Here is a 69,937-nt window from a genome sequence, read left to right as displayed (position 1 = left end):
CCCAACCCCCACAAGGAGGGAGGGCAGGAAAAACATTCAGTAGGGACCCTCCCCACTCTTCCGGAGAGTAGAAGGAAAGAAGGGAAGAGACCCTGTTAGCATTCAGTGACTGTAACCTCCACATAAAGACATTGGGCGTCTTGTCTGGACGTCCTCGCAGGGTCTGGCCTCCTCCTGCACTTGACCAGGCCTGCCTGCCTGCCTGTGGCCTTTTCAGGACCCACAGAGAGCCGTCCTCTCTGGTCCGTCAGGAGAGAGAGGCCCGAGCTCCGAGTGTGAACTAAGTTCCTGTGCAGTGTGACTTTGCATGGCTTTGTTCTGAGTCTATGACTTTAATTATTCATCGCATCCCATTAATATTTTATACCATCCTCTGGATCCACAGTGAGGTTTCCGACATGCATTATGAATGCATCCCAATCCGCCAAGGTGAAGACACCGAATCCTTCCGGGCCCCCTGGAGGTTGATGGCCAAGTCAAGCAAGGGCCCCAATCCTTCCGGCTCCTTAGACTGGATCCCTCTGGGCCTTTTCTGCACCCAGGGCTCCCCCAGGCAGGTGCTGGGAACGATGGCACCCCGCAGCACAATCCCCGCTAGTCCCCAGGAAGGACATCGATTCTGCTCCAAATAGCTGCAGAAGGACAGGGAGTGGAGCGGCAGAAGAGTCCCCAACCTCTGAGCTCTTGTAGAACTGTCCCCAATCACCTTGGCCAACATTTCCAAGGGAGGAACAAGGCGAAGCTTCTTCTCCCCTGCAATTATAGCCCTCAGGTAGACAATTCAGGGGGTGGGGAAGGATGTTTATAGATGTTTATTACTATACTTGGAAACCAAAGGGGTGCAAAGAATCCCCAAGTTCACTGATTGGTTCAGAGATTGCAAAGGGAATGGCTCCGCTGTGATTCCTTCGCTCCTGATGCTCACCCAGAGGAGGTCAACATTTGTGGTCCCAGAATCCATGGAGGAAACCATGTAGAGCAGAGCGACAAAGAGGACAAGGGGACTGGAGGCTAAAACAACAAGAACAGTTGCTGGAATTGGGTAGGTCTGGTCTAATGAAAAGAAGGACCAAGGGTGACATGATAGTAGCATTACAATATTTAAGGGGCTGCCCCAGAAAAGAGGGGGTCAAGCTATTCTCCAAAGCCCCTGAGGGCAGGACAAGAAGCAATGGGTAGAAACTAATCAAGGAGAGAAGAAACCTGGAACTGAGGAGACATTTCCTGGCAGTGAGAACAATTAACCAGTGGAACAACTTGCCTCCAGAAGTTGTGAATGCTCCAACACTGGAAGTTTTTAAGAAGAGATTGGACAGCCATTTATCTGAAATGGTGTAGGGTCTCCTGCACTAGAAGACCTCCAAGATCTCTTCCAACTTTGTTATTCTGTTATTCTGAAACTACAGAGAGCATGACAGGAGGACTCTGGAGAGGGGATCTTTCCTCCTGGCCTTCTTGTTCTACCGTACCTGAATGCAGAACCTTTCACAACAGTTCAGCCTCAAGCTGGATAAAGTTTCATTCCCAGCCTGACAGCGCAGAACAAGCCACGTGGAGTAGCGTGCAACACCTGATACACTTACGATCGTTTTTAATTAAGCACTGGTAGACAGAGATATTGCCTAGGCCGGAGATGGTGTTAATTAGCTAAGACTTGTCAACAAATGATTCATGACTCTCTCTTTGCAAAACAAAGAATGCCTTGATCCTTTCTGCTCATATTCTAAATTTACATAATCACCCGAATTTCACAAATGGAAATAGGGACGTGTCATTCTCCCAACAAGGAAGGCAAACTCAATGCACAGCGCCAAGTTTTGCTCGCTGGTCACTCTCCAAATTCCCAACAGAAGTTGGGAGGTGGAATTAAGAGAGAACTTCAGTTGCGTATCCAGATTGAGAAGTATGGCCTTGAGCATGGGTCAATGCCATGGATGCAACCTTCCCCACTCTAACTGGGGAGAAGTAGGGTTGTCAGGGCATGGTGCTTTCCTCACATCAGCCTCGTCCAGGGCCCGGGGACCATAACTCCCAGCCCAAGAAAGCAACTAAGGGTTACTTTCCTTGCTATTAAATGATTGCCATTTGGCTTTTAGTCTTTCATAAACCACATGAATACAAGGTCCAAAGAACAGACTGAGCACAATGTCTAGAAATCCAAAGAAGAGGATTGATGAGCACGAAGAAAGATGAGGCTACTCAACGGGCTCACTAGCCAAGTGCCTGTGGACGGACTTCAAGGCCTGCTGGGTCTGGAAAAGGAATAGGATGCCAAGGAATAGGATTGTGGGTGCCAAGGAACTTAAAGACTGTGCTTGACCCCCTCCCTCAGGCTTCGCCTGGTCCTCTCCTCCAGCCATTTTATTAAGAGTTACCAGCAGTGGGCAGTGGTAGAGCAATTAACCAGGGGCTTGATGAGATCAAATCATTGAGATACTTCCAGCTTCACAACTAGAAGACAGCCAACACTGACCTCCTCCTCAAGGAATTTGCCTCGCTTTCTTGCAAAACAGTGTTTCTCAACCTTGGGCAAATTGAAGAGATGGACTTCAACTCCCATTGCTGGCTGGAAAATTCTGAGAGTTGAAGTCCGCACTTCTTCTGGTCAAGAAACACTGTTCTAAAGCCACCGCTGGCCATGCTATCTTGACCCCAATCAAGCTGAGACCATCATAGCTGGAATGTAGTATGCAGAGATACTCTCCATTCAGGTTCACTGGAAGGTCTCCGATGGCCCAAAAAAGGGTCCCAAACTCAGATGTTTCCCCTGGAAGTGGGTGGGAGCCAAAGCTAGGAAGAAGTCCCAGCCTGGTGCTTTGAGCACTTCTGAATGGTTATTTACAATCAAATATCCAAAGACTAATGCAGTAGAGAGCTCAGCTCCATTATAATAATTCCAGGAGCATTTTGTTTTTACAAGAAACACATTCTGTATTCCTAATAAGCTCCTCTTCTATTACCAGATATGAAGACATCTGTGAGATATCAGCATCCGCTTTCCACAGTCACTCAGCCAAAACGACATAAATTACCTGTAAAAGACCTGCACATTTTTCTCGTTCTTCTTTCACACGTGCCACTGATAACCTTCTGCAAAGCAATCGATTGCAACACCTTTTCTGTTCCAGGTGACCAACTTTTCATTCCTGCTGCATATTATGAACGCAGCTTTGCAGCCAATGAATAAAGAAAAGCCCCTTTGGGAAAGCTCCCCCCCCATGTTTGCCCCCACCCACCCTGATTTTCTACACTGCTTTTCTTTAAAAATAAACAAACAAATATAATGTTTGCATTTCTTTGCTTATTTCAAGGATGGATGGTGCTATTGTGAGAGTTTCATTTAAGATGATTTGCAGCCAGTTGGAAGAGCAGCTTAGGAAAACATTAGGAGGAATGCCTGAATTAATGCTCTCTCTGCTTCCTGCTTTGGGGAAAAGGAGCAGGGCCCTGGGCTGTTGCTGGCCAGTGGGCAAAGGACAAAGTCCCCCAACACAAATCCTGCCCCTTTGGCCGCCTCCAAAGCCTCTCCCTTACCAAGCTGTCCTGGGTAATGCTCCTTCGTGTGGGTTCTTTTCTATATTATGGGCATATAAACAATTTTGCATTATTTTAGCTCCGAGAATATTCAGCACGGAGGAGGAAGAGGTGTGGTGGTAGCAGAACCTCATTTTGGATTTTAAAATTTCAGGCATTTAAGAAAGCAGGGAAAAATAGGCTTTGCAAATAATGCTGAACTACCCTCTCCAGCTTCCCCTCTACTGGCCACGGTAGCTTGGTCTGCTGGGAAGTGTAGTTCAGTAACATCTGGAGGGTCACAAGTCTCCATCACTCATAAAGGAAGAGAACTGGGGAAAATCTGCTGGTGACAAAAAGACAGAATTTTATACATGATTTTCACCCAAAAGATGGAAAGATTCCCTCAGAAGGCCTCACTCAGTCAGGCACAGAGTGGCAGTCTGTTTCCTATGAGAGCCCCCAGTGAAAAGAGGGCCTGGGTCTCTTGGCCTTAAGCAGTAGACTAGCCACGCTCAACCTACAGCCCACTAATGCAAAGTATGATCAGGAGTTATTTGGAAGGAAATCCTGTTTGTTTTATTCTTTTTTTAATGGCCTGTTTTAAGGAGCCTGAAGCTGCTGTTGCAGTGAAGTTAGGCAAGAAAGGGGCAAGAAAGTTTGCACTGTTTTTTCCCTATGGGGGGAGGGGTGGGGGGGGTCTTAGGTAAACAGATTCCTTGGGTTGGGCAAGTACAGCAAGGACAAAAGCAAAATGGACTGCTAAGTTGGCCACGCCCACCCAGTCACATGATCACCTAGCCACACCCAGCCAGCCAGTCCGCCGTCCGCCCCCAACAGTGTGAGGGACCGTGAATCGGCCCCCTGCTCCAAAGATTTGAGGACCCCTGCAGTAGACAGTAGAAGTAGCTGTCATCAGGATCTGAGCTTGACATTTCTTTCCAGGAACTAAATTCCTGGAATCTGGGGAAAAGATCCAACCGTTTTGGCCAGAGATAGCTTTGGCTAGACCCAACTCTCCTCTTGGAAATGGAGCGCATCAACCTGACCTACCTGACAAACATCGACGTTTGTGAAGATTAAGCAACATTGGCTTGAAGGCTGGAAACTTCCCTCCAATCCCCTGCAGAGTTCCTGAAATGGAGCAAGGGAAGAATTGCAAGGGGGAAGTGAACTGGGACGAGAGCTATTCTTTATTTACTCAGGTGAGGTCGATGGCCGCCTGTTTCTCCAGGAGCTCAAGGGACTGTTGGAGAAAGTTCCTCATTGCATCCCCCAAAACAACACTCAGTGGGGGGAGGGGAGCTGTTGAGTCAAGATCTCATGAATTTGCCAGAGCTCGGCCCCTCCTCCTGCTCTCAGCCTCCTCTGTTTCTCAAAACGCAGGATCTTTCCATATGCCTCATTATGGTCTTTTTTGCACCAATGGGTTATCTTAATTAATAGCAGCTTAGCAGAGGGCTGAAGCAGAGATCCGAGTGATTAATTGCACGTCCTTCCTCAATGCTGGGACTGAAGTCAGCGAAGGGAGAAATGGAGAGCCACAAGAAAAGGAAAATCGGAGAGCAGCAGCTGATATCCTTGAGGGAACACAGGTTGCAAGAAACCCTTGTGGCTTCTTTGCAGGCCAGCAACGCACGGAAGCTTCAAAGAGGCCGCAGCATATTGGAGGGCCTGGTGCTGCTGATGAGTTAATGGGAGGACCCAACACCCCATCTCTCTTCTCTGCCCACCCCCAGGCCACGTTCACTCCGGCAGGAAGGCGACCATCTGCTCAGCCTCCTGCAATGGCCTTCCTCAGCTCAGCCTGGAACTGATTTCTCTTTTGCCACCTGGACCCAGTTCCTCTCGTGTCTCCTTTATGGCAAGACGGTCAAAGGAAGCATTGGCGGATGTTGGGGTTGGATGCTATGGTCTCTTTGGACACACGGAGATCATTTTATGAGCAGAGGAAGCGTCCTATTGGCTGGCCCTCAAGCAAGTTGGGAGTGAGATTGCAACTCAATAGGACATCACAGCAAGGGGCTCTTTATTTTGGTAGGAGGGAAGGCAAATCAGAGAGCGTCATTGAGGCCATGGAAGCCGATGATGGTTCCCCCCACCATATTCCTCTTCCCCCAAGGTGGCCCCGAAGAGAGGAAATTAAACCCCTGGTGTGGATCTCTTACTGGTGATCTGGTTTGCTAGAAGTCTTTGCCCCTACTGGACAACCATAATTCATGTTGTTGTTAGTTGAAAACACCAAAGCTGAAGTGGAGGCCAAAAATGCCCTTCCCTGATGACTCTGGAGAAGATCTGGTGGGAAGAAATGTGTCCATCAACCACAGAAACTGACACCCCAAGATTTGCTCCTCTGCTCTGCTCTCTGGCAAGTTCCTGGGATGGACCCGGAATTGAGCTGCCTTAGGCCCTGGGGGAAGGAGGCCACAGAAGGAGCCTGCAGCTCCAAGAACAGTTGGGAACCCCTTTTTGTTTCTGAAATCACTTCCTCTAAAAATCAGCATGTGTGCATGTGTGTGTGTGTGTGTGTGTGTGTCTGGTGTGTGTTTTTGGCCACTGCTGATCAAAACAAATCCCGGCCATTTTGCACTAAGACAATGAATGACAGAAGGTTTTGGTGATGTCCTGATTTTCTATGCTGGATATTTCTTTCCTTGTAGGACAGGAGATGCCTGCATCACCTCCTTCTAAAATTTCTCTAGATTAGTGTGGACAATCGCTGGGCAGGATTAAAAACTGCCTCTGCAATACGAACCTCCTGGGTCTCTTCTTGCTGGGGGTAAAAATGCCAGTGCCTCCATCCTGCATTTCCTCCCAATTTTTCCATCCGACTTGGGAGGGGGAGGTGTTTCCCTTCCCTTTTTTCTTTCAAGGGAAACCATGGAGATTTCTCAAGAAGTTGCTTGTTTTTGCTGAAGGAGTAAGAAGAGTGTCTTCTGCTGGACAGCCCCCCCACACACACACACGCACACTTTTCCATTCAACCTCTGCCATGGAAGGGCGAGGTCTGGGCTCCCACTCAGTTGGGCCCCCAGGATTCCCTCTGGTCAGCCCCAACCAGTTGGGCTCATACAGCGCACTGGACCCAGCATGAAGTCCCAGCCAGCCTGACTGATGGGTAGGAGCAGCGGGGAGAAGCATGGCAGCCACCCCTTCACAGTGGCGAGGAAGGAGGTTCAACATTTCCCCAAGAGGAATTTAAAACGTAAACTTCAATCCCTCTGACAGCCGGGAGGATGGATTGTTGGGGGAGAGAGAGGGGCCAGTTTTTGGCACAATACAGAAAGGCAGGTGTTTCATAGCTAGTCTCTCTCCTGGCCTCCCATGGCCTCCATGCTGCAGCTCTTTCGCTCCGGCTGGTGCTGAACAGTTGGAACTGGGCCGCTCTTGCCTCCTCCCGATCGGAGCAGGGCTGCCAAAGGAAGCCCGGTCGGTCCCAGGGCCGGACGCGTCTTTGGCTTAGCAGAGACACCTGGCGCTCCACTCCCGACGCATCAGCTGCTCCAGGTTGCTCGTTTGGTGTGCAATGGATTTATGCCCGTCTGAACTAATTCAGCAGCTGACGCTCTTTTTGTTAACGTGCGAAACGATCTGTCAAAGGCCCATTGTGAAGGGCTCCAGAAGAGGCCAATGAATCAGGCAGGACAATTACACAACTGCGACCGAAGAGAATTGCTCTGCTGCCGAGAACAATAGCGGAGGAGACGGGTGGACGCGATGGGAGGAGGCGCGGAGGCCGTAATGGGAAATTGCTTGAGGGGTGATTAAAGCCCAGCTGAAAAGTTCTCCTGGCTGATCTTATCGGGTCCAATTGAGGCATTGCAGGCATTCAAAGAAGGAGACGAAGCCGCGTTTCAGCCGCCTTCATTCGGCCTCCGAGTCGGAGCTGGGTTGTTTTTCCCAAAGCCCCGCGCGCAGAGGTAGAAGGCTCTAAATGCGTCCTCCTTGTTTCAAAAGAGCCGGCTATTAAATCCCAAGGGGCAAAACGGAGACGTCTGCCGAGTTCAGCCGCAGCGGCAAAGCTCTCCTAGCCCACAATCCCATTGACTGGATCAAGTCTCAGCGCCTTGCATAGAACCGCTGGATTAGCAAGCTCCCTTTGATCACAGGGCCAACAAGAAAAAGCCCAGGAATACCGTAGATGTGGAGAAAACTTTTCTGTCGATCAAACTCAACTTCTGGGGACTTCTCTGCCCTGCCAGGTTGGTAAGGATGCCCGCCTGCCCTCTTGACCTGCGCTCTGCCACCAGAAGCTTTTGCCAATCCGAGGGGCTCCATACACATTTCGGGGAATACTTTGGGCTTCTCACCACAGACAACGCCTGGTCTGCAGACTCTGGTGCAGGCCGGATAAGGTCAGCTCTTCTTCAGCTCCAGGCCTTGATTGGTGGCCCCGCATTGACCCCATCTCTAGTGGTGGCCAGCAAGCAAGACTTCTCCTTGCCACCAGAGAGAACCTGGGTGGAACTGCTCCTGTGAGCTGGGCATCTCTTCTTCCCATGGGACGATGGCCTCCTGTCTTGGGCTTCCTGAGGGGAGACAGGTGTGAAGGAGTCATTTGAGCCACCAGGTCCATCAGGGCTCCAAGCGGCCCTCCAGACTGAAGCCTTCATCCGATGTCCCAAGGCAGGAGTGTCCTTGCTGGACCTGATGGTCTCCAACCTGCTTTTTGTTTCTACTCGAGATTCCTGGTTCCCAAACGGCTGCCTGGTTCACATTTACCACAGACACGCCTGTAATGCTCTGAGCATTGGCAAGGGACCATATGTCACTGAACACCAGAAAATCTCTTTGGACTGAACTGCCAAGAATTGCATTCCGGCTCATTAAAAATAAAACACAATACCATCACAATGATGACTACATTTTCAAATGTTTGGTCCTCTGCGTTTCAGCACCTGCACAGCAATGCACGGCCTAATTGAAAAGGCATTTTTTCCCCCAATTGTGAGAAAGCCAATTGTCCCGTCCTTTGGCCAAATGGTTGCTCTTTTTATATCTCAAAATAGGTGTGATTCTTCTCACTGGTTAGCACTAAACTTTTCATTAAGACCGGAGACAGGATGAAGAAGAAGAAAAACTCCAAAACTGAACGATACCTCCAGAGAATGGTACTTTTGTGCCTGCTGTAACGAAAGCTTTACTGAAAGAGAACTTACATTTTCTCCCTCTCTCCTCTACATATTGGACTGCCCAACTTTCACTGTGTTTGGCCCAGATCCTGCAGGGAAGGCAGCCGATTGCTCCCCTTAGTAGCAAATAGAATATTTCATGCCTTGAAGGGCTGTTTTTTTCCTCCAGTTCCAGAGATCGGCTGACATCTGGACTGCGGGAGAATCCATGGAGCCGGCACCATTTTGGATCAGGCTTGTGTTTTACCGCTTCCACCATCATTAAAATATGGCAAAAGACCCCCTGGGGCCAAAGCCCTTCCTCTTCACGGGCGGCCTGTTTTTTTAAATACCGTTTCTAAAAGGATCCATAGCAGACGGAGTCTATGCAACACGCCAAGTCTAACAATGTCATTTGCAAACCACAGTAATTGGTTTGCACAAATTAAGCCACAAATCTCATTATGATTTATTGGGTTGCATCAACACAGCAAGGAAAGCACCTTTTTCCATGCTGGAGAGGAAATTTAGTCCTTTTCTGTTTCTCCTCTGCTAAAGGTTATTTTGGTAATCGTGAAGCGCAGCCAACAGCCTGTGAATTGTTTTGTAAATCTGTTTGGCTTTGTGGCAGTTGTGGGTTACAGTCGGTTTAAGTCTCCTTTGGATGGAAAAAAGCAAGTTCAGAAAAGCTGTTGCTTTTTATATGTAGATCCGCTCCAGTCATACATTCGACCTTATTTCAGATTTGGTGCAGCCGTGGCCGTCTACTTTGATGGGATGCAATGCTACGTTTTAGCTCATTCCGGTGTTTCCACAGTGAGACATAAAAACACTGGACTGGCTGGATGGCCAACAAGATTTTTTTCCTGCACAATCACGTGAAGAAGCCATTTATCCAACAGGAGCTTTTGTTGACGTCCTTCTTGTGATTGTAGGCACAACCATGAGGAGGCCAAACATTTTGGAGAAACATCTGAAACAAGACAGGAATCAATATCCCCAAAGTGCTTTTTCACTTCTCATCCAAGCAGCTTCTTCAGTTCAGAGTTGAGGAAGTTTCTTAAATGAGAAGGAAAACATTTTCAAAGGGAAAAACCAGAAAGTCCAGTTGCCTCTTGAAAAAGCACCTTTGGGACAATCATGACCTGGAGGACGGGGAATCTCCAGAGACCCAGGAATCAATAGAAGCTAGATTTTCCATTACAAATTATTTTTATGGTGTTTGTTGTGTCTATTCAAAAAATAAAATAAAAATTGAATAAAAAAAAGAAGCTGCATTTTATGGGCATCTTAGAACAAATCAACCCTCATTTCACTAGAGTCCACTGTTGTCATTTTTTGTGAAATTGTTTTAGAATTTATAATAAACTTGGCAGGAGAGAGGTAGCACAACCTGGAGCTTCTGCCGTTCCTTCTCCCCTTTACCAGTGGATCCTTCCTGCTCTCTTGGATCGGTGAAGCCACCATGTTTCCCCAAAGCACACAACCAAGAGAGGCCAGATGTCCTTCTCTGCAGCCCATCTCTGCTGGAGGCATCACTGCTGCCAAAATCTTTCGGAGCTTCTCTTACTGGCTTCCCAGCATTCCAGAGGTTATGAATGGAAAGCACCTTTCCAGGGCACATGGGGGGAGACCCATACCTCCCTAATTTTATAAGCTGATACACAAACCTTACATGCTTAGGATCTCGGCATATTCTACCTTGCAACTCTACTGAACAAGGCAAGATTGAACTTTGACAAGATGGAGAAATGATAGAACCAACCCAGAGGATATTCAAACCAGCCCACCACCCGGAATCCCCTGGGACTTCTCACCCAGCGTTCTCAGGCACTTGGGGGTTCAAGCAATGAGTACAGGAGAAACCCACTATAAAAACAGACTGACCGAGATCTCCTTCCTTCCCCACCCCCTTATTTTGGTATCAAGTGGCAGAAATTATCTTTATTAGAAAAATGAAATTTTTCATGTATTTACATTTTGTACATTTTGTTATCCTTGGCACGTGTTTTCTCTGACAGGTATGTACATTTCAACATAGGCAAACACTCAGTTCCATCACTCCCTTAGCATCTTTCTCTCATTCTCTCTCTCTTCTTCCTCTTCTCTTCATTATCATTAACAAAAATGAAAAATACGATACAATTTGAAGACAATAGTAGTCATTATATACTTTTTTCTATCAACAAAAGTTTAAAGCAAACATTTGTGGGTTTGTTTTTGTAGATATGTCTCAAAATATTATTTATACAGTATTAAGTGCTTAGTCATGCATTTGGGTTTAAATATGCAGATGAAGATAAAACTGCCGTTGAGTGTACAGAACAGAGAAACAAACAAACAAAATTTTACCTGAATCCTGTATCTGTTTTAGACCAGCAGATCCAACTATCGATGTAAGATTTTTAAAGACGCCTACAATTGTGGATGGACAGATTATTCATTCATGATCCTTTGAGTGTGGGTGCATATTTTAAAATGGTTGAGTTTTAAAACCTATAACTGTTGCTTTGTGTGTTGAAAATGCTTATGATCCACTTCTGATAGCCAACTCACACAACGGAGGTTAGCTGCTGGATGGAATCAATACCGAGTATTGATTTGGGCGTGTAATGGATCCTTCCAGGTGGCCTCCAGGGAGAGGACTGCCGGATCAATTCCAGCTTTTAGTAAAGTAAGTCCAGTAAAGACTTCCTGCGTATTTAAACACCTACGTTGGTGTGCATGTGCATCTAAAATGCATAATACATGAATGCAACAAGCAGGTGCTTAGATACATGAATATCATACAAGGATGCTCAATGTTTCCTCTGAACAAGCTGTAGGGCAAGCACCTGCAGAAGCTCCGGGAAAGATTACAACGGGCTCCAAAGGACAGAAGTGCATCAGAACCCATGGTTCCAAAGAGATCCAAACAGAACGAGTCACAGGAGGGAGTCTTCGTCTCTATTTAATACAATTTAGAGGGTGTGTAGGACAGAGTCACAGAAGAACTCAATGGGTCAACTTGGGTGTCATGGGGATGCATTGGTTATTCGTGAGTGTATCAATTCGGGAGGGCATCTCCTGGAAGAACCCGCGTGGCAGGTGCAAAAGAGGTTGCCCAGAGGTCCACGCCCTTCCAATATTAACAACAACAACAAACAACAACTCAGCACAGAAATTGTTGTCATGTGGTGATGTGGAGTTAAATTGACCCAGCCATACATTTATACATGAATTGGCTTCCCATTCAGTTCTTGGTGATCTGGTTTTTTGCCATCAGATACACACTATGCCAATTGTATTCCGAAATGGCAAACTCTTCTGTAATCTCCTCAGCCCCTCCCCAGATGTGCAAGGAATTGACCCCTAGCATTTTCAGAGCTCCAGGCCTCGCACATCTGGTGGGTGCCAGCTGAGGAGGGTGGCTTGATCAACGCTAATGCCTAAGCATTGGGGTCACCCTTAATTGTCCTCCGAATGCACTTAGCATTACAGGTGTAGCCAAGAGGTTTGTGTCAGGCTAGTCTGCTTGGAGAGGTTTTCTCCTTTGGGTTGTGGGGGAGGGTCACATTTTGGGGTCACAACTGACTCCCTAGCAAACTTGGGCTTGCATTCAGTTGCAATGGAGTATTGAAAAATTAACTTACACACATGACTTTACCCAAATCTTCTCTTGGGGGGGGGGAGTTGTTATGTGCACTTCTCACTTTATCTGCAAAATGCTCTATTTACCACTGAGCCAGCTAGAGATTTCTCTGCCTGTGTAGTGCGATGTACCAATTTGACATCCAAACACTTGAACCTCGGAGGAATTATCCTCTCAAGGATGCAACAGTCAACAGGGCTAGAAAGAAACTTTGGTGTGTGGGGAGGATATCACAACTATCTAACAGATTTATTGGGTTTTCGAAAGGCGGCTGCTTGGCTGTTATCTGAGCCGCCCAGCTGTGTTTTCAGCAGACCAACGTAGGATCTGGGGGCGCAGTTTTTCTTTCTGAACCCCCCCCCCCCCCACTGGAGACTTCTCTTTGAAAAGAGCCGTTCGCTGAAGGTTCAGGACTGAGGAGATCCTGCCACTCAGGAACATTTTGGAGGTCTTGACAGAAATGCCTATCAGGGAGGTTCTGCTTCCTCTCTGCCCCAGGCCCTACATGCATCTTTTCCTGAGCACTGAAATCTAGACGCAATGCGCAACCACAGCTTCACCAGGAGAGATTCCACCTGCAAGGCTGCAGGTAGCCGGAGGGAGGGAGGGTGGTTTGAGATGCTATTCTCCCAAGACAGGAGCCTGGAGAAGGGCGGTGGGCTGGACCAGGCTTCCGGTCTACCTCGCCCAAGAGGCTCACCCCATTTCTCACACCATCCCCAAGAGAGAAAGACACGCAAACATGGCTTTCCGAAACTGCGGAGGTTTCTACATGGAAACTGCCGCTTCCCAACCTTCCATTTCTTAATTTCAACCCTGAGATGGTCTGGCTTTGTCCGCCGCCAAGAGACGCTTCCCACGAGACAGGCGGCCATATAAATCCGGTAAATAAATAAATAAATCTATAGAACAAGGTTCTTCAGCAAAATGCTAACCTTCCTTGGAGAGAAAGCCAGCTGAAGGCCACGTGTCCAGGAGGACTAACCGATGCTCAAGGGCCAAGAGGTCACCTGAGGTCACCTGCCTGTGGTGAGAGACTCAGAATAACCGAGTTGGAAGGGATCTTGAAGGTCTTCTAGTCCAACCCCCTGCTCAAGCAGGAGACTCCAGCTGGGCCTGTCCCTTCAGCAGCGGTGCTGAATAGCAGGGATTGGGACCCTTCCCTGGGGGGTTCTCATTCAGGCCCTGAACCGAACCTCGCCCCTCTTCTCTACTTCTGGCCTGGTCTTTTTCCATACGCTCCAGAATCCTCCCCCCCCTCCCCTGAGACTGAAGCTGGATGGCCAGTGGAGGCCCGAAACCTTTTGATTCCCTTTGCGTTTCTCTTCCTGCTTTTTGTGTTGAACTGACATGTATTCACAGTGCAGGTTTTATAAGGTTGCCTTGAACGCAAGTGTGTAAATCCACCCCTAGACCAAACCTGGAGTGGGTCCCTAATTTAGGAAGACGGGTGATGTTCTCCTTGATACTCCAAGGTTACTAAATTATGCAAGTTAGGTGCATATATTACATATTTAAAATAAACTTGTTTAGAGAAGTCGACGGCGGTTCCAAACACACAGACAGATGATCGTGATATTCCGAAAGGAAAGTAAGACTTTATCACAGAGCTGCTCCCAAGCTAGATGGGACCTTCTCCTCCCAGGGAAGTCCGTTCCACCCCCTAGGACTGCTGGCCTTGGACAGTGAGAAGTGGGCAGTGAAGGTGGACTTCCCCCATCATTTTAAGTTGCGGCTGTTTCAATGGAAGTGCCTGTCTGTGTGATTTCGAATCAAGGTGAGGAGACAAGAAGACAGATACTCTCAAGCCCTGAGATGCCACCATGGAGACGCAGACACGTGAAAGCCTTAAGGGTTGAGTTTGATTATGAGGGAGGTCTACAAGCGGTGCAGGCGTATCTGCCCCCTGCCCCAAACTGAAAAATGCTCCCCTTGCACAAGATCTTCTAGGTGTGAGGGTGATCAGCGCAGTTCCCACCAACTAATGAGCAGCTGTGAAATAAAACAAACAAAAGCGATGGGCCACAGAAACCGACATCTCACAGGTCCAACCCCTGGGGGGGGGGGGGAGGATGAGAATTCCAGCACCTCCTTTTGATTTTGGGTTTGTCTTACCCGAGAAAGAAGAGGAACCAAGAGCGTCTCCAGACATTACAAGGTTGGTCCTGCAGGGGCTGGAGGGGCACCACAGATTCATGTGGAAGCTACCTTACTTACAGGCAGGATCTCCAAACTCCTTGGTCCCTGATCCCCACCCCCCACCCCTTTTCATTGGAAAGATGGTCTTCCACTCTGGGAAAGAGTTTTTCCTAGAGGTTCTGACCGTATTGGGATCCGCTGTGATCATTCCCAAAGCAACAAGATCCCTTTGAGACTCCAGTGCTGCTTCCTGTAGGAGCAGCCCCGGCTTCCTTCCAGTCCGTCCCTAAAGTGCAAACAATGCCCATCTCTTCAAAATCCGGAGCAAAAGGCCATGACGTCCAGCCGCTCCCAGACAATTGCCCAGAAACAGCTCCTCTTGCGCGATGAGCCTCAGGCCCCAACGCAGCAACCGGGAGGAGTCTCCCTGGCTGATGGCGACCTTCATCCCCAACTCCCACATCTCAAAAGCTCCCGGGCTCCTTTCCACTGCCCTGACCCCACAAGGCCTGGCGGTGCAACGTCACACAGAGGATCCAACCGGACAAAGCTTTCCCTGGTCTCTTCTTTGCCAAAGAGAGTCCTGGATCTACTGCTCGCCTCCTTGCGTTAACACCAAACACACAGGATCTGCAAGGAGGAGGTTGTGGGGACGGAAATGTGCAAACCAATGCTTAGCATCACCCAAAAGAACGAGGGTTGTCTCAACCGGCAGGGGGCCCCTCGCAGGCTAATTTGGGGGCGTACCTCATTGGCTCTACTTCGGAAGAATTGCGAGAGTAAATCCCAGGCCTCCAGACCCTCCACTGGGGTCCCCGCTGCCACAGAGAGCTTCCTGCACCTGACTCCTGCCTGGACTGCTGGCTGCCTAGGCCCAGGGCCTTCTGCAGACTGGAGACTCCGCAGGCCTCTCCCAGGGCCCCCTCTGCCCCAGCCTGCTCTGGGGTTGCACTACAGGGCCTCTCTCTCTTCGATGGGAGCAGGAGGGGGTCACTGGCCCTCCTTTCCTGAGACAAGCCCCCAGACCCCTCTTCTTGGTTGAAGGCCGAGCGTGGAGCCAGTGACCCACCTTGGCAGTGCTCTTCCTTGCTATGAGATCTGGAGGAGGAGGAGGAGGAGGAGGAGGAGGAGGAGGAGGAGGAGGAGGGTGGTGGTAAATTGCAGCTGGATCTCTGCAAGACAGAGACAGATGAAGACAATATTGATTCCATTCATTGGCCCTGAGGTTTTTTTTTGTTTTTTTTTGCTTTCTTTTGTCTGTGTTTAAAAATAAATATGAAGCTAAATCATAGAGCTATAGCGATATATAGTTGTTTGTAAAAAAAGACTATCTTTCTAATCTCTTGGATGAGTCTTACCACGGTAAGTGTGCAAACGCATTCTTAAACTTGCTTTTTGTTTTGTTTAGCTTTTGTTCTGTGTCAAAGTACATGCATACCATATTGCTTATTCTCTGTTAAAAAATAAAATTTTGGGAGGGCAGAATTACAGGGGGCGAAAGTGCTAGGAGGACGGAGTCCAACCGACGGGGCAAAGGAACCATCCTGGTAGAAAAACAACACTGCTGTCAACAGGGGGCGCAGCTGTTTCCCAGGGCAATGACCATCCACGGTGGCCACGCGTGTCCTGCTTTCAACCATCCCTGGGCGGGGGGGGGGGGGGCGAATCTGCTCTACAGATCGGCCTTCCTTTGCATGGCTATTCCTTTGGGTCAAGAATTGGAACTCTACTTGGGACAGAAGAGGTTTTTTGCCAAACTTAATTGACAGGGGGGGGAGGGAGGAGACAGAACTATGGATAGTGTAGTCCGCGCAGTGGTCCCTGGGGAGTGGGCTGTCCCTTCCCACGGCCTCTTCCTGCTCCTTCTTTCTGGTGGAAATAAGCACATGGGAATGGGATCTACGCAAGGCAACCGCTCTCTTCCCCCTCCTCCAACGCTCTGCTAAGGGCCGCCCCCTTTGGCCTGTGGCAACTCCGTCCCCCTGGAGGTCAGTGCTACACGTCCGACTCCAGGCTGGGGACCTTCTTGTAGACCCGTCTGTCGCTGCAGGAGTTCAGCCCTCGTGGAGCAGAGAACAGGCTGTTCTGAGTGGCCACGTAAGGCATCCCGTGCTCCGAAACGCACGCATCGTTGTGGACCCGGCCATCTCTGGAACAGTACGAGGCCGCCGATTTGACCGACGACCTTGAGACGCTGTCATAGGCCGGCTGTCTGTGCAGGCCGGTGGGACTGGACGCCAGGACCAAGTGCTGGTCATCACAGTAAGACCGCAGAAAAGGGTTCTCAGCCGGGCACTCCAGGTACAGCGACTTGATCCTCTTGCTGTCGTCCAACGTGCGCGAGAAGAGCGGGAGCTTGCCGCTCGAGTGTTTGCTTTGGGGGGCCCTGAAGAGGGTGGCGTAGGGGCCCCCTTCCAGAAGCCTCTCCTTCTCTTTCAGGCTGATGCTGCGGGCCGTTCTGCCCCCGTTGCCGTCCCGGTGCTTACTGAAGAGGTTGTCAAAGGAGCGCTGCCTGCTGATTTGCAGCTTGCTCTTGCGGGGCGGCTGGCTCTTCTCCTCCGGGGCCCAGTCCTGCTGGCACGGTTCTTCCCGGGGCCCGGAGTTGGCGGGGCTCTGCAGCATCTGGCCCTCCTCGATGTCGTACAGGCTGCCCATCCGCACGCAGGCGCCGCACCGGTAGGGTGACCGGCTCAAGTAGTGCCCGGCGTAACTGGGCAGGCTGGTCAGGCAGCTCCGGCAGTGCGTGGCCTTCTGGCGGTATCGCTCATTGGCTTCACCGTAGGCCACGTTCTTGTCCTTCGTGCTGTAGTGCTTTGGATAGAGCTTGTACTGGCCGTTACTTGGAAGACTTTCCTCATTGCTCAAGGGGATCTGGTTGCTCTGCTCGGGGAGGCGGTAGCTGTCGTTGCGGTCCTGATAAAAGTCGTCCGGCTCAGGAAGGATGATGTTCTCCACGTACTCCGGGGGAACATCGAGGTGGAAACTGTGCTGTTTGTCCGCCTCAATGATGTAGATTTTGTCCCGGGGTAAAGATTGCTTGCTCTTCAGGTAGGTCAGCTCCACCTCACTGCAATCCTTGGGATACTTTGATGCAGGCCTCTTCTTGGTGTTCTCCTTGGTCTTGGGGGGTTTGCTGTTGCTCTCCCCCTCCGCGTGGCTGGCAACTCTGCTGGAGGCGTCGGAGACATCCGAGTGGACGTCTTCAGGGAGGTACCTGGGGCCTTTCAGGGAGTGCCGCCGGCTTCCCCCCGTGCCGTCGTCCCTCTGAGAAGCGTGACTCTGCCGGAGGGAGTCTTGGCGCAGAGATTCCAGCGATTTCCTCCACAGCTGCCTCGGGTGGGAGTTCTCCTTGGCCTCGGCCGCCATGGCCACCTCCACCGTGTTTGGGTTGGACTCGTGCAGCGTCAGGGGGTGCGGCCCTTGGAAGACGTAGTTGTTGAGGTTATCCGGGTGGCGGTTGGCGGGGAAGGCCTGCAGCTCGTTCGTGTTGTCGCTGAAGATGTTCTCCTTGGGGGTCAGAGGGTGGTTGTTGTCCGAGAAGATGAAGCTGCCCTTTTCCATCATCAGGTCCATCATCAACGATCCACGGCGGATGAATTCGGCTGCTCTTTGCGGGGAACCGATCCGCCCGGGGTTCACACTGGTCATATTCTTGGCCGTCTGCAGGAGCTTCAGCATGTTAGTCTGAGAACTGGTCAGGGTGAAGTGGGGAGACTTTTTCTTCTCCTCAATGTGGACCCCATGGATGCAGCTGTAGATGCCCTGCAGGGGAAGCAACGGGAAAGAGACGCTGGCTTTAGCCCCCAATTACTTTGGAGGAACTGGGGGGAAACACTTCCTAGGTGGAACTCTTGGAAGCCTTTCGGTTTCATTTAATGCACATTTAAACCTGGATTTTTAATCAGCCGGGCAGGGGGGGGGGTGTACCCTTGTGAGCTTGGTGCAGAGTTTTGGGTATGAGGGGTGCTCAACTTAAGTAAACTGACTCTTCACAATGACCATGTTGAGAATTAAACAAAGAGAGAAACGGACCCCGGGCTCCATTAGGTGGAGAGTCCAGGAGGAAAGATGGAAAGATATTGTCCATCTTCAATAATTCCTGAGTAGCAACACCTGTACTCAGAGGTTACTAGCTACATAACTACATCATAGCAAACCACTGTGGCTTCTGGGTGGTTTGGCCGCCTCTCTCAACCGAGGCCAGGCTGAGTGGGTGGGATGAGCCCATCAAGCCCCCCACCACGCAAGGACCGGCTACGGCCTGAGAAGCCCCTCAAAGCAGCAGGAAAGGCGGGGTCTGCTTGAGTGAGACAATCCTTGAAGTCTTCCTTCCTTGTTCTAGGATAATTAGCTCTACGGCTGAGTAGCTCCAGCCAGTTATTTCTGCATAATTTTTGACAAGAACAGAACCACAGAGTCAATTAACCAATTAAAGGACACCAACCCAGACGCTGCTCCGAGTTTAAACAACTTGCATTTTAAAGCAACTTCCTTGGGAGGAGGAACCCACCGGTGAAAGGCTTAAAAAAAAACAAAAAACCAACTAGTTTGCGTTCTCAGGGACAAGTAACTTCATTCAGAATGCCAATTACGCTTAGTGAAGCAGCCTAATTAATTGGGAAGATCCGCCCAAGGTGCTCTGATGCTGAATATGTCAACATGCAAGATGAACTGGTAGCTTTGGGGTCCTGGAATGAAACCCGCTTGGGCCAGTGGGGCTGCAGGAGGCTCTTCCCTTAAAATCCTCCCCTCCCTTCTTTTGTGGAACAGGAAAAAAAAATAGGAATAGCCATATCCTCCTCTTTGGCCCATTTTTCCCAAGAACCCCTTGTCCCCAAATGAGGATGGGCTTCCCTTGAAGCCCCTCCTTCCACAGCCCCTCAGAGCGGCTGGGAGCCAGGAGAGGTAAGCGATTGCCAGCCTGCCACCACTGCCCGGAGACCCTTCAGAGACCCTCCTGGTCTGCTCCCCGCTGCCCGTGCAAACAGGGGCCCAGAGATTCAGCAGTCCGTCCCCCCCGGCCGTTCCTGGGCCTGACCTCTGTCCACGCTCACCCTGCTGATGGAGAAGAGCAGCCCTGGCCGGTCGGAGCACATCCCGGTGAAGCAGAAGCGGAGCTTCCAGTAGAAGAGGTGCTCCCACACGAAGGTGGTCAGGCTGAGCGCCATGGCAGCGGCCAGCATGTAGAAGACGCCTGCCATGTTGTCGATGTCCAGCTGGCTGCTCATGACCTCGTTCTTCTCGTTGTGGCAAATGCCGGTCAGCCAGAGGGTCTCCAGCTCTTCCATTTCCCCTAGGAAGAAAGGCCAGCCAAGGTCAGAGAGAAGCCAGGCTGGAAGTCCCGCACGACTCAGGAAGGATGTGGAGCTCCAGGCTTCCTGATTTGGCTGCCTCAAAGGAAATCCCCCCGACTGAGCTGGGTTGCTCGAGAGGGGACAGCTATTAAAGGATAAGAAGGTGAATTTTATCTTCTTTCTGCCTTTTTTTTTAAAGCAGAGGATGTGGGTGGTTTTGTTGTCGTTTTTCAGCTAGAAAAAAAAGGAGCTCTTAAAGACAGGAAAGATGGATCCCCTCCCTTTGCAACAAGGCAAAAAGGTTATTAAATACCTGGCAAGGAAAAAAAACCAATTTTCAGATGGGAGGAGCCCAAGACCTGCAAAAGGCAGGGGATGGGCACCCCCAGCTCCCCCCCCCTCAATGTTGGAGGGAGTTGAGAGCGGGGGTCATCTCCACAGAGAGCAAAGTGAAGTGAAATGAACTTAAAATTTCTGCTGCTTCGCTTTTCCCTGTAGAACTCTCCAAAGGAGGTTTTTTATTGGGCATTTCCAGTTTTCTTTCCCTCCAGAACAAATTTCCCAAAGCCTCAATTTGGGGAGGGGGGGGTGTTCTCCCTTCCTGATCTTGTCCCTGCTTGGAAACTAAGTGGGGTGTTGCAATGGGGGGGAGGGATGAAATGGTGGGGTTCCTGCAGATTCCCGGGCTCCATTCTCCTGGGCTGGGATTCTCCCGCTGAAATCATGGCCACCTCAGCCAAGAGGGGACAGGGCATCACGCAGAGGCCGCCTTCGCCCTCCTCCAAGGAAGAGCCGGCAGGAAGGCCGTTCTGCCACTCACCGTCTCCCACAAACTGCAGCAGTGCCAGGTCGATGGCCCGCTTCCAGGGGGAGCCCTTCTGCAGAGCGATGCCGTAGCCCGTGGTGGCAAAGATGTAGCCACTGCCGATGGTCACCAGCTTACAGCCTTCGTCCCGCCCAGCCTTGTAGTTCAGCACCGCCGCGTCGTAGATGAAAGCATCCAGCTTCCTGCAACACAAAGAAGGGAAGCTCAGCCGGTGGAGGGAAAGGGGGTGCCTGGCTGCACCCCACCCCACGCCTTCACCCATGGCCGGCAGTCCATCAGGGGCTGGAGAGGAAGCCTCAGGGACAGCCTGCAGCCCTTAACTCTCGGCAGGAAAAAAGAGGCACAAGGTCTTTCGACCCACAGCCCCAGGGTCATTGCACGGCTTTTGAAAGCCCATGGGCCCTCGAGGTTTGTTCTGCAGGTCCAGGAAGAGGGGAAATGCCCCCCAAGAGGGCAGCAGCCCCTAGCCCAGCAGAGCTCTGGGCCTTTGGGGGGTCAACCACAAGGTGTATCCCTGAGTCACGGGGGGGGGGGGGCATTGTTCCATTAATAAAGGGGCAGCTCTTGCTTGATGAGGCCTCGGCCAGACCGCAGCCACCCACCCACCCCGGTTCCCAGCAGTCTCGCTCCCTGCTCTGCGCTGGTTTTATTACCTGCTTCCTTTTGGGTTTTGCTGGCTGCCCCTGACTGGGGGCTCCGCTGGGCCTGGCGTGATTTACAATTACTTTTATGAATAATAACCAAAGCCTTGTGTCATTCCAGGTGACACAATAAAACACGCGTCCCCACCAGCCTCTCCCAGAGCGGCCAAACTCCCCATTGGCTGGACGGAGCTGCCCTCCTTCACCAGCCCCACCCCCGACACACACACACACACACACACACACACACTCCGGCTGCGCTGCGGTGGCTGCTTCCTCCCCCGGACACAATTTTTAGCTACCGCATCCGTAACTCAAAATAGACGTTGCCCTGTCAGTTGCACGGAGCGGCATGTTTCAGCGAGGGAAGACTCATCGGCCCCTTAGCCACACTTGACAGCGAATAAAACACCACCGTGAATTTCCACAATGGGGGGAGGAGAGGAGGAGGGAAAACAGGCAGAGATTTTCCCCTCCGAAGCCCCAGAAAAGAGGCAGGAAGCACCCCGTCCTTCCTTCGGCTGAATTGGGGGCTAAGGGGGCCTGGGTGCAGGGCAGCTTTCGGAGAGGGGAAAGGAAAGTATCTGTGGGCTGAATTCGGGCACAGGGCTCTCAGCTGTGCCCCCTTAATGAAGCCTACCAGAGGCAGTCTATCTGCCAGAGCAAAGCAATGTTTACAAAGCAATATTTCAGGCTGACTCTGCCCACTGCCAGGAGTTCAGGGCTGACCGTCTGCAGGTTAACTCAGCCTTCCGTCCTTCCTAAGTGGGTAAAAGGAGGACTGAGATTGTTGGGGGCCAGAGGCCGACTCTGTAAACCGCTCAGAGAGGGCTGTGCAAAGCGTTGTGAATCGGCGCATAGGTTTAAGGGCCGTGGCTACCTCCAAGCAGCTGGGAGAAAGCGCTGGCCTTCTGCCCTGTTGGGCTCCTAAGCTCAGGATGATGGTCTTGGACAAGGGGAAAAACGCTCCAAGGCAAACGTGTCTCAACCTCGGCAGCTTGAAGATGTTGGGGACGTCAACACCTGGGCTCCCCTGGCATCTCTTCACCTGCCAGAGCGGAGGCTTTGAAGGATGGTGCAGATGTTGGGAAAGTGGCGCTTTTCTCCCTCCCCCCAAATGCTCTGGAGCCTGCAGCCCAAGCGGTGGCCTATTGATCACCAAATCAGGGGACACGACAGGCGATTTGCACCGTCTGCTGCAGGTGGCGTCCATCAGCAGAGGGGGCAGAGCACCTGGGCATCGCCAGAGCCAAGCAATCCAGAAAGAGGGGGGAAGTAGAAGGGGGGAAGGGGGAGTCCTAGGCAAGGGGCAGCCGGGGCTGTAGAGGTGCTGGGGAGGCCTCAGGCTCCCCATGGGGGCCTCCCTGGATAATCCCTAGCAGCCCCCCAGAAGGGAGAGGGCCCCCCACTCCTTCACTAGCAGGACTGCAATCCACCAAGCTCTTTCAGGAAAAGCAGGGGGGAAGGGGGAGAGAGCAGGGGGGGGGCAGGGAGGTCCCACATAAGCCTTTCCTGCCCACAACCGAGAGACAGCCGGCCCCTGCCATTGGGGCGGGGGGTGTCAAACAAGTGCAGAGATGGGGAAAGTTCCCTTAAAGCTTTCCTCCACTTGTTCTAGGAGGCTCCTGCCCCACCCCCACCCCCACCCCCAGTGGGCGACTTGATGTGGGGCAAGATGCCTCCTTGGGATCTCTGCATGCTTGAGTCGGGGCCCCCGCTGTGCCTCGGGCAGCCCCAGGATCCGTCACTCTGAAGGGAAGCACCGATGAAGCAGCAGCGCCATGGAGCCCAATCGACCAGACCCCCCACCCCCTCTGGGCCCACCAGCGCCCCACCTACCCGGTTTTCAAGCTGACCAAGGCATCCTCCACGCCCTTCTGGTTGTACTTCACCATGTAAGCGTGCATCTCCTTGTAGTTGTTGCGGATGTTCCTCTCGGTGCTGCCGTTGGGGACGGTCCCGAAGCGGAAAGGAGGGGAGTAGGCGTAGGGCTGCTGGAACTGGGGAAGGGGAGAGGAGACACGAGAGGTCAGGTGTCACCCACCCCTCAGTCCCGGCTGGCAGGGGGGGGGCACCAGATTCACCAGCAGCATTCGGGGAAGAGCAGCCCCCAACCCAGGAGGAGCCCAAGAAGACCCCTCGCGCGCACAGAAGACCGCTTCCTGCCTGCCATGACCGTCCTGCCCCACCCACCGCCCTCCCCAGGCCTCTTGGAGCGCATCTGAAAGTCCCGGCGGTGCGGAGAGGAGAAACGCGTTCCATTAAGGTATTGATCGGAGCCTCCTTCGCTCCCAGACTCCGATAGGAATCACATACATTCAGCTGAACCTTCCAGAATTTTTCCAGCCGGCAGCAGCCACCAGGCACAAAAAAGCACAAAGCGGAGGCACGTACACAACAACAACACCCTAATGAGGAGGAGAGGTGCCGAGACCGGCAACCTGGGAGCATGAGGAGAAGCGTGCCAAGGGTCAGGAGGGAGGGGTGACTCTGTACCTGGCCTCAAAGGCAGCCTGGGAGGGTCCGGGAGGCCCCACTGACCTTCTTATCGCTGAGCCCTGTGACCTGGTCCACAAACTCCTCCTGGATCATGAAGGCTGCCAGGTTGGCTGTGTAGCTGGCCAAGAAGATGACCGCGAAGAAGGCCCAGACCGAGACCATGATTTTGCTGGTGGTTCCTTTCGGGTTCTGCACCGGCACGGAGTTGTTGAACACCAGGCCCCACAGGAGCCACACGGCCTTCCCGATGGTGAAGGAGGGCCCATGAGCGTCTGGTGGGACAAAGGGGGCCAGAGGGACCCTTCAGCCGAGGGGTCGCTCAGACACGCAGCGCCACTGCCCAGCCCCCTGCGGCTCCTTCGCTTCTTCCTTAGCACCAGCAGCCCTTCCCCCCCCCTCCCGGACGGGATTTGGGCCAGAAGCCCTGTTGGTGAGCCCCCTCCCCCCCCCGGTCGCCTCCACTGCACCCAGGGAAGGTCACCAGAGCCACGTCTACACAGAAAGATGCCACACATGGCTGTGGTGTGGACTCAAGAGATCTGGCGATGGGGAGATGGCCCAGACCAGAAGCCCAGCCAGCAGGGCCCAAAGCCCCTCTGCCCCATGGAAGGCTTGCTGCTGATGAGACCCTGTGCCCACAAGGCACCAGCCTTCCTCCTCCTCCTCCTCCTCATCTACAGCGTGGAGACGAAGAACCCTCTGAAAAGCTACTCTGAGAGTAAGCAGTTGGGACCAGACGGGATCCACTCCTCCTCCTCTTCCTGGCTCAGAGATCCTGCCCCTTCCAAAGGCTGCCCCAGGTGAAGGATGTTGGGAAGAGCCCACATTCCTCCTCCCCTGCAGGGCACCCCTCCCCCGGTCCCCTCCCTGGCCAGCTTCCCCTGATTGGCTGAGCAGGGGCTCTTGGGGTGGTGGTGGGGGGGAAGGGATGGGCTACCTTTCCCCTGGGCCAGGTTGCGGTTGTAGCCCACTGGGCTGAAGTACTCGAAGATGAAGACGGCGATGGCCGACACGACCAGCAGCATGACAAACATCATCACCCAGACAGAGGCGCTGAAGGGCTCTGCAACGAGGAAAGCGCCCCGTGGAAGAGCTCGTCCGTGGCAGGAACAATGACGCAACGAGACCCCCAGCTGCCAGCCGCCCCTCCCCCCGCTCCCTCCCACCCACCCCCCGTCCCCTCCGCTGCCTCGCTGGAGGGGATCTCTGCGCACAAGCCAAGTTGCAGCTGCTGCTCTCACAAGGCAGCCACGTTGGCTGAGCCGCAATGCGGACAGGAGAGCGGCAGGCATGGGAGGAGAAGCTCCGGAGGGCCCCGAAGGTCTCGGCAGCCAGAGCAAAGGGGGTGCGGGCTTAGAAGGAGCATCCTCCTCCTCCTCCCACCCTGCCAAGTAGCTTCAGGGAAGGGGCTGCCGGGCTCAGCTGCGGATGAGGAAGCCCACCCGAAGGAAAGTCAAGCAGGGCGCCTGGCATCAGAGGGGGGAAAAGAGAGGGCGCGCTTCTGGCCCAGGGGCTTCCTGGCAAGGACATCTGTGGATCGAGGTTCTCTGCCCAAGTTCAGCCCGGGGCAGGCAAGGCCCACCAGCCGCGTCCTGGGTGCCTGCAAGGCTGACGCAAAGAGCCCGTCCCGCTCCCTCCTCGGCCTCTCCTCAGGGAAGGAGCTGGGCCTGTGGAGCTGGCCGGAGGGGCTTCCCAGCTTGCTCTGCCAGGGGAAAGTGGGGCCCCACCCAGAGGGCTGGGCGAGTCCTGAGCGAAGCACCTCTGTGCCAGGAACAGCCTCGAAGGGAAGGAAAAGCTTCACTTTGGCCCCCAGGAGAATGGCCAGGGCAGCCAGCCACGTCAGAAGGCAGTGGGCCCAACTCTGCAAAGGGAGGGAGGGAGGAAGGGAGGGAGGGAGGGATGGAAGCTCACCTAAGAAAGCAGATGGAGAAACGGTGCCATTACTCCGCGAGACCATGACGCTGATCCCCGTTTCCACAAAGGGCACCGAAAAATCCACCACCTCCGAGCGCTCCCCATTGATGGTGAGGGACCCAACAGCCATCACGGCTTGCTTCTTGACCACCTGTGGGCAAAAGGAGAAGAGGGGAAGGGGAAGCTCCAGCCCAGGCAGAGGAACAGGCCGAGCTGAGCCATCTCTGCCAGCTGCAGAACCTACCTCCCCAATCATTCCATTCCACTCGTTATTGATTTTCTTCCCGTGCTTCCCGTTGATGACAAGATAGAGGTCGTAGGTGAACTTGATGGTCCTGGAGAGCTTCTTCAGGATGTCGATGCAGAAGCCTTTGCAACATTTCTTCAGGTTCTTCCCTTCTTTGGTGATGTTGCTGAGGAGACGAGCACAAAGATCCATCTTTCCTTCCTTCCTTCCCCCCCTCCCTCCCTTTCTTTAGCTTTAAAGAGGGCCGAGGAGGAGGAAGAAGGGAGGAAGAAAGTGACTGTTGACTTACCTGAACGGTCCTTCTATGTGCGCTGTGAGGAGAATCCAAGCATGGGGTTAACTTTGTCCATTAGCCTAGAGACTGAGTTAAGAAATTGTTGACCACCCCTCCTCTGACTGGAAGAGTTCCGTTTTGTACGAAGGCTCAGCACAAACTAAGAGATGTAGATTTTGCCGGCAGGTCATAATATAATAGAAATAGTCCAGAATTGAAACAGTCCGATCCTCAAGTCAAACGCCGAACAGGGCAGACCGGAAATACCAGTCCCGAAGCTCCCTGGAGCAGCTGAAGCGAAGGTGGGGTGGATTCTCCTCACAGCGCACATGGAAGGACCGTTCAGGTAAGTCAACGGTCTTACTGTGCGCTGCTGGGAGAATCCAAGCATGGGACATGCCAAAGCAATGGCGCTCAAGGGCAGGAGCCAGGCTGGTCAGGGGTCTGAGATGCCGATAGGGGTCTGAAGGACCCGCCACCCAATGAGGCCTCAGCTGAGGCAAACACGTCTAACTTTTAATGTCTGACAAAGGGCGACGGTCGCCGCCCTACAAATCTCCTCTACCGAGGCTTCAGTGGCCCAGGCTGCCGAGGTGGCTGCACTCCTGGTGGAATGAGGAGTGATGCGCCTGGGTACAGGTGTAGACTGTGTCTCGTAGGCAAGAGCAATGCATGCTTTCAGCCAACGTACGATAGAGGACACCTTCTGGCCCATGGCTGATGGCTGAAAGGAAACGAATAAGGCTTCCGACCTTCTAAATGAAGCGGTTCGTTTCACATAACGACGGAGTGCCCTGCGAACGTCAAATCGGTGCCATTGTTTCTCTCTCGGGTGTGAAGGTCACGGACAGAAGTCCGGGAGAATGATCTCCTGCGCCCGATGAAACCACGAATTTACCTTAAATGTTGGGTCCAGGCAAAGGACCACCCTGTTTGGGTGGAAAATACAGAGTTCCTCGCGGACCGACAGGGCTGCCAGCTCCGATATCCTACAAGCTGAAGTAATGGCTACGAGGAAACAGTTTTAAGACTCAACCATCTGAGACTAACTGTGCAGAGAGGCTCGAAGGGCTTTGAGGTGAGAGCCTGAAGTCCCACTGTCAAGTCCCGCGTGGGATAGCGATGGATGACCGGGGGATTAAGGTTTGATGCCCCTTTGAGAAAGGACCGTACCAGCGAATGTTGAGCCAGGGAGCGTCTGTGGCCGCCGACAATGACCATCGATAGAACTGCAACCTGGCGGTGTAGAGTATTGGGAGTAAGTCCTTTATCCATACCCATCTGCAAAAACTCAAGTACTTGAGGCACTAAAGCCAAGACAGGGTTAACATTGGCTCTGCGGGCCCACCCACAGAAGGCCCTCCATGTGGCCTCATAAATTCTCGTCGTAGACAGAGAATTTATGCCGAGCTGCCTGGATCATTTTGATGACCTTGAGAGAAAGCTTTTTTTCATCAAGATATCCCTCTCAAGTGCCACACGGCTAACTGTAAAACTTGGGGGCTTGGATGATATAGCGCCCCCTGTGAGAGGGATATCTGATCATCCAGAATTCTCCAAGGGCGAGATATGGACAGATTCAGCAGGTCGGCGTAACAAGGACGCCACGGCCACATCGGAGCGACTAGCAGGACCTCCTCCCGTTCCGCCGGTATCTTCCGAATGACATGCGGAATTATTGGGAGTGGTGGAAACGCATAGAGCAGGCCCGGGGGCCATGGGCTGCGTAATGCGTCAATGCCCTCCACTCCCGGCACCTGGAATCTCACAAAGAAGTGCGGGAGGTGAGTGTTGTGGGATTGCGCGAAGAGGTTTGGGTGGCCGAATCTGCGGGATAGCTCCTGGAACAGAGCCGGGGATAGATGCCACTCTGACTGATCCTCCGTTTCCCTGCTCAGCCAGTCTGCTTGGACATTTGCAGTCCCCGATATATGCTCCGCCCATATTGATAGGCGATGTCTCTCCACCCAACAGTGGAGCCTTTCCGCTTCCAACATCAGTGACTTGGATCGTGTGCCTCCCTGGCAGTTGACATACGCCTTGGAGGCCACGTTGTCGGTGAGGACCAGCACGTGACTCGCCCTGACCAAGTCCTGAAAGTCGAGAAGTGCCAACCGGATGGCACGCAGCTCCAGCCAGTTGATGCTGTTTCTGAGCTCCTGTGGATTCCAACGCCCCTGGGCTACCTGGTTGAGTGAGTGCTCCCCCCATCCATACAGGCTCGCATTGGTTGTTACCACAATCCGGTCCTGCTCCTTGAAGAGGGACCCCTGGCTCAGATTGGAGGACTTCCACCAGTGGAGCGATGTGGACACCTTGGGTGAGATTCGCACCTTGATCTGAGAGTGGCTGGTGTGAGCTCTCTGGAATGAGAGAAGGAACCACTGGAGGGGACGAGCATGGAAACGCGCCCAGGGGACAAGGTCTATGCACGAAATCATTTTTCCCAGAAGCTGGGAAAGTACAGCTAGCGCTATTAGTCTCTGACTTCGAATGCGATCAGCCATCGTTAGAATATGAGCTCACTCAGAATAATCAGCCGATTTGAGAAACGAAGGTTTGTTCCACAATCGGGCTTCGCAAAGGAGAGCACAGGTCAAGAAACGCGAGTCGCTGCTGCACCGAACGAGTCCTCATGCGCAATAGCAGTCAGCGTCAGGCTACCATTAGTACCGCCCTCGGGTGATCTGACGTCACACGTCTGGGCGCGAACAGATCGACCGCCCTTTTTGTCCTTTCGCAATGGCCCGGACTTTCAAAAAGGGCTTCCAAAACGGCCACCGTTGCAATTTTGACGAGGGCAATGGCCGTCTCGAAACTCTCACTTGCGGCGGCCGCGGCCGAGGCATTAACCACTGCTCTGTGAGCAGGACAGCGATTGCGCTACTTGTAGCGAATCGCGCCTGCCAGGAAAGCCGAACTCGCCTGAACAGTGAGGCTCAGCAGCAAAGCGAATTTAAGGTGGTAGGGACTGATCTCGCTTAATCAGCAGATCGCGCCCAGCATGGCCGAAGCAAGAGTGGCGAACCAGCTCTTCATTGCAGCTGTCGGTAGGGGATGAGGTCAACCACTACCCGTTTAGGCCGATTTAGTCTTCAGGAGTGCCAGAATTGTGCTGGAAAAAACGAACGGCCCAGCAAAGCAGGCCGTCGGAATGGAACTGCCTGCCCTTCAATTCCGTAGTCACCTAGAGTAAAGGAAAAAAACCTACAAAGGAAATACTTACAGTTGAAAGAGTTAATTTGTCTATTATGCTAGAGAGAAAAATTGTATGTCTCTTCAAGCTGGGCTGAGTTAAAAAACTGAACTCTTTCAGTCAGAGGAAGCTTGGTCAACAATTTCATAACTCAGTCTCTAGGCTAATGGACAAAGTTAACCCCATGCCTGGATTCTCCAAGCAGCGCACAGGAGAACAGGTATCGTAACAGCTTTCATTGCAAACCCAGATGGGAGGCAACTCTTGATCAACTTTGACAGGTCTTAAGAACCTGATCTTGAGGCCACCAGGAAATCAAGAGGAAATGGGAGAAGCCCCTTTCAACGCCTGCCGAGGAGGCCCTGGACCTCCCATGGAGAGCCCGGCGTCCTTGGAAGGAGCCTTCACCTTCTAAGGGGTGTGGGGGGGGGTCATCCACCCCCACATCTAAATAAAGGGCAAGGGGGTGAATGCGCAATCTGGGCCCCCACCTCAAGACCCTCCCCGACCTTTGCAGCCCTTGGGGAAATGGGGTGGGGGCTGAGATTTTGGGTTCAGGGAGGGTGAGGGGCTTACTTGATGACGACGAATTTCCGGCAGGGCACAGTGTTCTTCACACAGGTCTCCGTCAGGGGGTCCATGTCCTCCACGATGACGAAGGGAGCCTCCTCCAGGGTGACGATGCTGAGGTGGTTGTGGTCTGGGTCGCTGTCATTGAAGGAGTTGAAGCGGGGCCACACCGAGTATTTGTGGGTCAGCGTCTGGTTCTCCCACTCGCCCACCTGAGCCAATACAGGCAGGGGGGCACAGGTGAGCAGCAGCCCCACTTCCAGGGAGAAAACAGAAGCTCCCTTAGGATCCTGGGATTTCTTTAGGATCTGTATTTTATGATCCTTGCCCTTGATGCTTTGTACGGACCCATTTTTAAACCTTTTTTTCCTTGCAAGAGAGTTTGTTTTAGCTGGAGAGTTTGGGCTGCCCTAAAGGTCCATCCAGAGATTCGTTTCCTTGTTTCTGATGCCGGGATAATCCCCTCTTCATTCATGAGACCCCACCTTCTAGGTCAGTCGGGTGTATGTGGCCAGGCTGTGCCCCCCTCCGACCCCCTTTCCTTACCCCCCCCCCCCGCTTCAGCTCAATAGCGCCAAGAATTGCCATTCCTCTGAATTCCTGTGCTCTGACTTTGGAGGATGCTGGCCCAATGGCTCTTCCGTGGGGCGAGAAGACAGGGCGAAGTTGGGCAAAGAACCACTGGGGGAGAAGGGGACGGAAGCGACCCTGCCTGCCCCCCTCCTGTTTGCAGAGACCAATCCCGCCCAGAAAAAGAGAGGGCTGCTTTCTGTGCTACAGAGGACGGGGGCACTGGCAGCCGGGCTGCAGGGAGGGATTCTCTGAGACACCGAAGTGCTCGCCTATCGACCAGGAATTCCAGGACAAAAGGCTCTCGGCTTTAAATCCAGCAGCCTCAGACCACAATTGGAGTCTGCTTGTTTGACTGCCCAGACAGAAACTCTCACCCAGGTGGTGCCTTCAGGCCTCCAGTTTGCAGTGTTCAAGTACACACGCACAAATGCCACACATTCAGGAACAGAAGCCTGAAATGGATTGGGGCTACAGCAGGAGCCTTCCCTATTATGGAACTTCAGAATAATCCAACACACACTTCAAACAACTAGGTAACATTTCCACTAGCTCCAGCATTAAGATAATTATTAATCATAATCAAATGGCAAGGTTTAGTCAATGCACTGCTTTAATAGGCAAAAAAGCCAGACAATGTGTTCCTCTATTAAACCACACGAGGCATTTATTTTCATTATTTTTCCACGAAAGCACACGATAGCTACAAGTGGTTGCTTCCTGCTGCAGAAAGACCATTTGGGGTGGGCGGGGGGAGGGGAGGTCCCTTTAAAAATGATCTTTGCAAATATTGTATCTATAGGTAGGTGTTGCTGTTGTTTTTCACTGTGCCCCCTTTTTCTGCTCCACTGGAAGAAAATCAGGTGAAGTCGTCAGAAAGTAAGAAGGGAGCAGAGGATGGAGGGAATGGCCTTGCAGGAAGGAAGGAAGAACAGCCTCTCTGGTCAGAGGAGGGGGGGTGGGGCTGAGTCTAGGCCATGAAAGCAACATGAGCAAATATCTCAGAGAAGCCCCTCCTCAGTTCATGGGAAGAGAAAGGCAGGCAGGGGGAGGTTCATTCGGCGATGTAAGATTCTCTTACTGTAGCTTTACAACAAGAATAGCACTGACGGTCTACCCTGTAGGCCTGATGTTACTTTACGCCAGACCAGGTGTTCTTCACCTACACGGGAAAGCCCCCAATTTCAAGACAGCTCCAGTTTGAAAACTTTGACAATCCTACGCAAATGGAAAGACGAAGAAGCCTCCAGAGAGCCTGCTTTTCCCCCCTAGGGTGAGATCCATGGGCTTTCTATTTACACCGATTCTGCAGCTGCATCCAGGCAGGGAAACAGGCCTGCATCAATTGGCACCCCCTTTTTAAAGCTCTTTTTCGGGGTTAGGGCCAGCCTCCCTAAACCAATCCAGCCCCATCTGATCTGATTAGTCAAGATTTCCCCCAGGTGGGAGGCAGGGGAAGCCCTGTACCCTCTGAGCTCTTTGGAAACAAGGGTCTCCAAGCTGCAGGCCAAGCCCACCTGCCACCACTGAACCAGGGGGCTTCAGGAGTCCTCTGCACGGCTGGTTGATGGAGGTCCAGGCTCACTCTCCCTGGGTCAGCACTGGGGACTCTGCCTCCCAGCAGCTCTGTGGGATCCCAGATTCTGCAGCTTTTCCTCTCTGAGACCCTCATGGGTCCATTTCGGGCCACCTTGGCTGTCCAAATGGAGGGTCTGCCTCTCCCAAGAAGGAGAGGTATAACTCCACCTTTTAATCCAAGCATTTGCCCCACCGATGGTCCCTGGGAGGGAAAAGGCAGCCCTGGAGCAAAGAAGCAAACTCTGAAGGCGGCTGCACTCACAAACACACACACACACCCTCATTGCCTGAGTGGAAGTGCTGGCTCTGCAAAGCAACCCCCCTCCTCTCTCTGCTGGCCCAGCCCTCCCACAGGGGCCGCCGGTTACCTTCTCCCAGGCCCGGCTCTCATTGAGGACGGTGACGACGAGCCGCGGTTGGGCTTGGTAGCCATCTGTGGTGAAGGATAAGTCTCTGCCTTTCCAAGTCACGTTCATCATAAACCTTGAAAGGAAGGAAATGTTCAAAGAGAAATTAATGAGCTGTCCAGCAGTTAATGAGCAAGCTAATTCAGTCACTGGATTAACTCTGATGAAACATATGCTATAAATCCTCCCTTTGTTGCGAAAAACCCGTGTTTTAGGAACAGGGATCCGATCCACCCTATGGATGCCTGGCAATGAGTCCCATTCAGAGAGTGCCATTTGCTTCCCATCCAAGGGTGGACCTAGAAGGGACCGGCAAGGGGCAGCCGATGCCCTGAAGGAGCTGGGAGACAGGAAGAGGCGCCCATGAAGGAAAGGCCGCTGGGCCCTCTGCACTTGTCCTTAGACGACCAGCCATTCTGCACTGATTATCCCTTCGCTGTCTGGAGTCCCGAAGGGGCCTCAGATTCCTTGGGCCGAGATCCCAAGGAACTCCGCACCCCCATCTTATGTCTGACCCCTGGCATTTGCAGGTGGGACTGGCAAATGGGCGTCCACTTTTGAATGGACTTTAAGAAGTGGCCGATTTTCCCTTTGAAACACATCCTTAAAGAGGAAAACAAAGCTACTGGGAGCCGGTGGGCAGCTGTCTTGGCCTGAGGCTGCTGGGTTCCCTGGGAGGGCTGCAGCGGGAGAGAGTGGGGGAGAGTTGGCCAAACAGACCCGGTCAGCCTACCTCGGAGAGGGACATCAGGCAGGTGGACGGAATGGGTTTTAAAAAAACCTGCTCACCTTGCTGATAAATGCAATTAGTAGAAGGGGGTTTGTTTCAGAGGCGGATGGGCAACGCAAGGGGGACACCTTGTGGCCAGCTATGGAAATAGTGGGGGAAATGGGGCCTCTCCAGCCCGGCCAGTTTGGTGGCTGGAAACCAGCCAGGAGCCCAGCCGTCCGGCTTGACCCTTACCTGGGATGCAGAGGGCTGCTTGCACATCCGGCCCAATTTGAGGGTCCGGCCTGGCTTGCAGATGCGTGGGGACCCCCTTGGCCACGAAACCTGGTGAAAAATGATCATCCCAAGGGATAAAATACGCAACAACAAGATAAACCCAGAACTGGGACTGTGTGGGAATGAGGCCGTTTCAGTGGAAGCTCCCTTTGGGAGCAGCCACCTGGAAGCCCAGCGCTGGCAGGGCAGTCCACACCCCATCACGGCTGCCTGCGTGTGCAATACGCCCTGGTGCAGAGGGCACAACGACCACACTCACAAACACTGCAACGGCGGTTAAGAAGCAAGTAAAAAATACCACGTGGAAACAACTCCCTGACGCTGGAGGTGCTGAACGTGGTCTCAGAGGGATTCCACCACTCGGCAGCCTCCTGAAACACGCAGGAGGAGGGCAAGGGGAAAGGAGGAGGCAGGCTGGGTCAAGAGGAGTGGGCCATGAACTGGGCTTGCTTGACTGCCTGATGCCATCTTGGTCACTGCAACTGGGGAGGCCCCAGAAGCAACGACCGGCGCAGAATGCAGCAGAGATGGCTGGCAAGCAGCCAAAGAGCAGGTGGATCCCATAATGCCTGCCTCGAAAAGTCTGCAGTGGGTCTTACACCTGCCTCACACCTGCAAGAGCCTCTGCTGCTTTGCTCCCAGGATCACAAACACACACACACACACACACACTGCACAGGAGCTGCCTGCTCCTTCCCCCTTCGCTCTGCAAAGACGCATCAGGCCTTTAACCCTCAATTGGTTTCAATCATCACTTTAATTCACGCTTTTAACGTCTAACCATTGCGTTACACCCTGAGCCCTTGCCAAGTGGAAAGGGAGGTGGGACAACACTGAGCCGATGAAGCAAGCAGTCCAACCCAGAGGGGGGGGCATCCGTGCCCACTGGGGCTCCCCATCACCCTCCCTTTAGGAAGGCACAAGAAAGAGGAATGATGGCCTGTTAAGCTGGCACCGTCCCCGGGGTTTTGATGGTGGGAGTCTAAGAAGAAATCTCCCCTCCTCTCCACAAGGCTGCCCTTTTTGGTCCCTGCCCGCTGGGAGGGCAGCTCAGGAGGGGTCCCTCTCCATCTGGAATAGGCCGACCCCTTCCCAGGTTGCTGCAGATGCCCAGCTGGCATCTCATAAAGGGCAATCAGAGACCTTTGGAAGAGGACCAGTCATCTCCCTCTCAGGTTCTCCCCCTGCCAACTCGGGAGAGATTGCCACCCCTCCTGCTGGAAAATATCTACGGCTCTCGTGACTAATAGGCAGCAAAGCAGACACGTTTCCACCAAGCAGATTCATGACTGAGAAGAAGATGAAGTCATGGCCCACGTTTCTGCTCCTCCTCCTCCTCCTTCCCCCCAAAGGAAGGGAGGGATTAAAGCACTGGGGTGAACTGGGAAGGAAGGCCAAGCAACTGGTCTCATTCTCTCTCCTTCTTGACCCCCCATCTGGTCTCAATTCCACACACACACACACCCATTACAATGCTCCCTAATTTTAGTCCGTCCTTTCAACCCTCCAGGCCTCAGCGCAACCTTCTAATCGAGGGAAGGAGCCACAGCTTCCCCTTCTGCAGGGAATGGCCGAGGGCCCCTTTGCCCTAATGGACGGCTTCAGCTTAGCACGTCAGTTTGGCCCCCTTCTGACATGCAGCCTTGTTGGCCTCCACTTCTTGGCTTTTCAATGGGTGGAATGCTGGTAACGTCAGATCCGATCAACGCAAAGGGTATCTAAGCCAAAGGTCAGGAGGAAGGAGCGTTCTGGAGCAACACTCGAGAACTGGGGGCCTGAGGAGGGGTCCCTGGTTCCGGCTTTGAAACCTCAGGCAGGAGGAAGCAGGATCTTCCAATCAGGGCCCCCTTTGCCCTTCCATCCGCCTTGGAAACAGAAAGACAGCACGGGCTCAGAGAGACAGACACATACAGACAGGTCCTGGTGCTTCCAGAATAATTTAAGCTGGATGTGGGACACCAGAAAATCCCAACAGGTTAGAGTAGGAAATTGGAAAACTCTCACTTTCTGCCGCAAACTGTTTCCATGCGGTTCCTGTCCCACCCTTTCCTTGATCTTAGTGTCACTCTGGGCCTGCAGTGAGTTGGTCATGGCAAGTTGACCTGCTCTACACTGCAAGACTCACCCTCCTTCCAGCCGCCCCGTCCCTCCTGCTCCCTCAACGGCTCTTCCCCTTCCATTTTCCTGCCCTTCACTCACACCTTCCTCCCCTTCCCAATTGCTTTTCCATCAAGTCTTTGGAAGCTCTTAGATGATGTAGGGCTCAGTCGCTTGGGCCTTAAGCCCGCAGCCAAGCCACAAGGGAGCAGAGAAGTCCACCCAGCCCCGTCTCTTGGCTGTTGCCTCTGGGCTCCCTCTCTGCCTTCCTCTGCTTTCAGGCTGCAGGGGGCTGTCTGAGACAGGTCAAGGGGCAAGCAGGATAGTCTTCCGCTGGAAGGAGGGGCTTGGGGTGTGTAGAGGGCCGTGCAGGCTGGTAACAGTTAACAGAGGCGGCGGCATCCCAGGAATGACAGGCACACCCTTCAGCATCCCCCTCCCTCTCCCTCGCAAGGGAAGGGAAGAGGAAAACGCTGCACTGACAGCAGTGAGACCAGGATGGAGGGGGGCTCGGGGGGGGGGGCTTTCCAGGACCTGGAAAAGGCCCTCTTCACAGGGACTGGGACACCTAGAGACATCAGCCAAGTCTACACGCGTGTGCCCGCAGGCCTTCCCACGGGAAAACTGAAGTTCCGGGTGGGGGCCAAGGCAAGACAGCCACGTGACCCAGAGGGCGAAGGCCACCAGGGAGGGTGGGGGGGTTGGCCAAGGAGTGATGTGGTGCCCTCCCCATCCTTAGAACAGAAGGAGGTGGCAATAGAAGCAAATCCCGAGGGAGGCCGGAGACCGAAAGCCTTTGGCTCAAGGCTTTGCTGGGGACACACGCAGGTCTTCCATGGAGAGCAGAGGAAAGAGTCAGATTTCCCTTACTTCCAAAGTGCATCTCTGGCCTCCTGGCTGCAAAACTACCAGCGCCAGTCAGTCTGCGGGTGACTGTATCCATATTCATGATTTGGGTCGCCCAAAGCGGACAACATTTGGGAAAAGTGTGATCAATATCCAGCACTCTGCAGAGACGAAGGCGAGAGGCTGCTGAGAGGAGCCCCCTGGGAAAAGGGGAGAGGGATTGGGGGGGGGGGGAGAGGTATCTGCATTAGCCCATATGCCACGAAGGCAGCCGTTCGCCAAACCATGATCCCCCCCCCCGGCCTTTATTTCCTAGCTGCAGAGATGGGCCACTTCTGGGCTTCCTCTGCAACCACAAAGAAGACTCCAAAATCAAGAGGGGGGAAAAGCCACCGGCCATTAAAGGAGGAAATGTAGAAATGAAGGCAGCCCCGTAGTAAGAACTGTTTTCCAAACCGGCTTCCTATTTGTATTCCGGTTGCAACAGCCAAGGTTGGAGGCTGCATCTCCAGGATTCCTGTGGAATGGCTTCTGAATATTAATCTGACCCTTCTCGGATCTCCCCCCCCCTTCTTAAGCCACCCTCCTCCTCCCAAGGTCACTCCTCCTTGCTCCTCCACCCAGGCAGCCTGGCCAAGGAGCTCTGCGCTCAGGTACCTACTTGCGTGGCTTAATGTTCTCAGCCGGAGCTGCTGGTAAAGGCAGTTTGGGGCCTGGGGAGGGTTTAGGGCACGAGCACTGACCGAGACAAACGCCCCCCACCCCACCCTGAATCGACAGCCGAGGTCGGTTCAAAGCCGTTTATCCGAGGGTGGCCACCCGTTCTGCATCCAGTGACATCACCGGCTGCAGGGCCCTCTCCTCCCAGCCCAAGGCCTCACGCATGAAATCGGGCGCTTCGGCCACATGGAGAGCAGACAAGCAGCCTGAATTTACTCTGCTGGCCAGTGGAGGATGAGCTCAAGGTCTCATCTTGCGTAGAAGGAGATGCCTGCAGCCACCCCAGCTCCCTTCCACCAGCTGTCAGCAACCCACCAGATTCTTCAGGATGTTTCCTGGCTAAATTAACCAGCCTAATTGGCAGCTTAGTTCCCTTCCTCTTTGCCGCAGCCAATATCAGACCGGCCTGACCTACTGGGCCACTGGAGGCAACTGCTGGGGGCTTCGGCCTTCCACGGACGGAGCAGACAAGCATCGCTCGACCTCTCCAAGGCGGATTGTTTTACTTTCCAGGGCTTGGAAGAACAAAAGAAGCCTTACTTGTGAAGCATGTGGGAGGGCCGTTCGTCGTACTCCGACTGCCCGTAGCAGCTGGTCTTGGCCTCCGGGATGAAGGAATACTTCTCCAACATGGATGCAGCGGCCGTTGTAATAATCCCAAGGCCATCCCGGATGCGAGCGTCCAAAGTGTAGTCCCACCCGTCATAGGCCACTGAAATCAGCCCCGCTGGGAAATTGTCGGGTGGGGTTTCCATGCCCCCACTGACCAAGCTGGGGACAATCCAGAAAAAGTCATAGCCCGTCAAGCCCAAGGACCGGGCTTCGTCCAGGATGTAGGTGGCCTCGTCCGTGGAGCAGTAGAGCAGGATGACCGAAGAGTGGATCTTCTTCAGCTGAATGGTGGACTTGGCGTCTCCGATGGCCGCGTCGAGGGTGACCACGTTCTGCATGTCCCAGCCCACAAAACTGTTCTCCACGGTGTACTTGACGAAGCTGATGAAGTCCCGGTAGCCAGGGAAAATGCTGGTCACCACGGAGAATATGTGCCAGTCGTAGTACTGCATGAACTTCAGCATGATGGTGGCCTCCTGTTGGATGGATGCCCCAAACTGGAAAAAGGTCGACATCTCATCCTGCAAAGGGCAAGAGAGAAAAGGAAGGGGGGCTTCACGTTAGGCCGGAGAAGAAGTGGGGCTCCTTCCAGGATTAAAATCAGCAAGGGGAGAACTTTCGTTGGAGGGGCTCCTGGATTGTGACCCTGAAAGCCGCTTCTTCCCACCTACTTCTCTGTGCCCTGAGGCCTGGCACGCTCTCTTGGGTCGCCCAAGTCCACTGGCTCCTCTCGCCACCTCTACTCAAGTGTGTCTTCCCATCTACGATTTCTGGTGGGTGGAACTGCCTTGCAGCAGTTACACAAGCCCCTTCTAGCTCAGGGTTGAAACGAGGGTGTGCTCTCAGCTTGCTTGCTTTCTTGCAGATGTTTCGTGACCCAACTAGGGAACATCATCAGTGCTACCGGTAGTAGTAGCAGTCACCACCAGTACCGATGATGTTCCCTGGTTAGGGTCACGAAACGTCTGCAGAGAGAAAGCAAGAAAGCTCAGAGCAGACCAAGGGCCCTTCTGCTCTCCCTGGGCTTCAATGGCCCATCATTACTGGATGAACTCTGCAAGAAGAAGATCTCTCTCTCTCATCTCAAGGAAAAAGCAAGTGCATCCAAGCTGCTAGTCATCAAGCCTAACTGTGCATACAGAGACATTTTTAAAAACTACGTGAAGGCAGCCCCTCCGTTATTCATCGCTGCATTTGTGCCAGCTACAACTCTGCATAATCTGGTGGGCAATTGGGACGAATCCACAAGCCACCAGAGGACCTTCCCCCTTTTCCCTCCTCTGTCACTTGAAAAGGCCCTTCCCCACTACTCCCCTCATGTGCTGCCATCACCCCTGCACACTTCATGGGTGGAACGAGAAGCCCACCTCCAGCCTTCAACCAAGGCCTTGCGATTTCTGCCCCAACAACGTGAGACTTTACAGCAATCAGAGTCACTTCCACAGGAGGCAACTGGTCTTCTCCAAACAGCCTGACCCCTACGTAAGTCATCCCTGTCTTGCTGAGCAACGCCGAGTCCAAATCACCACAAACGGCCTGAGACAGATTGTGGGGCAATCATGCAGACAACCGTCAAAAAGAGGCATTGGCTGCAGCCAGCGGACACCCCTCCTCCCTGGAGGGGAGATGAGGGAACTGGATCTTCAGAGGCCTCCAAGGTAGGGCAGGGTCACTACCCAACAAGGTCCCTGAAAGGAAAGTAGGCCACCTCCCAATGTCCCTTTGCCCTCCTGTCATACCACAGCCTTCTCCAAGCTGGTGGACCTTTGCCACGGGTGGAACCTCTGGGGGCTCCTGTCCAAACTCCCAGGGGCAGGACTCCATGCCGAACAAGAATCGGACACTCAGACAGAGCCTCCTCACCTTGCCTGTTGAGACTGGGAGGAGATTCAGCAGAGAAGGGAGGCCCTACTGTCCACGGCCCACTTCGGCACCTCTGGCGATCCACTCCACCCGCCATCACTGCTGACGACCAGTGAACTAAAGACTGGAGCCCCATCTCGCACCAGAGCCACCCATGAACAGCCTCAAGCAAAAGCTTCCTTCCCAGTCCCCACGTGACAAGATTGGTGCCTGCCCGCCTGCCCTTGGGAGCATCAGAGGAGGCTGCGGGGATTCTGGGGCAGAGACCAGCCACTTACTTCTGTGCACGGACTCTACCCTCGGCCCCCTCTTCACGCCTCCTTCCCATCTATGTGAGTGTGAGATTCCACCACCCTTCTGAGTGGTGATTCCAGGTGCAATCTCTTGGCTGGAGCAAAGGCCCATGAGCTGGACATGAAGGCAGCTCAGGCCGGTCCAGCCCCCTCCCTTCTGGACACACCGTCCTCCAGGCATTCATGTTCGCAGCGCCAGCAGCAGGGATGAGAGGGAAAGCGAGTGGCTGGGAGATGTGGAGGAGGGTGGGGGGAGGGTGAGAAATGCTGTTCTCAGCAGAGGAGAAGGACGTCGGCCAACCCTCCAAAGCCATCAATACGCCCATTAATAAGCACCACCGCCACTGAGGTGGTTTTATTGGACGTGCCACGCTAACCCTGAAAATGGAAATGTTCTGGCTGCTGCGCATGAAGCTCATGAAACAAGTTCCTTTCCCTGGAACACAATGCGAGAGCAGCCCAAACCCCTCCCCAAATAAACGAGCTTTTCCTTCTTTTCCTCATCAAGCAGGTGTGCAATAAGCTCTAATTGGCCCTCCCCTTCGGGCTCCTCTGTTCTGGAACCTCCTTGACAACTCACAGGACAGAAACTGCAGAGTGGAATAATCCAACGGGGAGAAAGGCCGGCTCCTGAGCTCGCCCCTTGGAAGGACCAGGAGGGCAGAGATGGGACGGGGGCAACTTCTTAGGAAGGGGCAGAGGCATCAAGAGCCAGGTTCCCGAAGTGACAAACCTCTGGAGGACAAAAGATGGTTCTGGCAGCCACACAATCCTCTTGGCCAACCTGGCTTGAGATTAACTCTTTTCCTTCTCCTGACTCGGAGGTGCCCGAGGGTTCGGGGCTTTGCTTGCAGCTTGCGGCTGGGGATTGGGGGTCCTGGAGACAGGCTCCAAGAACACAAAGAGGAGAAGCATCCCCAGATTGGCAGGCCAAGCAAGAGCGGCTGCTGTGGGGTGGCCACAAACCCAGTTAGTTCATAATTGTGGATAATCCCTAACCAGACTCCAGCAACACTGGCACCCTCTCCTGCCAGGGCAGCTGGAGACCTGCTGGTCCAACCAGCATTCCTTGCCAAGGCCTGCTGGAAGCTGATGTTCAGCAACATCTGGCTGGCCCCCAGCTCCTCCTCGCCTTCCAGTACAAGGCAGCGTGTGAAGGATGTCTCCGAGGCTGCAGTTCCAGCTTCCTGGTGGCTGGAGACCAATCTCTGGAGACCTTTAACTCCATCCATCCTTGCCAACTTCCAGAATCCCCCAGCCAGGCCTCACCCTGGAGCCCCGGGACTCTTGTGCTGCAGGGCATGCAGCTCCCCCTGGTCCCCACGGGTGGCCTTGGAACAGGAACCCCTCCTGGGGATCTGAGGGGACCTTCCCTTGCAGCTCAGCTGGGCTCCAGGAAGGACGCACAGATCAGCCTCTCCCAACTCATCGGTTCTTGCCGATTTATCCTTTGATTTAAAAAGCTTGCAGGGTGGAACAATTGGGAAGAGAAACGGTGGTGGTGGTGGTGGTGGTTGCGAGGAAAGCCAGAGGCTCTGGCTTGCCTCTTCCCTCTTGGAGACCTTGGCCAGGGGATGTTTCTGTCCAGGAGGGACCCTTCCTCCTGCTCCCTGCCCTCACAAGCACCAAGGTCTTCCTCTAGCCGCCTCCTGCAGGTCCAGCCTTACCCTGCGATTCACGTGTCTCTAAGAATTCTGCAGAACTGGGAGATGCAATTTCCTCTGGCTGCTGATAAGTGGGCAGATGGCACTCTCCCCCGAATTCCCCTTGGAGAAAACTTGGATTACTCTTTCACTGCTTCCTGCCTACTCTCCCTCCCAAACAACGGGTGGGCTTGTCTCCTCTGGAAAGCCAGGCAGCCAAACAAATGAACCCAACTGGGGAGTGGCTGAGTAAACAGGGGACCTTCCAGAAATGTGGCCGTTTTTCTCTCCCATCCTTGGCTTGGTTGCGCTGCAGAAGAAGTGGGCCGCCCAGAGGCCTTTCTTGCCCTGGGGGCCTCTGCCTGCATGCACCGGGAGCTTTTGGGTCAGAACTAGAGAGGTCCTTCCTAGGGCTGCAAGGAGCTCAGATGGGTCTAGTGCAGAGGTCCCATCTGGCACCCCCGAGGTGCTTTGGGGATCACCCCAGCTGGTTAGAGAGAAGGATAATAGAGGGGCAGAGAGAGAGAGAGAGAGGTGGTCATGGAGACGATATAGCTGACCACGAGAAGCATGGAGATGATGAAAATGGAAATAAATAAATAAATATATATATATATATATATATATATATATATATATATATATATATATATATATATATATATATATATATATATATATATATATATATATATATATATATATATATATATATATATATATATATATATATTTGTGTTGTATTTGTACTGATAAATAAATAAAGGGAGACTAGTATAGATCTATTTCAAGCTAATTAGCTCTCATCAGCTAGCCATACCCTTACTGGGATTTGAACAATTGAATATATATGGAAACTTTTGCTTGGAAGGCAGAACACAAACCCTTCGTTTTCTGGAGGTGGGCTAAGAAGATTCTCCCCCTCCAACTACTTGGTGGGAAGGGGGGTCTCTCCTTCCTCCACTGGCTGCAGAGCTGCAAGTTCCATGTGGCACAGGGCTCTCCAGGCATGGCAACTTTGAGACGTGTGGACCTCGACTCCCAGAATCCCCCCGTCAGGTAGATCCTTTAAGTACGAACCCAACCATGCTGGCTAGGGAATTCTGGGAGTTGAAGTCCACAGGTCACAAAGTTGCCTGGAGACCCCTGATGTAGCCTATTGGTGGCTCCCTCGTGCCCATCGCTTCTCTTCCAAGCCTCAGCACATCCGGCTGTGAGAAAGGTTACGCAGCGCTTCTCCTGAACGCAGCAGCCAACGGCAAGGAGGCCTCCGCCCCAGGAGCAGCGTCCCTGGGCCAGGTCCTTGGGGATCAGGGTTCAAAGCCAGGATTCTCCTATTCGGTTTGGTCTGACGTATCAGGAGGGGCACCTCTGGGACCCCTCAAGGGAGAGGCTCTGAGCAGAAAAAGAGGGCGCAGCCAGAGATCAAAACCTTCTCAGATACTGAAGAGAGATGAGCCCAGCCCCCTTTCCAAAGCAGAAGGAAGGCACTTTTCCCTCCAAAGAATCCTCCTTGCAGATTCAGCTCCTGGTGGAAGGAGCACCACACTTTCCGTCCCTAATTGTGCTCGGCTGGCTTCAGAGACTTTCATCTCAGATTTGCTCAGCTTGAAGTTGACTCATGCGCCAGGCAGAATTCGGAAGTCACGCCATGCTTGTTAAGCGAGAGCAGGAGTGAAGGAAGGCACCCAAACTCCTCTAGGTGCAGAAGCTGCATTGCAAGGCACCCGGCTACCTGATTTGGAGACGGCAGAATGAAGGGTTCACAAAAGCGCTGCCAGTTAACGGGCCAAGGCTGGAGAGGGTCTTCAGGCGGTCAAGGACTTCCTCTAGGGGCGCAGCTTCAGGGCGGCTGGGGAGAGCTTTCAGGAGGGCTCCTGGCCAGTTTGGGGAGGGGAGGGCAGGTCCCAGGAGGGTCCCTCTCTCCTTGTCTCCTCCCCCGGGAAGGAAGCCAAGCCACAGAACATCTGGGAAGAGCCCAGCAACAGCTGGCAGCCCAGACTAGCGCGGTCCCTCTTGGCCACTTAAATAACCCCACCTGTTAGGACCCCATCCCTGCTGCCCTTCTTAGACTCCTTGGGTCACCAGGAAGGGGAGGGGAGAAAGGTTTGGGGGAGGGGGAATCCCTCTTGCCACCGGTTGGGCTCCAGCGCAATGAGTGGGGAGGAAGCTGGAGTGAGAGGCCAGCTCAAGGGCGGCTTCCTGGGCAAGCAGCCCCAGGACGACCTTCCACTCCGTCCAGGAGGCCAGAGAGAGTCTTGAGGGAAGGAAGCCATCCTTGGAGCCAGGAGGGAGGGCTGGGCTGGGGGGGGAGGGGCTCCTGAAACAAGGCAAAGCCTTCCCATCCCCCGCCTGCTCCGCATGGAGACTGCAGTGCTTTGATGAACCAGCCGCATTGTCGGGCTCCTTCTGCACCACTTGCGGTTCCTGGCCGGTGTTGCAAACCGGGGGTCCTGCTGCAGAGACCCCTGGTGAAGGCAGAGGCCTTTCCCATCCCTACCCGGCCTTTTCCAAAGCAGCCAGGACGCCAGAGCCAATTACCTGATGGAAATCCTCCTCATTAGCTTCTCCCCTTTACATCCAGGGGCTCTTTCAGCTAACAAAGAGCTGGGAGAGCAATGGCCCCCTTCCCAGCTCACACGGCAGACGAGGGGCCTCCGCAGCCGGCCCTGGTTAGGAAGGTGACGGGCGAAGCTGCCTGGAGATGCCAAGACGAGGAACGAAGGGAGGCAGAAGTCGGGGAGGCTTTATCCAACTGCACAAAGAGCCCTTTTCCTTTGATGCTTCTTGCTCTGCTTCCTTACGCAACGGGCACTTTCCCCCAAACTGGGCCTGGCCCTTCCCTTCCCCTCTTCTTCACCCGTTGCTTAGCCTTATTTATCATGCCAGACCCGAGGCTTTCCAGCTCCCGAGGCTGCAGAGAAGAGACGGAGGCTGCAGAGAAGGGGAGGCGGCTTGCAAGGCAAACTTTTTTAATCTCCCCCCCCCGCCCCCATTTTTGACCCAGGAGGCTCAGTGTGGGGCAGCCCCACACCAGAACTAAGGGGATCCAGCCGCCAAAGGTCCCGGGCTGCTCTTAAGCCTCTTTGCACAAATTCTGTTGCCCAGAATCTTTTAAAAATACCAATATTAATAACCAGTTGAGGCAAAGGGAACCGGGACGGCTGAGGTATCTCTGCACACAGAGGAAGGGAGAAGGGGCCAGATTGCGGCCCACCTTTTCCAGCCGGAAAGAAGTCAAGGGAGCCACACCAGAGCTCCGAGGCCCCTTCATAGGAAGCGTCTGCTCTGGGGCACCCCGGTGGCTTTCCGCAAAGGGCCTCACAGCATGGAGAACCCCCGTCTTCCGGAGCACCAGGAAGCCTCCAAATGCCCCACGGGAGGGGGGTGTCCCACATACAGGCAGAAGACCCAGCCCAGAGGGACCTTCGCTCCTCTTTTCTGCTGGTGCAGCTCTTCCTTCCAGCCAATAGCTGACTGCTCAACAGAAGGGTTTGCTCGCTTGCCATTTTCTGCTTTTTCAGGTGATCCTCGACTTACGACCACAATTGAGCCCAAAGTTTCTGTTGCTAAGTGAGTTTTTCCTCACTCTATGACTTTTAGAAACACAGGCATGCCTTGTGGGAAAATACGGGCAGAATCTGCGCGGCCAACAAAATGTTTGTGGAGAGAGGAGAAAGGAGGGAAGTGAAGGGATTTGGCTGCTCATTTCCACATTTCAGAGCTTTTTAGGAGAGTTTGCGTTAAAAAGAAAACCAGGTGAGATTCTGCGAGATACAATCTATGGATCTGTTCAAAGCTGCACTGTGAACATCTTTGCTTCGCATAAGTTTCCATTCCGCAGGAATAGCCAACATCCAGGTAGCCCCATGGGGGCTACAGACTCAGTTTGCTTATATCCTGCAATGAAAGCACCATGAAATGGAGAGTAAAATATGATTACAAAACAAATAAACCCTGATGTTAGTTGGCAATGGAAGCAAAGGAAGAGGAGATGAGAAGTGGGTCTGAGCAGAGCAGGAGCCTCATCTGGAGGCCAGAGAGTCTTTAGGTGTGATGAAAAAAGGAGAAACGCACAGAAGGTCACGGCTAACCTGCACCTCAGCCTGCATTACAATTCTGCATTCTTTGGGCAGGAAGAAAGCAAAACTCCTTTTCAAGGCGGAAGAAAAGCAAAATATGAAATAAGATGCAAAGGTGAACGCTCCTAAATCAATCAACTAACCGATCAATCGCTCGCTCGCTCTCTCCCTCTCTCTGCCTATCTATGGGGCTATATAACAATAGCCATTTTTTTTTCCTGTTTTGGAGAAAGATTATATAGAATACTACATTGAAGTGGGGAAAGCTAGTGATATTTTATTTAATTGGCAGTCAGGAAAATGTTAGTTTTCCAGCCGCATTTCTCCCCAGGCCTTGTGCCAGCGCTCAGCATCTTTAGCCCATTGAGAGCTCTGGATACACAAGCAGGCTCATTATCTCTCCCACCCCCAAGGGAATCAGGCTAAACAAGTGTTCCCCATGTATTCCAGAGGGGATCTCCCTGCACAGAGAGAATGCTGGAGCATTGAGATGGCTTCCCACCCACCCAGTCTCCCACCCACCCGCCCATCACCTGCCAGCCTTTGGTCTCCGTTGATTCAGTGCTTTTCAAAGCAGCGCAAAATGTCCCCCTCTAAGCCTAAGGCAGCACTGACCCCTGGCCACCCCCACCGTCCCTTCCGGACCCTCTCGAGGCAGAGGGCAAGCCAGTCACTGGGCCAGGCAGTGGGGTGGGCACACCAAGGATTTCTCCTGATGGGAAGGTCACCAGGTGTGGGGCAGGTTTAGACTCAAAGAGATGGACATGGTCCACCAATGAGATGGCTTTAAAATGGCAGGAGCTGGAAGGAAGGAAGGAAGGAAGGAAGGAAGGAAGGAAGGAAGGAAGGAAGGAAGGAAGGAAGGAAGGGTCTGCTGCACACATCCTATCCTATAGAGCCTTCAGTTCATCAGGCTTGAAGTCCTGGGGACCCCTGTCAGAAAATGATGCCGTTGGGAACATCAAAAAACTATGGGTGCCTGTGGCCCCCACTTCAAGGCTGCAGGAGGGGTAGTTCTGTCTCCCCAACAGCCAAGCAGGAAAGGCTGGTCAGGAAGCCCCCAGAAGAAGCCCTGCAGCTGCCCAAACCCCCTTCTTCTCCGCCCAGCGGAAGAGGAAGAGAACTGGTGCATTAAGACTCTGAGCAGCCCCACATTTGCCTCTGTTGATTTTTCTTTTTTCCCTCCATTGCTCCTCCTCCTCCTCCTCCCCCTCCCTCCATTTATGGTTGTTAACTTGCATTAACCTCCAGATGATCCACTGAACGAAGCAGAAATTAAACGGCGTGTCTTGGGAGAATCTGTTTAGAGGCAGGTCTCTCATGCCACAGCGGAAATTAAGAGGGGCCCGATGAAGTGGGGAGGTCACCTCGCAGGATCTAGCCATCTGGCCAGCCACATCCACATCCAGAAAAGTTATTTTAAAAAGAAAGAAAGAAAAAACAACTCCCTGCTAATCCATTCAGAAAACCCCTGAAGTAAGAGGAAGAAAAACAGAAGCCAACTTGGGGGAGAAGGGAAGCCTGGATCCATCATAACCGTCGGTGGATCTTACCCAGAGTTCACACAAGCAAATGGCAGGTCAAACGATCCCACGATCCAAGCCAAAAAGGGGGAGGGGGTGCTCCACTCCTTTGTGGAAGCAGCTTGAGACACCCCCTAACCTTCCCTGGGTCTCCCCTAATGCTGCTAGCTTCTGTCTTTTCTGCACAAGGGTTGGTCCCAACCTCGACGACTTTAAAACAGGTGGACTTCAACTCCCAGAATTCCCCAGCCAGCAAAACGTCTGGGAATTGAAACCAGAAAGGCTGGGTGGAAATCCAGGGGAGGCAGGCAAAGTGCCCTCCCCTCCAAGAATCTGGTCTGAAGCCCCCCCCCTCCCCCGAGCAGGAGATTAGCCCAGCCTCGACTTTCAAAGCCCACCCCCCTGAGATGCAAATGATTGTTTTTATCTGGGATCCAGATATTAAGCCAGCATCGGAAGCTCAACTTTGCAAAGCGTCCGGTCAAAGGGGCCAGTTCAGAAGGGGCTTGATCAGAGTTTGCCAAGTAGGAAAGTCGCTCTACTTTTGAGATGGGTAGAGCGACTCCCGGCATGCTGGCAGGGGCATTCTGGGAGTTGAAGTCCACACATCTTAGCCAGGGCAAGTTTGAGAAATATGGCGTTAGATTTTCTCTTCAGCTTACAATCCATTGCGCCCAAGAGCTAATTAAAATCTTCTCCATCTCCACTTAAATACTATCTAAAGACCAAGCAGATAAAAACTCAGAGCCAATTCAAAGTGTTGTTTCTGTGCACGGACGGCACTAATTTGTGGCGAGGAGCCAGATAGAAACTGTAGAGTAATTCTTAAGAATTAAAAAGGCCATTTAGCGCAATATTCGTCTATATACGGGCAGTTAGTTTATCAAGGCAGAGGTTCTGTCTGTGTGTGCGTGTGTGTGTGTGTGTAGGGGGTGTGACAGATGGGGGGGGGACCAAGTCTCATTGTTATCCCTTACATGGAAATGCACATTAATTCCACCATGTGAGAAACTGAATCTTTACTATTTGCATCTGGCTAAAACATCAGGCGTAGGTTGACTTCTGCCATTTGCTGACTAAGAGCAACTTTGGAGAAACAATGTTAGCAAACTGTTTATTCTGCCTCCATATCATTCATCAATCAATTGGCATTTCCAAAAGATATTGGCTACTTTTTCAGCTCTGTTGCTCCTCAGAGGGGACTTGCTTTTTTTAAATGTAAATGGCAGGAAGAAAGGATATAAACCAATGGATTCATGCTGAAAATTGGGAGGTGGGTGGGTGGGTGAGTGGATGGATTTTGGAGGAGGGAGGGAGGGAGGGAGGGAAGGAAGGAAGGAAGGAAGGAAGGAAGGAAGGAAGGAAGGAAGGAAGGCATTTTCTTTCTTTATGTCCTGCAAATAAAGCCTCCTTCACCAGATCAAAGCAATTTTCAAAGTCATGTCAAACTAATAAGAAAGGAGAACTGACACAACCTTTCCTCACACGTCAAAGCTGCAGAGACACAGATGGACGCCTCAGCCGAACTGTGGTGCCCTCAAACAAAGGTTGGAGGCCAAGTGAATTGAGGGGAGGGGGGAAGAGCCATTCCAGCTGGAAAGTCGGAATCAAAATGTTCTTAAAAACGTTGCTCTGCGATCAAGCAGGTCAGCTTATCCCAGGCAGCACTGCTGGAGGACCTGCCAAGATTAGCCAACTCAACACACACACACACACCCCGGCAGCATCAGCCACTCAGCTGGAACTGCATCCGGGAAGGTAGGCTTCTCCTCCCAGCACAATTCTAAGATGTGGCCCTGAAGACCTTGGGGGGACGGGGCATCTTCCCACCCCATCCTCAAACAGCCTTGGCTGCTTACGAGCCCCTCACCCAGAGTCTATCTATCCCCCCTCCAGAAAGACCCACAAATCCTGGGCTATAACGGCTGTGACCTCCGAGATTCTGGACACAGCAGTCCTGGGCGATCGCTTGGCCACTGAGAAGCCATGCGTCAAATCCACCCCCTTGTTATTCTTAGAGGGAAAGGGGGGGCAGGGAGGGAGAAATGGAAGACACCCCCTTCTTGCAATTAGTGGAGCCTTGTCCAGAATCTCCCCAAAGCCATACCCTGGGAGGGAGGGAGGGAGGGAGGAGGCAGCAGAGGCCCAGAAGGGAGGGGGGAGGGCGGGACATTCACTTCCAAGGCAAGACCTGCAAGCAGCCGACAAGCAAGCATGCAGAAGACACACACACACACAAACACACACACCGCCTTGGCCATCACTCAGCTCTAATCATGCAAAAAGGCTTCTCTGCTCGGATGGAAGATTTTGTTCTGGAGATTCTTTGCTGCCTCCGAAAGAAGAAACAGAGCGATCCCTCTCCCCACTGGAGACTTTGCTTGAGCCCAGAAGAGGCTGCTTCCTCCAGTGCTGGGATTCGGCTCTACCACTCCCCTAATTCCTAGTCTGTTCCTAAAGCCCCCTCCCCCCATCTCCTGGGTCATCTGTAATTCCTCAAGGATGCAACATGGAGGGACAAGACCCCCAATCTTGGGCAAGACTACCAATCCACCAGGAACGTTTGGTTACAGCAAGACATGGTCCTTCCTGCAGGTCTGCCCTGCCACCCAATCTCAACATCAACAGAAAAAACAACACTTGTTTAAGTCATTGTTAAATGACTTAAATGCCCGTTAAGATCCACTGACCCATTTGCAAAAAGCTGTGAGCAGGTTAAATACGGATAACATCCAATGAGCAGCAGCTCAGCAACCTCCCCTGGTGCAGGCCAGGAGAAGACCTCCCGAGTCCTCAAATCCTTCTTTTCCTTCTGCATCAAATTCTCACCCCAATAGCCATGCTGCTTCCTTGCCCAGGTTCCTGCCTTGCTGGCCTAGAAGTATACAAAGGTAACCCTGCAATAAAAGCCCCCACAAGTTCTTTCCCCATCCAAAAACCAAGGAATGGTTCCACCCACTTTGTCCCACAGCTCCACCCACCTGCCTCTTCCCATTAGCATCAGGACTATTATGGGGTACCAACCTCTGCACGTGGGCACTGAAGCCATTTCTCCCCTGGAGCCTCTCTGTGAGAAGAACCAGTCTGCCTTGGTCCGTCTCTTGGCCAATCTGAACCCCATTTTGAGGAGGATGGGGCACCTGCAGGGCTTTGGGAGTCCCACAAAAAGGCTCCCTCCCCTCCTTCCCCCTCCCCCTCCCCCTCCCAGACTGACCCCCGAGGAGCAGGCTCTTTCCCTAAGAGCTGCGCGGCTGGTGCCTCCAGCCACAGAGCAGGAGGGAAGAGGGCTGCGCTTGGGGCAGCGACTGGGGGCTTCGGAAATCAGCACCTGCAGAAGGAGAGCCTGGGAGGCTTCTATGCCAGGGCTTCTATTCCAACCTTGGCAACATTAAGATTTGTGGACTTCACCTCTCCGAATTCCCTCAGCCGGCCATGCTTCCTGGCCTTATGTTTGCTGGCTGGGGAATTCTGGGAGTTGACGTCCACAGGTCTTAAAGTTGCCGAGGCCCCTGCTTCTAGTCCTTCTAGCATTTGCTTCCTGCCACCGCTCAGAAAATTGGTTCCCTGCCAGAGCTTTGACTACCTTCCTGCTTTTGCTACCAAAACTGAAATCTTTGCAGACTTGAGCAGTTCCTGCAGATAAACGGACTGGGCTGGATGTTCCCATTGGGGCTGGACTGAGACTGGTTTTGTGCAGCTTCCAAAAACCTCGGACAGGGCGGCCTTTGCAGAGAGAAAGGCTTTTTTGTTGTTGTTAAGAAATAGTACTTTCCTGCCTGCAACGTATAAAAAAATAACGGGGGAAAAAAACCCCAGCCGGCAAGTTCTAAAAATGTGTCCCGGTTCTGCTCCACATGATCCTTAGAAGAACTTTCCAAGTCCTCTGCCTGCTGACTACGGCATCGACACGCCTAGCAACGGGAAGAGAGCGCGTTTCCCTGCACTCGGTGGGGCTCAGGGAAAGGAAAAAGGAGAGCATATGCTTATGAATAAAATTACAAATTGTAATCATCTTTGGAAAGAGGCAATCCAGGGAGATCTTCCAAAATAATGTAATTCCGCTTATTCCAAATTGCAGCCGCTGTTGTAGGCCTCCCTCGCAAGTGAGCTGCGCTTGAACCGATGCTCCGCGTTCAAACAACCCCAAAAGAGGATTGATTCGTTTGTCATTCATTTTGTTGCTTTTAAGCAGTTCAAGGACTCTGATGTGGAAATAAAGCGCTCCCGGGACTAATTGCCGGAGATTTCCCTGGCTTCTCCGGGGTCCCCGGTCTCGGGCTGCTTATGCACTTCTCTCCCCTCGCAATGAGCCCGCCTCGGCTGCTGAGGCCGACTCCCGCAAAGGCCTGGCACCTGCCCGCCTGGAGTGAAATCACCACTCTGGCTCCCTGGGCAGCCATTTCAGGCTCCCGATGAAAATTAAACTCTTTGCTACTGCTGGCGATGCCACGGCTGTCCTGGGTGAGCTGATGTAATTCTCTCTGAAATAAACCAAGTCAAATGTTCGGTTTTTTAAAAGGAAAGTGAGCCACAGCAATAAATAACTTTTTCATAGTGCTCCTGACTCTCCATCTGCCAGGGGAGATAAAGACTCTGCACCAAGAGCGAAGGAGCCTCCTTGCCGAGGGACCCTGGACAAGTGCTACCCCTTCCATGGGAAATGCTGGGGGAAGGGACCTTTCCCCCACCCCCTCCATTTAGAAGCTGCAAAAAGCAGCTTTCAGGCCAGACTTTCCAAGGGGGAAAGTTTGCTAGGGATTTAAAACATCAGCTCCTCATTCCATTACATCCAATTGACATGAATTTTTTTAAAAAAATAACAGTTGTTGGCTGCCTGGGCCTAGATTTATTCAGACATGCAGCCCAGATGGGGGAAATGGAAAATGAAGAAAGCAATTCCGAAGAGAAGACAGCCAGCTCGGGTTCAAATTCTGAGGTCCTCTAAACCAGTGGTTCTCAACCTGTGATCTGCGGACCCCCGGGGAGGCCACGATATCATCTCAGGGGGTCCCACGAAGGCTTGAAGAAATGTTATGATTTAAATCTTGAGTTAAGTCTTGGGGGTCCATGACCCCAAAAAGTATTTAAGGGGGGGGGCATGGTGATGAAAGAGGTCAAGAACCACTGCTCTAAACTAAACTTCTGTTGTTTGCCATCCTTCAATCATGGTTGGTCTCCACCAAGATCCAGGAGCAACTTTGGTCCTTTGAGCTGTCCAAGGTGCTGATCGTCTCTGTAGCTTCTAGTCCTGAAATTATTAGATGTTGGGTGAAAAAATATTGTTTTATATTTGCCCAGAGTCTCCATTCAGCCATTTTTCTTTGTGGGCCTCTCCCAAGCATCTTCTCCACGCTAGTAATCCTTCAGTAAGCCTCTCTTGGGTTCTCCCCTCACTCCATGTTTTCAAATAATAAAATATTGCTTTGCTTAAGTTGCCTGTTTTTGCACCTTTTCCCAATCCAGCAGAATCTTTGTTTTCAGCCGAGAGGCTCAAAAATGTCCCTTTGATGCACTTCATCATTTTGCCACCCACACCTGCTCTCAGCAGAGACCACGGAGGGCCCAGCATCGGTCGAGCTTCGCACTGCAGCACTTCCGCTTAAAACCCTTTGCTTCTTCTGCGCAGGAACCTGTTGCGTACCCAGGAGCCAGGCCTTTTCAGGAGGGCCAACAAAAGCAGGGCCAGGTGTGCCATTTGGGGGTGCTTCGTTTCTTTCCTCATTTGGGGCATTTGCTCTGCGCCTTTGCTTCCCACCCACATGCTGAGAGCTCCTGACACACCTCAGCCACTGCTGGAGCTTCATGCTTCTCTTTCCCACCAGAGCCGTGGTGGGGCAGGGGTTAGAAGGCAGTATTACCAGATGACTCTGCCCATTGCCAGCAGTTCGATCCTGACCGGCTCAAGGTCGACGGCCTTCCATCTTTCCGGAGTGAGTAAAATGAGGACCCAGATTGTTGGGGCCAAGTGGCTGCTTAGAGAGGGCTGTCAAGCACTGGGAAGCGGTATATGGGTCTAAATGTGATTTCTATTTCACAACAGAAACATACTCTGGGACCCTGCCCCCCCCCAACCCCCTGATCCAACAGAATGGCAGTAGGGGCGCAAATGCAGCTTACATTTGCTGAACGTGTGCCTGGAGCTGAACCTGCTGAAAAAGTGAGCAAAAAGGCTTTGAAATCTGGGAAGGGTCTCCTCTTTGTATCTGGGAGTTTGTGTGCTTATCCAAGTGCGTGTTTGTGTGTGTGTGTGTGAGAGAGAGAGAGATCACTTCTGCCAGGCTGTCTGTCCATCAGCAGAGGTTTGGCTGAGAAGCCCTTCTGAAGCCAATTCCTACCCGATCAAGCTAATTAATTGGGGGGGGGGAGTTGGCTGGCTTCCAGGTTCCAGTGCTGGAGTTTCCGTCTTCGCATTTCAAACAAAGAGGGAAGAGCTGCCAAGGATTCCAGTAAGCGCCCTATTAAGCACGTCAGTTTTCCATCCTCATCCAGGCTTCTTCCCAAACCGAGATGGTTAAGACATCAAGAAGCTTTGATCCATCTGCTCGGTAATGCCTTAGCTGCCACCCCTGCCAGATTGGGAGAAGAGAGAGTGGAGGAAAGGAGAATGATAGAAACCATTAGAGGGAAATGAGGCGTCGATTCGAGTTCCATTCGCTGCTCTCTGCTAAATTATCAACGTCCGAATAATTCATGCTCAGCTTGGCTCCAAGCAAGATAGACATACTACATAACTGCCAATTAAGGGCCAGGTTCTAATTAAATGGAGTCTCACATGAAATATTTCCGTAGACGACTCCAACGTCTCCTTCAGAGGGTTAAATCGACGAAACTCTGCTCAGGGGCAGAATTTGCACCAGGACAGCTGCAAGAGCAGGACAGGAGGGGGCTCAAGACGAGGGCGGCCTCAACCCACCCACCCCACATCCCACCCCTCCTTGGGCGGGGATTCCCCATCCTTCGTGGCCTCCAAAGCTTCCCCCATTTCCATCTCCCTCCATGTCTTCTGCTTTTACCTTCCTGCTCGGCAGAGTTAGGCCTTTTGCTCCCAAGGAACGGTCTTTCCTAAAATACCTTTTGCACAAACCAGAGAGAGGAAGTGCTTAATTAAGGGCTGAAGCCAAGCTGAAGACCAAAGTCCAAAGCTTTCCACCTGATGGACCTGATTAACCGCACATTCAGACAAAGGCAGAAAGGAATCCATTTTCACCCAAGACATCATGATTTATTTATAATACCAGGCAATGCTTCATTCACCTAACGAAGGGCTCTCTACATCAGAAAGGGGGGGGGGGAGTTTAATACATTTTCTCCTTGGTTTTGCCTCTAGCCCTGATCAAGAGGCAAGGAGCTACCTAAGGCTGCAGAAATAAAAGCCGGATGAGGAAAAGGTTAGAAAAGGCACTAGTAATACCGAATATATGTTTAATGGAAATGCCAACAAACAGAGCTTCGAGAAGGACCAGCAGTCTGCTCTCCACAGTGATACAAAAATTGCTTTTCTATCTACTCCTGTGGAGGGCTTAATTTCTATTTGTTGTCATTCATTAACGTTGTTATGAAACCTCTTAAATGGTGTCTCGGTGTAGATGAGTGTTTACAGAGGAAGAGCAGGGTCGCCAAATTCCTAAATAAGGAGCAAATATTCTTGAATGCTTCCAGAAATGCTGATGGCAGAACCCCAAGGGGCTCTGGGGATTGAGAGGCAGCATTTCCAAAGAACAGGGTCACATCAGCAGCTCCAGAGAAACCGGCCTTGACCATCGTGAACTGGTTCCGCTAAGCCAAGTCCCCAAGGGACAACACCCCCCCCCCTTCCCAGAGTAGAAGCCGGGAGGTCCCTTGCTTTTTTCCCAGCCCTCCCCCACTCCCAGCTAAAGACTTCTATGAGCGGTAGGCCCACCATCAGCCCAGCCAAGTGGGCTCCTTCTGGCTGAGATCAGGGGTCTCCAAACTTGGGGCTGGCTGGGGAAGTTGGGAGTTGAAGTCCACAAGCCCTAAAGTTGCCAAGTTTGAAGCTCGCTGCCCGAAATGAATTCTGGCAAGGCTCCTTCAGGAGAAAAGATGCCTTTTGGGAAATCAGTCACAGGGAAACTGCCAGGGATGACGTCACAGGGAGCAGCCAGAGCGCCTGAGAAGGAACGGTTTTCTTTTTTCAATCTGCACCTCCTGAATAAAGTGTTCCCCTTACAGAACAAACTTTCTTTATGCCATCCCTCCAAAATAAAATGCTTACAGGGAGCCCCAGAAGGAACCAAGCCGCCCACGAGAGCATCGACCTGCTCTCTCATAACAGCAACATGATCGTTCTCTCATTCTCTCTCCCTCCCTCTTTCTCTCATTCTCCCTCTCCCTCCCTCCCTCCCATCAAATCAAGCGGGGGGGGGGGGTCTAGGATGCACCCCTATCCACAACACTCTTCCGTGGCATGGGATGAAAACCTGACAGCTCACTTTCTAGTGCCTTTCTGCAGAAGCCTTAGACAGCTGGTTTTCTGTCTTTAGAAAGAGTCCTTGGGAAATAATTCCCTCCCAGGGGACCGCAAAGAACCCCTTCAAAGCCCCCGGAGTGGCCTGCTTTTGTAGACCATTTTCCGACACCAGATCAAAGGATACAAAGCAAAATGTCTGAAGAAGAGACAATTTTGTCGTTCTTCTCCTTTAACAACAAAAAGCTTGCAAGCTCAAAAGGGGCCGAGCAAGGAGAGAAGGAGGGCAGGAGGTTCTGAGGCTCCCGGGGGCACCTCAGACTGCTTCATCCCATTTCAGGGCTGGCAAGGCTGTTCGCCCCTTCATCCCTGGTGCCCGCAGATGGATTCTGGGCAGGGACTGGCTCACGCATGCCAGCCAGGAAGGGGGCTACTAGACCCCGAAAGGAATTCTGGCCAACTCCCGGCAGCTAATGCAACTCTGTCTCCCCAAGCCCACAACCTGGGGAAACTCCTGCCCAACACACCTGGGGAGCAGGTTTCTCTCTCGTGGCTGTCATGGGGACCTCCAAATTCAAAAGCACTGGATGGGACATGACCCTGACCCTCGACACGGCCCCATGTATAAAACCTTCTCCTCTTGGAGTGGACCAGAGCCTCTTCACAAAGGAGCCTTCAAGGTGGCCTCCGTTCATAGGGCGGACTGGGCGTTGGCATCTGGAGCTCCATCCCCTTAAGAGACTGGTGAGCCTAGGAAGTTGATGCTGCCTTGATGATGAGAGGGGCTGCTTGCCAAGGGAGTGGACTGGGGGTGGGGGGGGGGCAGAGACTATAGGTCAGGGGAGAGAAGGTGGAGGACTTGACCATAAGCGGAGAAGCTCCAACAGAGGCAGGGACAGAATCGCACAACTGTATCTGAAGCCACACACGAGTTGCTTCCTCTGATCCAGGCCCTCCAGATGTTTGAGAGTTCCCAATCCCGAGGGCATATTGGCTGGGGATAATGGAAGTTGAAAGGCAACACATCTGGGAAGAGCTGTCCTTGGGACCATCTTCCCTGGGACGATGAGCAGAGCCAAATTTTGCGGTATGGAAGCAGATCAACCACAAGGCCAGATTAAGTGCCCTGTGTGGGTCCAGCCCAGGCATCCTGAGGGTTTCAGAATCAAGTTTATCAGATCCTTCCCTGGATTCCTTTAGGACTCAATGCAGCCACTTTAACACCCTGGAATTCTAATGCATTCAATGCTTCTAGAAAATCGAGGGGTGGGAGGAAAGGCGACAATCACACGCACACCTCAGGAAATTAATCTCTTAACTGGTAAATTACAGGCCTTTATCTGAGAACAGCCTAGAGACTCTGATTCATTAGCAGGAATAAGCTGTGATTAACTATGATTGTTTTTTCTCCCTTAAAATATACGTCTGCTTGACAATTAACTGTCAATTAGACAGACAGAGAAAAAAGGGCCACATATTATCTGAGATTACGTCAGAAGCTGCCCTGGGCCAACGGGCGATGCTCCCCAGGAGAGGTGCCAAGTCTCCTCTGGAGGGGGTCTGCCACCCCAGAATTAGAGGCTGCCCATAGGAGGGGGCACCTGGCCTGCTGGGCCTCAGGAAGGGGCACCTGGCGCCTCTCCTTCCTCTCTCCTAAAGCCCCTGCAGGCAACCAGGAGCAGAAATCCACGGCCTGGAGGCAACCCAAACATTCTGGAGGGCGGGCGGGGTTTGCCGTGGGCGTCAGCTGGCCTGGCCTTGCTGGGTGGAGAAAGGCTCTCTGGAGACCCCAGGGAAATGGGGAAGGAAACTGCTCCGCAAAGGGAGAGATCTGCATTTCTGAAGGGGGAGACAGAAGCCTCACATCAGGAGGTTGGACACCGTCCTGAGAAAACATTCAGAGCTCATGGCGTTGCCAGCTCCTCTCTCACCATGCCCAAGTCCAGAGGCACTTTTCTTTCTTGAGCCAAAGGAGGCCAAAGCCCTCCTGGCCCCCTTGGGGTCTCCCTCAGGTCCTGCCAGGTCGGCTGCAAAGCTCCACGGCCAGCTCTCACCACTAGCCCCTCTTCCCTGAGAATTGGCAGCTGAACCAGAAGGTGAGGTTTTGTGATTTCAGCGGTTGGCATCGTAGAGCTGAATGGCATCACGAGACACCCAAGGGTACCAGGCTGGCCCTTCATTGGACCACCCCTAATGAAAGGGGGAACCAGATCCCCCTCAATCTGCCCTCCCTGCTCTCTCTTGGGTCTGCCCCCTGCAGGCTGGGCCGAGAGTGGCAGCCTGCTCTCCTGAGTGGCAGGAATAGGAAGAGAAATGCCGCAACCTGCATTTCTCCAGAGGCAACACAGCAGCTCCGCAAAGCTCCCAGGTGAAAACCTCACTTCCAGTCAACATCACCAATGAAAGCACGGCCATTATCGGAGGGGCTCCCTCCCCTTCATTTGCCCACCGAGGGTAGGCTGCTGTTGCCAGTTCCAGCCCCCTCCCTGCCTTTGCCACCCAAAGTAGAGATGCCCAGAGCCGGGAGGGGCTGGCAGGCTCAGCTTTGCATAGGGGGGAGTATTGGTGGGCAGAGGGGCCCAAACATGGCCATTCCTGTTCAACAGGTCGGACACACACACACACACACACACACACACACACACACACACACCCCTGCAAAATGCTGGCTAAGGAAGGGAGGGCTGAGATTTCCCCCTCTGTCCCCCTCCTCCTCTTCCTGTGGAGAATGGCAGAGAGGAGAAGAAAATGAACTCGGCCCAGTTGGCATCCTGGCCTCTTCCGAGGCTGCCTCCACAGAAGACTTCCGGTAGGGAAGGAAGCAGGGGGGGGGAGAGAAGGAGCCCCCCAGCCCAAACCAAGGTGGGCATCCCTCCTCCCCAAGGCCGCTCTAGCATCACAAAGCGAATGAGATGCACAGGCGGATGTCTCTCCAGAGACGCCTCCACACGCAGAACTCAAAAATAGACTGCTCGGAGAAAGTGCCCGCTCGGCACAGCACGGTTAGGGTACAAGAAGGGGCTCTGCTGGCAAGATCGTCCTAGGGGTGGAGGGGGCTCTCGAGCAGAGAATCCCCAAAGCAGACCCCAAGGGCCAGAAGCCCTCCCTGCAGGGTCATGGAAGGAAGGCTGCCTCCGAGCCGAAAGCCTCAGGAGGAGGGTCTTCCTGCTTCTTTGGATCTGGCCCACCAGGAGCACAGCTGCAGGAACATGGGGTGAGGAGGGAGCGTCTCATCCAGACCACACACACCCGGCTGGGGTCAACTGTAGCCACCCCAAGCTCCAAGGCCCTGGCCCAGGCTGGCAGAGGAAGCATTTGCTAATCCCTCTTTCCAAGGACAGCAAATGCCAACGCTGGGAATTCCAACGCCCCTGAAGGCTGCCCAGGTGGAAGAGGCCACCTTTAGCAAATCTGGAGCCAAAGGCTGGGGATTCACAGCACTTCCGTGCCCAGAGGTGGCACAGTTTCTGGCAATTTGGGAAAATGGGCATGGAAGATCTGCTAAGTGGCAGATGCCACTATTGAATCAAGTGGTGAAGGAAGGGCGATTGCCCCAGATGCAGCCAGGCGCCACCCTGCTGAACAGCAACCAGAGGCCCCTCTCTTCTCCTTCTCCTTCTGCTTCTTCTCTTCTCCTCCTCCTCCTCCTCCTCTTCCTCTTTTTCTTCTTCTTGGGCTGCATCAACTCCAGTCGTGAATCACCCCCCCCCAGAAGAATGAAGGTCCTCTCTGCCCCTTCCCCATCCAATTCTTCCAGGATCAACCTTAAAGCACGCTGACCCAGGAGATACAGGAAGTCTAGCACATGGCCAAAGACGGTGGTCCTCGTGCTGAAGAGCCAAGCCTTCTGCTCCATCCAAAGCAACCTCGCTGCCAAGGGGAAGCCAAGATGCCTTCACCAGCCAAATACTTTGAAAGACCAAAAGGAACAAATGTTCTAGGGACATAAAAAGCAGGGAACATTTTACGTGTCACAAAGGCCACATGGAAGCGAGGAAGCTGGAAGCGATTTGCGCTGCATGGAGGCGCCAAGATACAGAGCATCTTTGGCTGGTTTGGGTCCAAGGAGAAGCAACACAGAAGGTCTACTACAGCTCCATTCAAGGGGGGCTTCCGGACAAGAAAAGGAACGTTCCCAAACTTTTAGCCAAGGCAGATCAGGGCTGAGGAACGACGCAGGTCCTGGTTAAAAGGAAACAGCGTTTCCCAGCTGCCCATCAAGCTCATCCTCTCAACATGAAAGCCAGCAAAGCCATCCTGTCTTTCGGCTTTGAGGCGGATGCCGATCAACAGGCTCTCTTCTGTGGATACCTCTGAGCCCCTGGGCAAAGCCGCCAAAGCAGGGGACGCATCCGGTCCAGCCATTTCCAGCAGGGCATACAAGAACTGCAGAGTGGCCAAGGCCAGCCTCCTTCCCTTCGATGGGAGAGGACGGCTTCTTAGCAACCTCCCTGAAACTTCAGCAGAGGGAATATCCTACTTTAATCAAGGGTTAGGCAACCAAACGCTTTGTACAAAGGCAGGCCTTAAAGGGCCTGGAGTGGCCTTGGCTGCTCGGATGACGGGGGAGGGGGGAGGGGGGCAAGAAGGGAAGAAGATCCATAGGAACACGGAAGGGAGCCTCAAGGACGCATCCTGAACTGCTGAGTGCCTGGGAGATTTTCTCTCGCTCTCCGATCTCCATCCCAGCATCGGAGATCTCGGTTCTTCTTAATTAAAGCACCTTGACCTAAAATGTTCCAAAGGCAGCTTCAACCACATTTGAGGCTTCTCCATCCCTGGGCACCATTTGCCTTTAATCAAAACCTAATGGCGTATAAGAATGTTTTCTTGCAGCTAAATTGGGGGCAGGGGAGGGAGGGGGGGCGAGGTTGTTTTAATTAAGAGAGTTGAGCAGGAATGGAACCTCTCCTATCATTCAGGACAAGCCTCTCCTTTCTCCATCAGTCCACACACAGGGGCCACTGGTCAACTCAGTTCCCGGCCAGCCCTGATTCTGGGCAATTTCTCTTCTCATCGGGCTTCAACCGGGCTGCCCCAGGCCATCAAGCACGAAGGACCAGAGCAAAGCTCTGGATGTTGGCCAGTCTGCCTTGCAGCCCACCAGCTCTTGGTCCTGCCACTAATTCTCTCCCCTTTCCTTCCTCGTTGACTGTCCTCCAGGCCGGAACCAAGCCACAATTTCTCTTCCATCTCGCTTGGCTGTGTGGGCTGTGGTCCTTTGGATGGCCTCCATAGCCTTTCCTTTGATCTTCTGATTCATTGGACAGGCTCCATTCAGTTTTGTTTCGTCGTGGAGACGGTTTAATTTTTCTTGAATGGTAAATTGCTTCGGGCAACTCACGAGCCTTTCGGGCCTCCTCTGCTCACCCGGGTCTTCGCTCACTGCCAGTTTTTTAACTGCTTCTCACAAAGTCTCGTCTGGGGTGAGCATAAAATTACCCCCCCCCCCCCAAAAAAAAATCAAGGTGGCCACAGGACTGTCCCAGGAATTCAGCAGCACAGAATTGTCCCCCTTCCTTGCAAAGTTCTACGTAAAGCCAAAGCCTGCTAGAGACCCCCCAGCATGTAGAGACCCTCCCTCCCTTTATTCCCACAAACTGCTACCTGCAGGTAGACTGCCACTGTATCTGGAACATCCACCTAGTTCTCAAGGGAACCAGCAACTTTGCAGAACTGATGGCACAATTTGTTTCTGAACTGGATGCGCCCCATCACTTCCAAGCTGGGTCTTCCAAGGTGGTTCATGAGCGCCTTACCTGAACAGGCATGGCAGATAATGGTTTGGGGGGCTAGCAGGCCCAACTCTCGTGGGGTACAGGCCCCAAAGCCTTCTGCACCCCTTCACCCAGGCCAGGCTGCCTGGCAGGCGGCAGGTGGATGCAGGGAGCGGCGGAGATTTAGGTCATGTTTTCAAAATCTATTTTGGGTAAACACCTCCTCCTCCTCCTCCTCCTCCTCTTCTCCACCTGGGTGGCATTTAGGGCGCTCTGCATCCCCTTTCTCGACACTGCTGAAGACCAAGTCGTGCATGCTGGGCTCCTCTGGCCGCCATGCCTGGCATCCCACCCAGGACAGCTGCTTTGCCTGCCTGCAGGAAAGGAGAAGCAGGCGCTCGGGGGCTACGGCGTTGCCTGGGGGAACCCCTGGGATGGGGGTGGGGGAAGGAGCCTGCCTCCAAGCCGTGGGGGGAAGGTCTCCAAGGGCAAAATAAAACACTGGGGCAAAAGCAATGGGATTCCTTCTTTGGGCTTTTCTTACCAGAAGGCATCGGAGAGGGTGAAAGTGGGCAGAGAGAAATGGAAGTGGATTGCCAAATTGTGCCCCAGGGAAAAATTCTCCGGAAGGTGTGGTATTTTCCTCAAATAAACAAACAGACAGATTGTCAAGCACTCCTCAAATAAATAGCATCACTGGCAGCTCTTAAAATGTGCAACTTTGATCTCCTCTCGGGCTCCCGTCCAACTACCAAACGGCTTCTTTTAATATCAGCCACAGAAACCTACAACTTTGGCTGCTAGGTGCATCTGACAGCTGGTAGCCAACAGCCATCCCAAAATCAGCAAATCTTTCCTTATTTACTCAGGTGGAAGTGCTGAACCCAGAGCAGGAGGAAGGCTGCTCCCGGCCCTGGATGGGCCCGGCTTGACCCCAGGAAAGATTTGACAGTCAAAATGCCGATGTAACATTGGATTCTTGTTTGGGGTGAAAGAGATGCTCCAAGCCACATCTAGAGGGCTGAGAACCCGGGGGGGGGGGGGTGCTTTCTTTTTTCCTTAGCAAAGCGCCATCTCTCCCAGGCCCAGATGCTGGAACGGAAGGACACGTTTAAGGACGGGAAGCCCCTTCGCTCAGCAGCTCCTCCGTTTCCCAAGCCAAGTTCCTCTGAATTCTTTCTTGCAACTGCTGGATGCGGGAGCAGCAAGGAACAGATTGCAACCGGTGGGAGCCAGGGGTGGGGGGGAAAGCGTGCAAGGGACCACCTAGGTGGTGTGGAATCAATTACATAAGCTGGAATTTTGTGGCTGGATGTCAGCCGTTAAAAAAAAAAAAAGGAAATCCAGCTTGTGTTTTTATTTATTTATCTTTACTAAAACCTATTAGCTTTCTTGCTTGGGAAAAACACCGAGAAGAAGCCGTATTCTCCATTAAGGAAACCTGCAGTTTGAGCACGGGTCCAGCAATGTGCAGCCCAGCCTGTTTGCAAAGCGGACGCGGCTGCTGGAGTCAGATTCCATGTGGGAGAACCCTGAGCACTTAGCGCCATGAAACATTCATCCCTGTTCTTGCCTGAAGACCAGTCCTGGCCATGTGCGGAACATGCCGGCACTCTCAAGGCTTCGGCTGCTGCCTGACGCAGAGAGAACGCTCCGAGGGGGAGGGGAGACTGGATTTTCAGCCCAGCCGTTGAGGCATCTCCTTATTAGATCCCAGACCATTGGAGATCTCTTTTGTAGCCCCTCCTCTAACACTTAAAGCCACCTTTCCTAATCTGCTCCTGGCAGGATTCTTCCCCAGGAGGGCTCTCAACCTTGGCAGCTTTCAGATGGGTGGGCTTCAACTCCCAGAATTCCCCAGCCGGCCTGGAAATCTAGAGCAGGGCGTCCAACCCTGCAACTGTGGACTTCAACTCCCAGAATCCCCCAGCCAGCAAGGGAGGCGGCCTTGAGTGCCTTTCTCATGCTTTCCACTTTCTCCTCCCTGGGCGGCTCATCGGTTCCCAGAATCCCCTCTACATTCCTCTACCCTGCCTGACTCTGAGGAGGGGGCTAAGACCCGGTGGGCTGGGAAATCTCCAAGCGCTTGGGGGGCCCCAGCAGGAGGAGGGTTGCATGAGGGGCCCAAGAGGTAGCAAGCCAAGGGACCCCACAGTCTCTAGGAGACACCTGCGAAGCCCCCAAATCGGCCTTCTTTCAAATGGAGACTCTTGCCGGGGAGGGCCTGGGGCGCTTCCCCCAGAGTTATGGGGAGATGGCCAAGCCAGCCGCAAGGCTTCGTTGACGTCCTACAACTCAATCCTAAACCACGGCTTGCCACGGGACCTGGGTCCAAACAACGAACAAGATGCTTGAAGGAGGCTGTCTGGATTCTGACAACCAGCAAGCCAGAAAGGGCAGCTGGGAAATCACAGGACTACCCTGCCCACAACAGGCCAAGGGGAAGGGCAACAAACCCCCATTGATGGTCCCTCGGATGCAGAAACGGGCCATGTTTCCTCCCTCAGCCGGCCGAAGAGACTCAGCCAACCGCGGCTGCTCCAATAAGCCCTAAGCAAGTGCAACTGTGGGTGGGCAGGTTCGGGTCCAGCCTTTGCTCCAAACTTCCTCCAAGTCCTTCCGCCGGGCACTTCCCATGCCAGTTGGCAACCGATGTGGGCACAAGTGCAAGTCTAAATACAGTCATGTGCCCATCTTTACCGCTATTTCCTCGCCACCCACACACATAGCGACGGTGTCCGGAGTTCCCCGCTCGAGAGACCTGGCCGCAGAGTCGGGGCCCCGAGAGACCCAGAACAACACTAACTTTGAAGGCCTCGTGCAGGTCTCAAAGGCCAAGTGTTCTGCTCTCCCCATTGCACCAAAATGAAAAAGGGAAAGAGGAAAACTATTAAACTGTCAGATCCAGTTAAAGGCAGCATGTTCTCAGGCACCCTAAATAGATGACAAAGCGCAGAAAGAAAACATGTTTGACAGAACCAATATGGTTCGGTGGCGCTGAAGGAGCCGGCCACCACTTGGTCCTTTCCACGGAAGCCGCCGTTTCCCCCCCAAAGAGGCCAATGGGCTCCTCTCTCAAAGGAGGGGCTGGTTTGCCACACATAGGCCCTCGAGCACGGGGGGCAACCTGCCAGCCAACGAGGCTTCCGGCTGACCCCCACTGGAGGCCCAGCGCCAGCACCCAAAGCGGACCCTAGACATTGCCCGGCTGCCAATCCCTATGGAAAGGAGGAGGCAAAGGGGTCCCCTGGGGCACCCTCCCTCCAAATGGGCTGCCAGCCCCCTCACTGCCGCCTCAGTTGTGCAATACTTGCAGCACTGACACAGCAATTTGGGTGATGAACACACACACACACACACACACCCTGGATCCACAGGTCTGTTTGAAGGCAAATCTCTCCTTCTCCCCCTGCACAGAAGCAGCCTCTGTAGTGAGTGGAGCCTGGGAGCAGAGAAGAGAGGCTGCTGCGGGGGGGGGGGGGATTTTTCCTCCTAATCTGGCCTTTGGTTTGGGGGGGGGGGGGGAGCTGCCCTGAGAAAGCATTTCTTGGAAAGCCAGAGCGCCCTCCCTGCATCCTCAACTCCTTACATAAGTGGAGGCAAGATTGGCTCCCAGCCCTTCGGGGGAGGGGGGGGCAGCGGGGATTTCGGGGAAGGCGGCAGCAGCACCCCAATGCCGGTCCATCCATCGTCCGCCCTGCAGAGGCAGCCCTGGAGATGCAGCGGAGGGGGCATGGGGCTCACCCGCTCCCACATGCGGTGCCAGCCCACCTGCCTCTGCCCTCTCCCTGCTGCATTTCAAGGGGCACCAACTGCAGTGGGCAGATCGAGGCCGAGATTGACCGATTGCTCCCCTCTGCCGTGGCCGGGAGAGAAGATCTCCTCGGCTGAACCAAGAAATGTGGGGACCTCAGCCCATCCCCTGGGCAAAGAACGATTCAGAGGCGGCACAGGTGCAAAGGGAAGGGATGGTCCCCACCGCCTGAGTCCCTCGACCCGAGGAAAGCCAAGCAGGGCCCAGAGGGACGTCAGCGCCAGACCTCCCTCCGACCCCAACGCAGCCAGTGTGGGCAGCCTCAGCCCAGAAGAGGGAGAGCTGGAGAGGAGCAAGGGGAGGCCAGAGAATCAGCCGAGAAGGGCAGTCCAGAGAGGCAGGGGCACCTCACAAGCCCCCTTGACCTTGCCCTGATCCTGGTAACAAAGCCTGTGCAGGGAAGCAGCCCCTTCAGCCCGGAGGCCAGCGGGACTTTTCCATGGGCCTCTGACCGGCTGACCGGCCCACTTCCAAAGTCCTCCCCTCCCAACCCCCGCCAGCCACCTCCTCTCCCCCCCCCCCGTCCAAAGTCTCTGCCCCAGAAGCTGCCAACGCAGCCAGGCAACGGCCTGCGAAGCCAAGGCCTGGGTTCAAGGCCCCAAAGAGGTTAAGAGGATCCTGCTGGAGTGGCCTTAGGGCTGATGCACAGCAGGCGTCTCTCCAGCAATGCTCAGGGAGCAGCCCAGGCATGTCAGACACAGAAGGACCCCTGGCCTAAGAGGTCCTGGGGGGCAGGAAGGGATTCCATCCCCCCTCCCTCCCCCCTTCCGACACCATCAGACACGCCAGGGTGTTTCACCTGGCAAGTACACCCGATTCCACAAAATGGACATTGAGGTCAGCAGGATGGAAAATAGCCAGGCTGGCCCCCCACTCCAAACCTTCCCCTGGCTGGGGACTCATGCCATAGGTCTCCTCGAGACCTCTCCCCTGCTGATCTCCAGAGAAAGGCGTTCGCTAGGCCTCCTCAGCCTGGAGCCGAGTTTAAGGAGCACCATCGGGGAGATGCATGTTCAGAAATATAGAACAACAGTTGGAAGGGACCCTGGCGGTCCTCTAGTCCAACCCCCCCTCCTGCTCAAGCAGGAGACCTTGCACCACTTCAGATCAATGGACCAGCCTGGCCCAGATTCTACCAAGGAGAGCAGCCTTCTAGGCAGCGCCAAAGGGCAAGGGCTGCCAACACCCCCTTCACAGAAGGCACCAATGCAGCCCCAAAGACCAGCAGACAAAAGCCCTCCCCCCCCCCGTGACTCCCAGAGTGGAGGGGTCACAGTGCCCCTCGGCCCTCCCCTCCTCTCTCCCCCTACCTTCTCTGCCATGATCATGGAGGAGCCTCCGTGGATGCCCAGGATGGGGATCAGAGTCTGGGAGGAGATAAAATCCAGGATCTGGGCCACGGCCTCCTGGCCGCTGTCGTCTCCGAAAACCACCCCGTGGATCTTGGTGCCCGAAATCAAGTCGCAGATGTGGGTGATGATGCTCTTGGGGTCGGTCTGGTTGATCAGGAGGGGCACCACGTTCACGTCAGTGGGCAGCCCCCCGGCCACATCCCGGCTGCTGAGAGCACGGACGTCTCTTTCCGTGATGCTCGGAGTCCTCCCCAAAATGACCGCAACATTCAGGATGGGGGAGCTTCTCTCCGCCCCGTGGACCAGCGCCAGGTCCGCCAGAAACGCGTGGAGCACCAGCAGATTCCAGCACACGCATGCCATCTTGACCAGCACCATGCCCTGCAAAGGGGGCCAGAGTGAACCCGGGCACCCTCCTGCTCAGCCAGAGGGGCCGGCAGACACATTGGCAGGCAGACCCCAGACCGCCGGGCCCTCTGAAGGGGCGAGGGCGCCGCATTCCGTCCCCCTGCCTCTCCCTAACCCTCCACTGGCAGCCTGAGTCGCCTCGTGTTGCCTGCGTGCAGGAGCAACTGGGCAAGACCCTCCTTCACGGATGGAAGAGAGAAGCAGCCCAGGAGGGTGGGGTGGGGGGACACACAAGGGCTGGGGGAATCGGGGAGGGGCTGCTGCCCATTGAGAAGCTGCTGAGCCGAGCCGGCCTGCCGCAGCCAGTAGAGAAGAACCGGCAGTAGCTCCTCAGAGGGGCATCCTCCAGCCTCCTGGCCAGTGGGATGGCTGGCTGGCCAAGCTGAACCAGCCGCATCTGTGGCACAGGCTCAAGCAGGCCGATTCCACCAGCCCCTCGCCTGCCGTCCAACCCACCTGCCCCTCCGCAGCTGGACCTTCCTGGCTGCTCCCTTCCTGGGCCTCCAGGCACAGGCTGCTCTTAGGGGACATGGAGGAAGGGGCCCTTCCTGCAGGATTGGGGGCCCGACCTCAGGCCTCTTGCTGGAAGGAAACCCCCCACCTCTCCGCGTCTTCTGGAGGGGCTGCTGCTGCTGCTGAGACCAGGTGTCCTACATCTTCCCAGCCAGACCATAGCCCCCTCCGGCCCAAAAGGGGGGGCTCAGTGTGCCCACTCCACCAACCCCCACCCCCACAGCCCCAGCAAAGCAGGGCTCCTAAAAAGTCTGCTTTCCCCAGGTGGAGCGGGAGGGGAAAGTGCGTGGGAGGAGGGGGTCGCTGCAGCCCCTGCCCACTCCCCTCCCCCCTTTGCAGACTGCATTTGGATGCAGCCTCAGAGGTCGGATCTGTTGCAGGGCAGATTTACCATCTCCCCCCCCCCCCCCCCACTGCAGTCAGATCAGGCGAGAATTTTGGTGAAAAGGAGGAAGCTTTCCGTGGGCCTTTCCAACTCGCCTCATTCATTCCCGTTTCGCCCGGTCCTCTAAACGGCGCACCAGGCTGCCTGGCTGGCCATGGGGGGGGGGCGCCCCCTCCAAACTGCAGCCGCCCATTCTTGGCTCCCCGTCCCGTGGTGGGGCGAAGGCGAGCCCGGAGCGCCCCCTGGCCCGGCCCCGCCCGCCCACCCGGCCGGAGGAGCTCCGCTGCTTACCGGGGTCGTGAGAAACCGTAGACGAGGCGGCCGCAAAGTTTGGCATTTCGCAGGGCTGCTCAGCGGCGCTCGTCAAGGGGGGCTGCCGTCCGTCCTTCCACAGGCGCCGTCGCCGGGGCTGGGGTCGGCAGTCCGCATCGCCTCCGCTGGCGGCGGGGGGGCCTCTCGGGGCAAGCGGGCTCTGGGCGGGTCAGAAGAAGGCCGGCCAGGTGAGCGGCGGACAAGCGGGGAGCGAGGTGGCTGCCAGCCGTGCCAAACAAACAGCCGCTTAAACAAGCACCTTCACACGCCGCCGCACTTCAGAAAGTTGCCGAAACGCCACCCCAGAGCCACCCTCCGGGCTGCGGCCCGCCCTCCGGGAGCACGGGACTACAAATCCCATCGCCCGCACGGGCCAAGGCGGGGGGGGGGTGATCGGCCCCAGCGCGGGAGGGAGGGAGGGGGGAGGGGGGCCTTACTGACCCCCGGGGGCTGCCTCGCCATCTTCTTCGGGACCCGTTCCCGCTGCCTCGGCCGAGCCGGCCCTCCCCGCCGACCCGACCAGCCCCGCGCGCTCCCCTCGCCCGCACCGGCTCCGGGCACGTCCTCACCGCGGAGGGCGCAAAGCCGGGCGGGGGCTCTGCGGAGGCGCAGCCAGTCCGCCAACCAGCCAGCTCCGCCACGCTCCGCAGCCGCTCGTCCGGGAAGGCTCCCCGAGCGAGGACAGCCCGCGGGACCCTCCCCAAATCGCCCCGCATCGGCCCGGCCAGCACTCTCACCCCCCCCGGCTCTGCGGGACTGCGACCCCAGTCAGGGTCGGAGTTTGGATGGGAAGCGGGGGAACCGCGCCGCCGACCCCGGTCCTTCCTGCCCGCTGCCCGCGGAAAGGAGCTCCCGACCGCGCCGCCCTACTCACCGCAGCGCCGGCCTTCGCCATAATGCCCCGGGGGTCGGCCGCCCCGCATCTCCGAGGCCGTCCGGGCAGCAGGCAGAGGCGCGCCGCCGCCGGCCTTTCCCTCCTCGCGCGGGGCGCCTGGCTCGGCTTCTTCGCAGGAGGACAGCCGCCGCCGCGCCTTGCGCCCCCTCCTCTCCCGGCCCGCAGCGCCCGCGCGACTCCTTCAGCCGCCGCCGCCCCCTCCTCCCCCGGGCAAGTTGGCGGAGCGCACGGGCCGAGGGCACCGGCCGGTTGGCTGGCAGGGCGGCAGCGCAGCCCAGCGCCGCCCCGAAGCCACAGCTAGTCGCCGCCGCCGCCGCCGCCGCCCGGGTCGCGGAGGGGAGAGTCTGCCCTGCGGAGCGCGCTCACTCGGCCGCTGCCTCGCCCGGGACCAGCGGCGGCGCTGCAGTCCGGCGCCGGGCGGAGCTCAGCCGCGCAGCAGCCCAGCAGCCAGCCAGCCCGCCCGCCGGCGGGCGGACAGGCGGAGCGGCCCTTCCTCCGCCCGGCACGGAGGGGAGGGGAGGGGGCGGAGTCGCCGTAGGGCGCAGCCGGGGCCCGCTTGGGGCCCCCGCGTCTCCTTGGAGGGCCGAGGACGGCCGGGCTCCGCGGAGCCTCCACGACCAGCAGAGTCCGGCAGGCACACGCGCCGCCCCGGCCGGCCTGATCTCTGCCGAAGCTGCGGAGCCCAATCCGGGTGGCTGGAGCATCTCTACCAAGAAGCCCCTGGACGGCCCCATCGAGGGCAGTCGGGGGTGGGTGGGTGTCTTGGTCCCTGCGCAGCTTCCTTCAGAAACCAGCCCCCTCCTCAACGGAAACAGGGGTTTTGCCCCCCCCCCCCAAGGCCACCATGAATGACAGGAAACAAATAAACCTGGTTTAAAAACTCTCCAGAGTGTATAGAAAGTGGGCCAGAGCAGCAAAGCCGCCATGTCTGCCCTTGAAGAGGCCCAAGTGTGGGTCAACCTGATGCGAGTCTTGGGTACCAGCCTAGACCCAGAAAGGGGCTTTTTCCCTCCTGCCGAAG

The 69,937-nt window shown here is 54.2% G+C and overlaps 1 protein-coding gene across 1 annotated transcript; it reads right to left on the bottom strand.

The window, feature by feature from the left end:
• Positions 1 to 15,509: 15,509 nt before the first annotated feature.
• GRIN2A (glutamate ionotropic receptor NMDA type subunit 2A) lies at positions 15,510 to 69,135 on the bottom strand. Its single transcript, XM_081965548.1, has 14 exons — positions 68,896 to 69,135; positions 68,001 to 68,181; positions 66,362 to 66,784; positions 37,620 to 38,212; positions 32,372 to 32,486; positions 29,862 to 30,067; positions 25,813 to 25,981; positions 25,566 to 25,719; positions 24,592 to 24,717; positions 23,697 to 23,926; positions 22,995 to 23,155; positions 20,509 to 20,696; positions 19,449 to 19,687; positions 15,510 to 18,156 (listed from the first exon to the last, which is right to left on the bottom strand). The coding sequence occupies exons 3-14, from the start codon at positions 66,779 to 66,781 to the stop codon at positions 16,390 to 16,392; spliced, it is 4,368 nt and encodes a 1,455-aa protein (XP_081821674.1). The 5' UTR covers positions 66,782 to 66,784; positions 68,001 to 68,181; positions 68,896 to 69,135; the 3' UTR covers positions 15,510 to 16,389.
• Between the last annotated feature and the right edge of the window lie 802 nt (positions 69,136 to 69,937).

This window comes from Natrix helvetica (genome assembly GCF_964273705.1).
Source record: "Natrix helvetica genome assembly, chromosome: 13".
NCBI lineage: Eukaryota > Metazoa > Chordata > Lepidosauria > Squamata > Natricidae > Natrix > Natrix helvetica.
Note: the sequence above shows the minus strand (reverse complement) of the source record. Positions and strands in the feature narration are given on the sequence as shown.

Bases quoted from the DNA above. Each gene is read 5' to 3' on its own strand.
- GRIN2A (XM_081965548.1), bottom strand. From the start codon at position 66,781: ATGGTGCTGGTCAAGATGGCATGCGTGTGCTGGAATCTGCTGGTGCTC. The intron at 23,927-24,591 runs GTAGCCCATCCC...TTGTCCCACCAG, and splicing joins CAACCTGGCCCAGGGGAAAG to ACGCTCATGGGCCCTCCTTC. The intron at 23,156-23,696 runs GTCAGTGGGGCC...CCCCTTCCCCAG, and splicing joins CAGGGCTCAGCGATAAGAAG to TTCCAGCAGCCCTACGCCTA.